Source organism: Salvelinus sp. IW2-2015, linkage group LG5 (genome assembly GCF_002910315.2).
Source record: "Salvelinus sp. IW2-2015 linkage group LG5, ASM291031v2, whole genome shotgun sequence".
In the NCBI taxonomy this organism is placed as follows: Eukaryota; Metazoa; Chordata; class Actinopteri; order Salmoniformes; family Salmonidae; genus Salvelinus; species Salvelinus sp. IW2-2015.
Window position 1 is genome coordinate 3,820,650 of NC_036844.1, and position 50,696 is coordinate 3,871,345.

At 43.5% G+C, this 50,696-nt stretch overlaps 1 protein-coding gene across 1 annotated transcript; it reads right to left on the reverse strand.

Moving 5' to 3' along the window:
* Positions 1 to 18,254: 18,254 nt before the first annotated feature.
* On the reverse strand, positions 18,255 to 43,760 carry LOC111963815 (serine/threonine-protein phosphatase 2A catalytic subunit beta isoform). The gene is made up of 7 exons (XM_023987356.2): positions 43,329 to 43,760; positions 27,512 to 27,721; positions 26,266 to 26,439; positions 24,217 to 24,306; positions 23,599 to 23,760; positions 21,679 to 21,797; positions 18,255 to 19,945 (listed from the first exon to the last, which is right to left on the reverse strand). Exons 1-7 carry the CDS (start codon positions 43,428 to 43,430, stop codon positions 19,873 to 19,875), a joined length of 930 nt encoding a protein of 309 aa, XP_023843124.1. The 5' UTR covers positions 43,431 to 43,760; the 3' UTR covers positions 18,255 to 19,872.
* Positions 43,761 to 50,696: the final 6,936 nt, after the last annotated feature.

The following is a 50,696-nucleotide window of genomic DNA, read 5'->3' on the forward strand; positions in this document are numbered from 1 at the left end:
GATTTAAATGGTGCTCCGTGGGTGTTTCAAAGTTTTAGATATTTTTTTATAACCCAACCCTGATCTGTACTTCTCCCAACTTTGTCCCTGACCTGTTTGGAAAGCTCCTTGGTCTTCATGGTGCCGCTTGCTTGGTGGTGCCCCTTGCTTAGTGGTGTTGCAGACTCTGGGGCCTTTCAGAACAGGTATGTATATACTGAGTCATGTGACAGATCATGACACTTAAATAAGTCCACCTGTGTGCATCTAACGAATTAAATAAAGGTAATTGGTTGCACTAGATCTTATTTAGGGGCGTCATAGTAAAGGGGATGATACATATGCACGCACCACTTTTCTGTAGTTTTTTCCCCCATTTGTTTTGAAACAAGTAATTTTTTCATTACACTTCACCAATTTGGACTATTTTGTGTATGTCCCGTTACATGAAATCCAAATAAAAATCATTTTAAATTACAGGTTGTAATGCAACAAAATAGGAAAAACGTCAAGGGGGATGAATACTTTTGCAAGCACTGTACTAGCTCATTGCACCCTTGGACAGTTCTCATCGCTCTTTTGTTGTTTCGTAACACATGGCCAAGCCGCTGAGTGTGATGTATCAGCCTTTCCACACTGATCATGTCATTAACTTGTTAAAGTGTTGCAAATTCATTGGCTTTATTTTTTGATTTTCTTTGTCCGCTTGCTTTCTCTTCCTTTTCAAACATTTGGGTGGAGACAGCAGACTGGGGTATAGGGAGAGAGGATGAGATTTGAAATGTGTCCGTTTTTTTTTATTAAGGGAACAGCTAGCCTGGTCCTCTGCGGCTCTGCGCATGCTCTGAGTTATTGTGCGGCTAGGATGCGTCTGTGGCCCGGCAGCCCTGCAAGGGCGTTAAATGTTTTAAATGATTAACTCTCGGCTCATAATTGGACTACGAGAACGGAAGGAGGACCGAGGGCCCATCTTTAAGTGATTTCTGGTGATATGCGTGCCGTCGTCTATAATATACACAGTTGCACCTAATTTAATTATCCTGCCAAAACAGCGGAGTGCGTCCAAGAGCCCAAAGTATTAGGTGCTGCTAACATACAAATGTTTCCCGTATAATTACGACAGATGGCCAACACGGGCAATACCTCCTGTTTTTGTCCGGTCAATATCCTCAGTAGTCACCCGGGTCTTTAGCTTTACATTAAGTTCATTCAATTTTACGACTCATATTATTATATATCAGACAAGACAACACATCAGGGTAATATCCAGTTAACAGTTAAGTCAATAACACACTAAAAATGGAGAAATAAGAAATCAACAAACAACAATGACTTGCAAGGTAGACTTACAGCTTAGTCGAAAATTGAAGTACCTAACAATAATAAATAGGTTACAATTCTATTAATCCTATTGATAGAGTTTAAGAATAATAAGTTTGTGTTAACTAATTCTATATTCATGTTGTATTTATACGCCTGATTAAGTTCTGAAGGTATTGCTCTGCATATAGAATAAAATTCTTTATAAAGTATTGGGAAGTTATATGTGCTATATGTGCAGCACCTCCTTGATGGTGGCAACGATGGTGCCTCTCCTCCGCTGCCATAAGGCATATGTTATGCAGCATCACTCTACGCTGCTTTGCCCYGAGCAGACTGTCCCCCAAGCTGTTGGACACCTGGGACCAGACTGTATGCTTGCTGGAGAATATCCACGTACTCCAGTCTTGGGGGGAATTGAGGTGACTTGTTCCTTCCATTGTCGGCGTTGATCTGCTGTTTTATTCTCTCCGATGTTTGTCCATCTGTAAAACAATTTTAAGAAATGGTCATGACCAGGCCACAATAGAAAGAGCGCTCCAGGACCAGCCTATGGATTGTGGCCAGCAGACAGTGAGTCTTCTTATTCTGCAGACTTTCCAAAATGACTGCACAGTGTTGAAGAGACCAGCTTCTCCAGTTTCTCTTCTCCATGGCCTTCAACCTTTTCTCAAGGCTGAAACGTGAACGTTTATGTGAAAAGGTTTAAAACCTATATTGACTAGCCCCAATACAGTGGGACAAATATGATGGAGACAACATCCTAAAAAAGCAATTTACTTCTCATGCTGAGTAGTCAACTGTGCGTACCTATCATCGGTGATCGACGGGGACATCATGTCAGACCTAGAAACTATTAAACAAATATATAAGCGCAAATATATCAGTATGAAAGCATCTCAACATAACCAGTTAGGAAGGCAAAATCCTTTTGAGTGTAGATTTGAGTGTAGAATGGATTATACATCGTGAAGTATTGCACACAGGTCAGAAGACTTCATGTAGAATAGATTAAAGCAGGGGAACTCATGTTTCTGGGATATGTAGTTGAACGGGTCAGGTGACAAGAGTATAAAGTAACAGGAAGTAGATATGCAGATCCAACATAATCAAGGGCCTAATTAAATCTATTGCAGAACAAAATAAGAACCACACTGACCGTTGTGCTGAGTTATACATGTGCAATGCTCCACAAGTTAGAGAAAAATATCTTATGAACAATGTTAGGAATTTACTAAAATATCAAATTTGTCAGTGAAACCACAGGCAAGATTTCATCATCAGAGATGCAGAGTACGATGTATTTTATAAAAGCCTTTTTACATCAGGGAGTTGTAGAGAAGGACAAATGAAAAGTTGCTTTTACAGGATGAGACCCTGCCGTAGAAACGCCAGAAGAGCAGCGACGCAGGAGGTCAGGAGAGCACGATATACAGGCGTTTCATGGTGTGCATGCTTGTCATGGAACTGGATGGGAGCAGATAGTAATCGAACAGGATACGAGCAACACCCATAAAGAAACTTTAAACGTTCATAGATTACAAGCGGGGTCAGGTAAAGACATAATGGATATAGAGGGTGAAACGTTCATAGATGACCAGCAGGGTCGGTAAAGACCATAATGATATAGAGGGCGAAACGTTTCATAGATGACAGCAGGGTCAGGTAAAGACCATAATGGATATAGAGGGTCGAACGTTCATAGATGACCAGCAGGGTCAGGTAAAGACCATAATAGATATAGAGTGAAACGTTCATACAGATGACCAGCAGGGTCAGGTAAAGACCATATAGATATAGAGGGTGAAACGATTCATAGATGACCAGCAGGGTCAGGTAAAGACATAATAGATTAGGAGGGAAACGTTCATAGATGACCAGCAGGGTCAGGTAAAGACATAATAGTATAGAGGGCGAAACGTTCATAGATGACGCAGGGTCAGGTAAAGACATAAATAGATATAGAGGGATGAAACGTTCATAGATGACCAGCAGGGTCAGGTAAAGACCATAATAGATATAGAGGGCGAAACGTTCATAGATGACCAGCAGGGTCAGGTAAAGACCATAATGGCTATAGAGGGTGAAAACTGTTCATAGATGACCAGCAGGGTCAGGTAAAGACCATAATGGATATAGAGGGTGAAACGTTCATAGATGACCAGACAGGGTCAGGTAAAGACCATAAATGGTATAGAGGTGAAACGTTCATAGATGACAGCAGGGTCAGGTAAAGACATAATGGTTATAGAGGGCAGACGTTATGATGACGAGCAGGGTCGTAAAAGACATAATGGTATAGAGGGAAACGTTCATAGATGACCAGCGAGGGTCAGTAAAGACATAATGGATAAGAGGGGAAACGTTCATAGATGACCAGCAGGGTCAGGTAAAGACCATAATAGATATAGAGGGCGAACGTTCATAGATGACCAGCAGGTCAGGTAAAGACCATAATGATATAGAGGCGAAACGTTCATAGATGACCAGCAGGTCAGGTAAAGACCATAATAGATATAGAGGGTGAAACGTTCATGAGATGACCAGGCAGGGTCAGGTAAGACCATAATGATATAGAGGGCGAAACGTTCATAGATGACCAGCAGGGTCAGGTAAAGACCATAATAGATATAGAGGGGACGTTCATTAGATGACCAGCAGGGGTCAGGTAAAGACCATAATGATATAGAGGGGAAACGTTCATAATGAAGCAGGTCAGGTAAAAGACCATAATGGATATAGAGGGTCGAAAAGCTTCATAGATGATGACTCAGGCAGGTCGAGGCTAAAGACCATAATAGATATAGAGGGGAAACGTTCATAGATGACCAGCAGGGTCAGGTATAGACCATAATGGCTATAGAGGGTGAAACGTTCATAGATGACCAGCAGGGTCAGGTAAAGACCATATGGTATAGAGGGAGCGTTCATAGATGACGAGCAGGGCCAGTAAAGACTATAATGGCTATAGAGGGTGCAAACATTTCAAGACGCTAGGGTCAGATGCCTTTCATTTTTAAGGAAGTCAAGGTTATGGGTTGGTGGGCTAGTACCTTTCCGTTCACCTCCCACCCATGGGCCAGATTAACAGCTCCTCTAGGACTGAAGTCTAAGACTCGAGACTGAGTCTGATTCTCTCACATCGGCAAACCATTCCATAAAGAGGAGCTCTGTAGGGGAAAGCGTCCAGCTACTGAAGCCCTGCTTCCAATTCATCTGATTGAATTAGCAGAAAAGGATCATTACATATTAACAATAATTATGAGCAAAACACATGGGATCTAACCTGGAATGCTGTTTAGCAGCACCACCAACTCCTCTTTTGCCTCGTTTTCCTCCTTTAGGACCTTCTGCCGACKGAGTTGTATTGCAGGTACTATAACATATGAAGGTGAACATACATTTCATAGATTGTTTAAAATACATCAGAGTTATTTTTTTGCAAAATGATACCGAAAACAATCTTGAACAATGTGTCTTCTCAATACTTAACTGATTTCCAGTTTTACATATATACCCTGACCCTGGCGGCGTAGTAGAGGAGGGCATCGGTGAGGGTGTCATCTCTTTTGTGATCTTCTAAAGGTAGGACCATACCCTCTCCATCTGTTCTCCGTCAGCAAGCCCACTACCAGTCACACACCTGGTYCCATCAGTGACCTGAAATGTAAAGTACAATCAGAAACCATAATGAGCATTACAATGGGTGGTGATGATTAATTAAGGGACTAGGACAAATTACAACTAGCTGTTTCTTAATACTGTTAGGATAACTGTCTGCAACTACAATGAATTGTTTTTTAACAGAATAAATGATACCTGTAAATGAGGCTTCAGGCTGGCATGCAATGTCAAAGTGAAGAAATGTTGTGATGTTTGGTCCCTGCATTGCTTTCAGGTCCCCCAGCAGGAACACAGCATTTGCAAACCTGAAATGACAGTTCAACATCAGTCATCGTAGCCAATGTTATATAACTAAAATACATCAGCAACACATCTGAAGCATCCATCTATCCATCCATCCACATGGATCCATCAACATACTTCTCTCCTCTCTTCAGGTTCAGGAACTTCAGCGGATGCTCGTGCCTGCACGCCATCCCAAACACACCAGTTATGTCCAGGTTTGGATCGCAGCGGATCCCCGGCTTGAAATCCCGGGCACCCCTGTAAAATGAAGTGAATAAGCATGAGTGAAAAAAGGCACATTCACTAAGCAGTTCAAGTTGAATCTAATCTGTTCAACTTCCCCCCAAAAAATGGACAGAATAGTTAAATGCTAGAGTCGCATCACCAAGGATAAATGGCTTCTCCTGATTTCAATCAAACCATTTAACTTCTCCAACATTAGTCCAGCTGTTGGTTATACACACAAACACACGTCACACATGTCACACAGAAGAGGGCTAGTGATACTAACTGATTGTGAGATACATCCAATTCTTCAAAATCCAGTATACCTCAGTTGGTGTGTTGGTGTGTCTGATGCTCCACCTACAAAGCAGTCGACTTTGTCTTCGTCACAAAATAAAAAAAACACACAGCATGTTTGGGAACCTCAATGCTGGTCCCAGACAATCTTTTTCTGGGAAGCCAAAATAGGGCATCAACTGCAATAATTTGATGACAGTTTTCCTTTAAAACAAAAATGCAAATAATGAATTATACAAAATGATTAGGGATACAGGGAATGGACATTTGCAAGGTTATTACTTAAACCCTTGTGCTCTTTGGGAAACATAGGTCATTCATGCTGTAGTTTCGTTGTGAATGCATAGGTATTATCCACTAAGCAGATGATTGGTCCACAAAGCTTTACAAGAGACCCGTTATCTAGCGTGTTGTGGATCCAGACAGGCCTTCATGGCAACCGTAGTGACCTGGGTGGGAAAGCCACTCACAAAACTTTGCCCTGTCTGGCAGACCCCCCTCAGCTCCCAGCTGTGCCCTGGACACCATATGTGAATTGATTTCCCCACATCTATCTTCAGAGTTTGTTCTGTTAGGTGACCTAAACTGGGATATGCTTAACACCCAGGCCGCCCTACAATCTAAGCTAGATGCCCTCAGTCTCACACAAATAATCAAGGAACCCACCAGGTACAACCCTAAATCCGTAAACATGGGCACCCTCATAGATATTATCCTGACCAAATTGCCTCCAAATACACCTCTGCTGTTTTCAGGACCTCAGCGGCCTGGGTCCGTTATGGGTCTGCGGTCAGACATCACTGTCAAACGTTCCATAAAACACTTCTGCGAGCAGGCCTTTCTAATCGACCTGGCCCGGGTATCCTGGAAGGATATTGACCTCATCCCGTCAGTTGAGGATGCCTGTTTTTTTCTTTAAAAGTAATTTCCTCACCATCTTAATAAATAAGCATGCCCCTTTCAAAAAATGTAGAACTAAGAACAGATATAGCCCTTGGTTCACTCCAGACCTGACTGCCCTCGACCAGAACAAAAACATCCTGTGGCGTACTGCACCAGCATCAAATAGTCCCTGCGATATGCAACTTTTCAGGGAAGTCAGGAACCAACACACACAGTCAGTTAGGAAAGCTAAGGCTAGCTTTGTCAAACAAAAATTTGCATCCTGTAGCTCTAACTCCAAAAAGTTCTGGGACACTGTAAAGTCCATGGAGAATAAGAGCACCTCCTTCCAGCTGCCCACGATAATCTAGAATTTCAATAAGCATTTCTCTACGGCTGGCCATGCTTTCCTCCTGGCTACCCCGGCCAACAGATCCACACCCGCCACAACTACTTGCCCAAGCCTCCCCAGCTTCTCCTTCATCCCAAATCCAGATAGCAGATGTTCTGAAAGAGCTGAAAAACCTGGACCCGTACAAATCAGCTGGGCTAGACAATCTGGGCCCTCTCTTTCAAAAAATTATCCCCCGCCATTGTTGCAACCCCTATTACTAGTCTGTTCAACCTTTCTTTCATATCGTCTGAGATTCCTAAAGACTGGAAAGCTGCTGCGGTCATCCCCCTCTTTAAAGGGGGAGACACTCTAGACCCAAACTGCTACAGACCGTTATCGATCCTGTTCTGCCTTTCTAAAGTCTTAGAAAAGCCAAGATAACAAACAAATCACTGACCATTTCGAATCCCACCGTACCTTCTCCGCTGTGCAATCCGGTTTCCGAGCTGGTTACGGGTGCACCTCAGCCACGCTCAAGGTACTAAACGGTATCATAACCGCCATCGATAAGACAGTACTGTGAATCCGTCTTCATCGACATGGCCAAGGCTTTCGACTCTGTCAATCACCGTATTCTTATCGGCAGACTCAACAGCCTTGGTTTCTCCAATGACTGCCTCGATTGGTTCACCAACTACTTCTCAGATAGAGTTCACTGTGTCAAATCGGAGGGCCTGTTGTCCGGACCTCTGACAGTCTATATGGGGGTACCACAGGGTTAAATTCTCGGGCCGACTCTTTTCTCTGTATATATATCAATGATGTCGCTCTTGCTGCGGGTGATTCCTTGATCCATTTCTACGCAGACGACACCATTCTGTATACATCTGGCCCCTTCTTTGGACACTGTGTTAACAAACCTCCAAACGAGCTTCAATGCCATACAACACTCCTTCCGTGGCCTCCAACTGCTCTTAAACGCTAGTAAAACGAAATGGATGCTCTTCTACCAATCGCTGCCCGCACCCGCCTGCCCGACTAGCATCACTACTCTGGACGGTTCTAACTACAAATACCTAGGTGTCTGGCTAGACTGTAAACTCTCCTTCCAGACTCATATTAAGCATCTCAAATCCAAAATGAATTCTAGATTCGGCTTCCTATTTCGCGTCAAAGCCTCCTTCACTCACGCTGCCAAACATAACCTCGTAAAACTGACTATCCTACAAATCCTCGACTTCGGTGATGTAATTTACAAAATAGTCTCCAACATTTTACTCAGCAAACTGGATGCAGTCTAACATAGTGCCATCCGTTTTGTCACCAAAGCCCCATATAACACCCACCACTGCGACCTGTATGCTCTCGTCGGCTGGCCCTCACTACATATTCGTCGCCAGACCCACTGGCTCCAGGTCATCTATAAGTCTTTGCTAGGTAAAGCCCCACCTTATCTCAGCTCACTGGTCACCATAACAGCACCCACCCGTAGCACGCGCTCCAGCAGGTATATCTCACTGGTCATCCCCAAAGCCAACACCCAATTTGGCCGCCTTTCCTTCCAGTTCTCTGCTGCCAATGACTGGAACAAATTGCAAAAGTCGCAGAAGTTGGAGACATATCTCCCTCACTAACTTTAAGCATCACCTATCTGAGCAGCTTACCGATCACTGCAGCTGTACATAGCCCATCTGTAAATAGCCCACCCAACTACCTACCTCATCCACATATTGTTTTTATTTACTTTTTTGCACACCAGTATTTTTACTCGCACATCATCATCTGCACATCTATTACTTCAGTGTTAATTTGCTAAAATGTAATTACTTCGCTACTATGGCCTATTTATTGCCTTACCTCCTTACTCCATTTGCACACACTGTATATAGATTTTTCTATTGTGTTATTGACTGTACTTTTGTTTATCCTATGTGTAAATCTGTGTTGTTTTTTGTCGCACTGCTTTGCCTTATCTTGGCCAGGTTGCAGATGTAAATGAGAACTTGTTCTCAACTGGCCTACCTGGTTAAATAAAGGTGAAATAAAAAATCAATAAATAAAAAATCCCATACTTTTCCTGTTTCCGCCTCCCACGACTTGAAAGAAAGGTTGGGTTTTTGAGGCTTACAACGGTATTGCTGCAATACATTACTACTGTTTGGCAAGGCGAGGAAAGAAGATACGTGGAAAGACAACTGAGGTTGGATATATTTCCCCTCATCAATTATGAACAACACTGAATGCAAATAAGACTCCTAGCTTACTGAGGCTTCATAATTGTTCCTTAATTGTTATCGTTGACATACCTGTGGACAGAGAGGCCACTTTGTTCTGTCCGAGGTCAGTGGCACCAACTTCCTGACAGTCTCTCGTTCAAACTGTCTGTGTTTGAACTCCTCAAAATACAATAACTACCTTCCAGCATGTATTGGATTTATGGAATGCCAAGGTAATCCCCCTCAAAGATACCCCACACTCCAGCAGCAGGGCTGGAAACTGGCGCAGGTCCACTGAAATTGCTGTTTGCGGCAGATGGGGGGTGGCAGGCCAGAGTCTGTAGCGGATCTTGGTGACAGTTATGTTTCACTATGTTGGATCACTCCAATATATTGGTATCACTCCACGGCGGAGGGATATATCCGAAGTGAGGATTTACAGATTCACTCCCGAGGATCACCTGTGGCACAGCTGGGGTCCGTACCTATATATAGACCCCATTGGCAGCGACACACGTTCTCTTTCATTTTCTCGGGAGATGTCCGTATGGTTTGAAGTACCTTTCTTTCTGAAGTTCGCTTGGTAAGTCACTGGTAAGTGTAATATCTTGCGTGGAAGTATACTCACTGGCTGTTTGCAGCCTGGAGCAGAAGGCCACATGGCCAGCCCCTCTTCTTGAGTGCTCCACTCGCTGCGCGAGGTTGATCTGTATCTTCTGCCTGTGGTTTGTCGTACTTGTATTTCGTTAGCGTTACACTACGACTCCGTGTGCATCAGTACACGGAGTCGTAGTGTACTGTTGGTGGTATGGTGGCTCTTGCTGCCACAAACTGTAATTTACCTTACACAACTTGCCGACTGGCTTGTTCTATGAGTGTGTTGTGAATTGCTTTAAAATTCTGCTCCCTGCGCCACAGGCGCGGGTTCTATGCTAATTAACCTGCTGGGGGTTATTCTTGTTCTTTCTCCTGCAGAGTGTAAGAGTATCATGGTGGACTTTCCACTACGTTGAGACATTAACTTGAGTTCCTTAACGGAGTTAGACCATAATATGGTGCAGTTTTTACTGCTTGGATATTAAACCGGCTAAGCAATATTGCAAAAAACATATAAATCAAATCTATTACCTGGTTGCTGTTTTTTATGTCTGCCTACTTTTCCCACACGGGTCTTCCCCGTTTTTGCAGAGGTACTGGATAATTTATCCCTCACCGGGATCCTATTCCTCCAAATGGAGGAATAAGCTCTCCCAGAGCGTCAGACCCCTGCTCCGTGGCCTTGTTGGCTTGGCTGAGCTTATGGCTTCCCTTTGTGACAGGTGTGATGGTGGCATCCCTCCTGGTGATCCGCATACCTCGTGTATGCACTGCCTGGGTTTGAGCCACGCGGAGAGGGCGGTGGAGTGCCCTACTGGATGCCTGTTTTGTGTGGTGTTCTCAGAACGCCTGGGCCTGGCGCGATTGGAGGCCATATGCAAGTGGATCGGTCAGGCTCGGGCTCAGGCTGGGGGAGGAGCTCCCTCCCTCAGCTAGGCCTGGACTCGGGCAGAGTCCAGTCGGACCGCTGGGGCCACCTTGAACGGAGGGCGCTTGCCCTGCGACAGGAGGTTGATAGCTTCGATGGCAACGACAGCTGTTCCCTTTTGGTCAGTGATAGGCTGTTCCTGGGGGACGATGCTGGTACTGTTCACCAACGTGAGCGGGGCTACCAGGCTGACAGGCCATCAGAAGCCGGCAGCGGGGCTTCATCACCCCCAGCTGCCTGAGAGGCTATGAGAAGCCTACTCACTCGGGTAGCCATTGCACTGGACATCAAACTGGTGGACAGTGATGACTCTCCATCTGTCCCCATCTCTGCTGAGTTCCGAGAGGCCTTGCAGGAGAGCTGGGCCTCTGCCAGGGGGCGCTTCTGACTCACAGCAGAGACTGGACCATGGAGTTATGTTGCGGGCGCAGAGCCACTCTGCTTCCGGGAGTACCCGAACATGGACACCATGATGGCTGCCATGGTCCTCCCAGACCGGGAGATTATAAGGCGGAACTGCGACTGAATCCCGGATCGCCAGGGTCTTTGATGCGGACTTGAAAGCCACATATGGGTCCCTCTGCTCTCAGGCCTACCCGCAGACACTGTTGCCCCGGCTGCAGGAGGGCACAGAGGAGCCTCGCCTGCTCTCCCTGATCCAGAGCGATGTGGCCCGCGCCAACAGATGGGCCATGGCGCAGGTGGTTACCTCCCAGCGCCATCTCTGGCTGGTCAAATCCCGTCTGCCAGCTGCTCTCCTGAACACATTTGCCACGCTCCCCATCACCAGAGGGCTGACATTTGGCCCAGGGGTTGATGACATTCTGGAGCAGACCAATAAGGTTTGTAGGGACCGGGAGACCCTGAGATGGTTCAAGCCATCTCCTCAGGCCACGGGTCCAAGGCAGACGAGTGGTACCAACTATAATTCCGTTGCCGGGCCCCGTCCTTCAGGGGCCTTCGTGTCACCACGGTGGCCGACCCCCTGAAGAAAACCCTGCATCTGGAGATCTCCTCACTCCTGGACAAGGGTGCCATCCGCAGGATCAAGACATCAGAATGGCTAGGTGGGTTCTACTCCACTTATTTTGTGGTCCCGAATAGAGACGGAGGGTTTCGGACGATTCTGGACCTCCTCAACCTTAATGGGTACTTGAAGGTACTGAGGTTCCACATGCTGTCCCCAGCCTGCATGTTGCAGGCCATGTCCAGGGACCAGTTGTTTGTTACGTTGGACCTGAGGGATGCGGACTTCCATGTTCCTGTTCACCCAACTCATTGGCAGTACTGCCTTACGAATTCATGGTTCTTCCCTTCGGCCTCTCCTTGGCACCCCTCACGTTCCCTCACGTTCCTGGACACTGTCCTGGCACCTCTCACGTCCTGAGGATTGTTGATCCTCAATTACCTGGACGATTGGCTGATTTGTGCCCTGACCAGGATCCAGGTCCTGTCAGACAAAGACATGCTGCTGACCCACATCTGCGGGCTGGGCATTATTGTACACGGCAAGAAGAGTCATCTGATGTCCACCTTCATTGTCATGGAACTGGACTCAGTCCTCATGAGAGCACACCTGCCCACCAGAAGGGTTCAGGCAATCTTATCTTGCCTCGACCACTTTCGGCAAGGGCGGGTGGTATCCGCCCTAACCTGCCAACGCCTGTTGGGCTTGCTGATGGCGGCCTCGTTGCTGATTCCCCTGGGCCTGCTCCATCTCCGGTTGTGGTACAACCTCCACGGGCTGCACCCAAAGCGCCACCATCACCGCCAGCTGCGGGTGACCTCACAGTGCCTCAGTGCATTATTGAGGTGGGGCTGTCGTTCCTTTCTCTCAGGTGGGGTGGAGATGCTGAGGATGTGCCGCCGGGAGCTGGTCAGCACGGACGCCTCCCAGATTGGCTGGGGGGGTGTGACCAAGGGCAGGTCGGCCAGCAGCTGTTGGCTACCCCCTTGGAGCGGCAGGCACATAAATACACTAGAGCTCCGAGCTGTACTGCTGGCCCTGCGGTCTATCCTTCCACATCTGAAGGGAAGACATGTCCTGGTGAGAATGAACAACACCACAGTGGTGGCTTACAACAACCATCAGGGTGGACTGAGGTCCTGCCGCATCCATCTTATGGCACGGGAGCTCCATCATTGGGCTTAGGGACGTCTAGCGTCTCTATGTGCAGCGCATGTACCTGGCATCCTGAATGTGGCAGCGGATATGCTCTCGAGGGAGGGCCTGCCACCTTGGGACTGGAGCCTAGATCCTCAGGTGGTGCAGCACCTGTGGGACAAGTTCGGGAAGGCGCAGGTGGACCTGTTTGCCTCCCTGGACAATACACACTGCCCCCTGTGGTACTCCATGTCAGAGTACCACAGGACCTCTGGGCTTGGAGGATCTGGCTCACGATTGGCCAGGGCTGGAGCTTAACGCATTCCCCCCTTTTCCCCTGATCCAGGCTGTGCTGGACAGGACCAGGATGTCAGAGCATCGTCTGCTGCTGGTGGCCCCATACTGGCTCAGACGACTCTGGTTCGGTCTTCTCCGGTCCCTGTTGTCTGGGACACCTTGGCAACTGCCCCTGATACCTGACCTGCTGTTTCAGGCCGGGGGAACTCTGTGGCATCCGAGACCGCAACCGCCTCATTCTGTGGGCTTGGCCACTGAATGGCACCAATGGCCCATGTTAGGACTACAGGAGGACATAATGTACACCATGGAGAGAGCAAGGGCACCGGCTACTTCCGCGGCATACCAGTTGCGCTGGCGGTTGTTCTGCTCTTGGTGCACTGGTATTGAGGTTGTGCCCGAGTCACGCGGGATGCAATACCTGCTGTCTCGCTTGGATGAGGGCTTGGAAGCCTCTACACTGAGAGGGTATTTGGCCGCTATATCTGCCTACCGTGTGGGGTGGATGGACAGGCCAGTGGGGCGCCATGCCTTGGTCTCCAGGTTTATGAAGGTGGTTCGTCGCCGCTCATTGGTGAGCTGGGATCTGGATGTGTTCTTGGCAGCTTTGGCAAAGCTACTGTTGGAGTCTGCCTCCCTAAAACACCTCTCTATGAAGGTGACTTCTTGGTAGCGATTACGTCCATGAAGAGGGTGGGTGAGCTCCATGCTCTTTCGGTAAGTTCTGAGTGCTACCGGATGGACCCCCTGTGGGAGGAGTATATCTCTCCACCCCAACCCTTCATGTCTCCTGTCAGACAGGTTCTGTCAGACAGGAATGTGAACATCCCTTTTATGCGGTCTGCTTACGATCTCCCGGGAGTAGTGGGGGAGTCTGGGCATCCCTCCGGCATGCTGTGCCCTGTGCGGGCACTGGCTGCCTATGTGGAGCGGACACGGTCAGTGAGAAAAATAGAAAAGCTCTTTGTCTGCTATGGTGAGAGTGTCCTGGGTTATCAAAGCAGAGGCTCTCACAGCATACCACCTGGCTGGCAGGCCAGTGCCGGGATCTGTGGTGGCACATTCAACACGAGGTGTGGCTGCGTCCTGGGTTCTACTGAGAGAGGTACCCCTTGCTAATATCTGTGCTGCAGCCACCTGGGCTTCCTCCTGCACCTTTGCTAGGTACTATCGGGTAAATGTCAGAAGAGAGTCAGAGAAGTTAAATTTATCTCGGAGCATACAAGCGAGAACAAAGATGCAAGCGACAGTGGTAGGCTTGATTACCAACAACGACGAGACGGCCTACAGGGAGGAGGTGAGGGCCTCTCGGTAAGGTATGGACGGTGGTGGTCAGATAGAAAATAACCCTCACATCAACGGTCAACAAACAAAGGAGATGAATGTGGACTTCAGGACAGCAGAGGGAGCACCCCCCATCACATCGACGGACAGTAGTGGAGAGGGTAGTAGTTTTAAGTTCCTCGGCGTACACATCACAGACAACTGATTGTCCACCCACACAGACAGCGTCTGTGAAGAAGGCGCAGCTGCGCCTCTTCAACCTCTCAGGAGGCTGAAGAAATTGGCTTGTCACCAAAAGCACTCAACATTCTCCAGATGCCATGAGAGCATCCTGTCGGGCTGTTCACTGCACTGATAGTGTGCAACTGCTGGCGCCCACAACCTGGAAGGCTCTCCAGAGGGTAAGTGAGGTCTGTGCACAACGCCTATACTCAGGGGGCAAATACCCTGCCCTCAGGACACCTACACACCGATGTCACTGCATCAGGACTGTTTAACAGCCACCACTAACATTTTGTGGCTGCTGCCAACATACTGACTCAATCTCAGCCACTTTAATATGGGTATTGATGGGAAGTTATATGTAATGTTCACTAGCCACTTTACAATGCCACTTTAATATATGTTTACATACCCTACATTACTCACTTCATATGTATTGTATTATACTGTACTCTATATTCATCTACTGCATCTTGCCATCTTATTGTTAATACATGTATCACTAGCCCACATTTACTATGCCACTTTATGTTATATACCCTACATTATCATCTCATATGTATATATACTTGTACTCTATACCATCTACTGCATTCTTGCCTTGTGTCGTCTGTACCATCACTCATTCATATATCTTTTGTATTCTTTATCCCTTTACACTTGCTGTGTGTTAAGGTGAGTAGTTGTGGAATTTAGGTTAGTTACTCGTTGGTTATTACATGCATTGTCGGAACTAGAAGCACAAGCATTTCGCTACTCCGCATTAACATCTGCTAACCATGTGTATGTGACAAATAACATTTAGATTTCTGATTTGATTTACAAAAAAGGTATGAATTAACTGATGGAGAAAATGGTGTTGAGACAACATTCCCTAAGACGACAAAGACAAAACAGAAAATGTAAGGGAACTTCCGAAGAACTGTTGAAGGAGATTATTGTTTCAAAATGCCATCGTTGAGAGTTAACAAGCAAAACGTAAAAAAAAGTGCGAGTGCAAGGACAAACAGTTGCCATGCTACAGAAGTTGACATCAGAGGCAAACTCTGAGAAGTAGGCCATGGTCAAAGCTGCAAACATTGCAATTTTGGATTTTAGCAAAAAGCAGATAGAGGCAATGAGACACAGGACAACAAGTCTTCATACTCAGGAAAGCAGTGTAATAATTTAGCACAGCCACAGAGAGACCACTAGATTTATGATGTCTAACAACAGTAGAGCGACAACAGGGGAAAAGGACACACTAACGAGGAACAAGAAGAAAAAAAAGCAGAAGCGCTTCTTGAATGGCACAATTCAGAARGTTTATCGGATTTTTAAGAGGGAATATTCAGAGATTAAAATGTCCTACWATGAATTKTGCAAAAGACGRCCTTTTTGGGTTGTCAAGCCAACCATTCAGGATAGGGACACGCCTCTGCAAAACCCACGCCAAACTCCAGTTCACGGCGGACAAACTACATTACCACAAATTGATCAGCTGCAGGAACTTATTGAGTCTTTGTGCAGTGAGAACCTGGAGAAAGAGTGCATGTACACAGAGTTCTCCCTTTGCCAAGCAAAAGAGCTTAAAACATCTGACTTTGATGCTGGTGAGCAGACATGGTGGTTTGAGTGGAAAAACAAAGCTGAAGAGAGAGAGAGGAAAAACAAAGAGGGAAACGTGGAGAAGTTCACTGTATATTTGACAGTAAAAGAAAAGATGTGTGGCACACTGCAGATTCTACTGGAGGACTTCTACAAAGGATTGAAAGAGTAGTTGGTCAAACATTCGACACCAATACTCCAAACTGAGAGAATTAAAAGAGAATCTGCGGAAAGAGGAGATCATCGTGCATATTGACTTTGCAGACAACTCAGGGGTGCAACTTTCACTGGGGACAGGGGGAACATGTCCTCCCCACATTCTGAAATGGCATTTCTGTCCCCCCCAGTTTAATCATTGGAATGTGATACAAAATGAGGCAACTGTGTGCTTTAGGACCATGCAGACGCCTCCGAGCGGTCGGGTATGCTGTTTGGAGTGTTTATCCGACTGGATAAAACAAATTATAATAATTATTTCCCCCCATTTCTAAAACCAAAGTTGTACCCCTGAGAGAACTACCTGTGTAAATACATCAGTGAAATCCAGGCAGTTCACTTTGGCGATTCTCACAAGCAGGTGACCCTCCACACCTGTGTTGGGTATACCACAAATGATGCAGTTTCACCTTGCTCACTGAGCTCTTCTATGCGGATGACCCTTCTGCAATCTGGGCTCATCTCTCAAAAACACTGGTCTACTTCCTTGAGATCTGCCCATCGGCTACTTTTGGAATCTTACTTTGTCTTAAATTAATGAAATGTTTAACAATGGTTGTTGTTCAAAATGTTTTCAATAAAATATTGTTTTCATAATTTTGTTTTACATAGACATCATTTCCACCACACCTTGTCATTTCCACCACACACAATTTTTAGGTACATTTCTATATTATGTAGTATTTACATTGATTGATTGTTTTAGATAGGGAAATCATATGGTTGTTATCATATCACAAAAAGGTTGGGTGGAAAAATCTCATCTTTTATGATAAATGTTTTCTGCTGTCACAAAGGCAAGTTTATACATCCAGGCGTTGTGTTGAATTACTCATATTAGGAAAACCTTAAAAATAATATTCAATACGAGTTAATTTAATGACGTGATGTACATTTTTGTCTATGGCTGTCTGGGAAAAATTAAAAAAATATATAAATTCCTGAATTGTACGATCGCAGCCATTATCAGATATTATTTCTTGACAAATCAAATACAATTATAATACTGGTAAAATGGTGTTTCAATACATTTTAATTTCTGAAAGCTTGCAGAGCCAAAGTGCCTGAAGTTGCAGAATCACCCAGTTATGTCAACGATTGGCTGAGCCTTGGATACAGCTAGTATTGCTCCAAATGCACATCACTCATTCGCTTACAGCCAGTAGTGATCCAAAGCCCCGCCCCCCAAACATTTCTCATCGGATCTACATCCACACAGGTCACCTATTTTGGATTCAAAACTGAGAATTTTGCCGAAAGGTGACTAGTTTGCATCCCTGAATAATAAAAATAAATTGCAAATATTGTGCAATCCAGGTGTGCAAAGCTCTTAGACTTACCCAGAAATACTGTAATCGCTGCCAAAGGTGATTCAATACTGGTTGAGGCGTGGATCAGAAAACCAGTTAGTATCTGGTGTGACCACCATTTGCCACATGAAGCGTGACACATCTCCTTCGCATAGAGTTGATCAGGCCGGTTGGACGTACTGCCAAATTCTCTAAATTGACGTTGGAGGCAGCTCATGGTAGAGAAATTAACATTTGATTAACTTACAATAGCTCTGGTGCACATTCCTGCAGTCTGCATGCCAATTACACACTCCCTCAAAACTTGAGACATCTGTAGTTGTGTTGTGTGACAAAATGCACATTTTAGAGTGGCCTTTTATTGTCCCCATCATAAGGTGCACCTGTGTAATGATCATGCTGTTTAATCAGCTTCTTGATATGCCACACCTGTCAGATGGGTGGATTATCTTGGCAAAGGAGAAATGCTCACTAACAGGGATGTAAACAAACTTGTGGACACAATTTGAGCATATGGAACATTTCTTGGATCTTTTATTTCAGCTCATGAAACATGGGACCAACACTTTACATGTTGAGTTTATATTTTTGTTCAGTATATAAACCTGTTAACTGAGTCCATATTGCCAGGATTTTACAGCTCAATGTCAGGACAGTGGTGTAAAGTACTTAAGTAAAAATATTTGAAAGTACTACTTAGTCATTTTTTGGGGCTACTTTACTTTTTATATAAGTCATTTTTTGGGGCTACTTTACTTTTTATATTTTTGCCAACTTTAACCTGATTCCAATTCCAAAAATAAAATGTACTTTTTACTCCATACATTTTCCCTGACACCCAAAAGTACTAGTTACAATTTGAATGCTTAGCAGTACAGGAAAAAGGTCCAATTCACACACTTATCAAGACACCGTCCCTGGTCATCCGTACTGCCTCTGATCTGGTGGGATCACTAAACATAAATGCTTCGTTTGAGTGTTGGTGTGCCCTTGGCTGTCAAAAAAAGTAATAAAAAAGTTAATTGTGCCATTTGGTTTGCTAAATATAAGGAATTTGATGTATAGCATTTACTTTCTACTTTTAACTCAAGTATGAAAATTGAATAGTTTTTACACCACTGTACTTAAGCACATTTAGTAGTATTTTACTGGGTTACTTGAGTCATTTTACATTAAGGTATCTTTACTTTTACTCAAGTATGACAATTTAGTACTTTTTCCACCTCTGCCTAGTGTACTCTTCCCAATGCTCAAACACCACATTTTGTGTATAAATTCCAGTGGTTCCCAAGCTTTATTAAAACAGTTTGCTACACAAACTTACTGTATGAGTGGACAATTTCGATTGAAAATATCCCTGAGAGTCAGCGATTTGGTGTCATTTACAATTTAAAGTACTTTATTAGTTCAAATGCATCAAAGAGGCAATCACTTCATGACAAATATACAGAGGAAAATAAACAGGTAGATTAGACCAAGGGGAAGAGTAGGAAGAAGTTTGGTGAAGAAGCGTGGGCTGGGGATGTAAGCTTGTGCATTTGTATAAAATACCGTTATTCACATGCCAGGCATTGCCAATGGAAAATGTATCATTTTCCAGTGATATTTGGGTGGGGAAAGTAAGCAAGTTATCACATTTTTTTGTGCAGAGTAATGTACAGTTGCAGAGAGAGGCCTCTAGTGGCCAAAAGGCCATTTTAGCATGGACAGCCAACTTCATTGGCTGATCCCCCTCCCCCCCATGACCCTGTTGGAAATCATGTCCAACCTGGTAATCAGGAGAGATCAGCCAACCGTGAAGAAAATTGACCACTTCAAAATAGAGATCGCCTCAATGGCAGTGCCTGTGCGCTCAGACGCAATAATGGGAAATACCGTATATAGGGATGCTTTCTCTCTGTGTGTAGAGCCCAAAAACAAAATAATATTACGATCAATATTATACAGCAGGCGACTACAGTAAAGGCTCAAACGGGACACTGTGTTGCAGTACTGAGACACAGGGCAATTTGTATTATGTACTAAATGCTTACATGGCACATTTTGGTCCATGTCAGTGCTTTCGTGTTGTAACAAGTCATATGCACACAGGTTTTGGGGGTTTGTTGTTTGCTTGCTGTAGCGGTCTTGCAGTCTTCATCCTCCACCACCAGGCCAGTGGGTGTTTATAAGAAGTAGTCGGGGGTACGGCGGGTGACATGGGGCTCCCCGCGTCGAGGTGCAGGGTCAAACTGAAGGCTGGAGGAGGACAGTAAATACAACATTAGGATGACTCCAATGAAGACCATTACAGAACTGCCACATTTAAACATGTCAGAACAATCACAATCGAGGTGATAATGGAACGTATAACTCAATTTATAATGCCAGCACTTTTACAGATCTACCAATAGGTGCCCTTCTTTGCGAGGCATTGGAAAACCTCCCTGGTCTTTGTGGTAGAATCCGTTTTTGAAATTCGCTGCTCGACAAAGGGACCTTACAGATAATTGTATGTGTGGGGTACAGAGATGAGGTAGTCCTTCGAAAATGATGTTAAACACTATTATTGCACACAGTGAGTCCGTGCAACTTGAGCAATTTTTTTTTTTACTCTGGAACTTATTTAGGCTTGCCATAACAAAAGGGGTTGAATACTTATTGACTCAAGACATTTCAGCTTTTCATTTGTAATTTGTACAAATTTCAAAAAACCTAATTCCACTTTGACATTACTGGTATTGTGTGACAATACCAGTGACAAAGAAATCCATTCTAAATTCAGGCTGTAACAACAATATCTGGAAAAAGTCAAGGGGTGTGAATAATTTCTGAAGGCACTGTATATATGTATTTATTTATAATATAATCATTGAGAACTAAAAATCCCCKAAATAAATGCTACACAGCTGAAAAAATAAAAAAATTCAGCAGCATTGATAGTCATGTTTGTGCATCGATTGTTATGTGCATTGATAGCAAAAGAACACAGCATTCATGGAAAAATGCAAAGAACTTTGGAAAATTAGCACAAATGTTTCTCAGCCACATAGCAGAATATGTATAATTGCAGAAAACAAGCCTGAAAACAGCCTAAAAAAAACTAATTTTCCCACCAGGGGTGCATTTCAATCAAACAGACTTATTGCGGATACAGGGCTATGCATGTAGACGTTACTGCATGTTGTGTCACAAATACTGTTGCATTATACAACAAATGTGCCCACTCTGGTCTTGGCACGTGGGCTATAGCCAACAGCTGGCAGATACAGTGCAGGTACCTACACGAGATTATTAAGGACAATATTTATTTGTCAAACGGCAGCCATGCATTGATGAATAAACATCACCAGAATAAGAAAGGTGCATCAAGCTCATCACCGTGCATTTTCACCACTCTGTGCAGTTCATTATAACTTATTTCATCTGTAGCCTAATAAACTGCATGCTTTCCCGAGTCGTAGTGGGAGGACCAGACAACATATCAAGTTTACTTCAATATGATGGTTATTATACCAATATTTGCTCATAAAAAGGCATTTCCACCGCCATTTCTCACTTTATACATTTTACTGACACAAAAATGCCGCTCTGACGTCACTCATCCATAAATGTATATATGCTTATTCCATTCCTTACTTAGATTTGTGTGCATTAGGTATTTGTTGTGGAATTGTTAGATATTACTTGTTAGATATTGCTGCACTGTCGTTACTAGAAGCACAAGCATTGCACTACACTCGCGCTAACCATGTGAATGTGACCAATAAAATTTGATTTGAAAAGATCCCACCGTATCGAACCAACAAATTGTCTGTCGAACAGTTATACAATTGTACCAGCATTTCCTGTTTCCGTCAGTCCGGTCGTGACTTTTTTTTAAATGCATCAGGTAATTCATCTGTATGAAACGGTTGGATGGAAACCTGGTTATAAACACTCATCTGAGTTCACCTGTCCTTAGATCCTCAGATAACCTCAATGTCACTTACAAAGAGTATTTCAGAGTGTCGTCCAGTTCCATGATGGCAGCTTGGTTGCCACAGCGATAGCAGTAGTTTGGTGCACTGAAGATGGTGACGACGTTTCGGTCATGACACCAGTTGTAGCCCTGGAAAACAAAAATCCGCATCACTATAAAAAGTAAAGTGAACCTTAAATTGCTTATTCTAATCATTAGTTGGATCTTTCTGAGGACATATGCCACGTATTTTAGGTACTTAACTTCTTGTGGGCAGGGGGTAGCATTTTCACTTTCGGATAAATAGCATGCCAAAATTCAACTGCCTGCTACTCATCCCCAGAATATAAGATATGCATATTATTAGTAGATTTGTATAGAAAACACTCTGAAGTTTCTAAAACTGTTTGAATCATGTCTGTGGGAATAACAGAACTTATGTAGCAGGCAAAACCCCGAGGACAAACCATTCAGAATGTTTTTTATTTTTTTTGATGTCACTGTCTTTTAAATTAGTTTTCTTAGAGACACCAGATTTCTAATGGACTTGCTTGCAGTTCCTACCGCTTCCACTGGATGTCACCAGTCCTTGGAAATCGGTTGAGGTTATTCCTTTGTGTAATGAAGAAGTAGGGCTATCGTAAATGAGGGTCACATGAAGTAAATTTTTTGAGAGAGGCACGTTACGAAAAAAGTTGCGTCAGTTTGTTTTCTTTTTGTATTGAACACAGATCATCCTGTCTTCAAATTGATCGATTATTAATGTTTAAAAATACCTAACGTTGTATTACAAAAGTAGTTTGAAATGTTTTGGTAAAGTTTAAATGTAACTTTTGATATATTTTGTAGTGACATGGCGAAAGTTGGAAGCTGTGTTTTTCTGGATGAAACGGTCCAAATAAATGGACATTTTGGATATATAGCGACGGAATTAATCGAACAAAAAGGACCATTTGTGATGTTTATGGGACATATTGGAGTGCCAACAAAAGAATTTAGTCAAAGGTAAGGCATGATTTATATTTTATTTCTGCGTTTTGTGTCGTGCTTGCAGTGTTGAATTATGCTACTCTCTTTGTTTACTGTTGTGCTATCATCAGATAATAGCATCTTATGCTTTCGCCGAAAAGCCTTTTTGAAATCTGACATGTTGGCTGGATTCACAACGAGTGTAGCTTTAATTTGGTATCTTACATGTGTGATTTAATGAAAGTTTGATTTTTATATCATTTTATTTGAATTTGGCGCGCTGTATTTTCCCTGYCTATTGGCKGYTGGGACGTTTGCGTCCCACCTGCCCCAGAGAGGTTAATACAGGAAGTCGTTATATGRGTACAGTACACAGCTTCATTTTCAACTCTACATTCTGAGCCAGGTGAATTCCCAGGATGCGTCCCAAATGGCAATCTATTCCCCTCAGTGCAAATTTTAAAAAGAGAGCCCTGTTCAAAAATAGTGCACTACGTGCGGGATAGGGTGCCATTTTGGACACAAGCTGCCAGCTCCTCCCTCAAAGCCGGAAGTTGATAATACTATAAATAAAAACGGCGTACACAGGACTCCTGAATTATTTATCCATGTTAAACAGCTAACATTCGAACAGCAGCTTCCAGCTGAAACATCTAGAGACATGGAGGGCAAGCTAACTCGTGTGTGTAGGCTACATCTGCTCTTATATCTGTTCATTTTGCCATCTCAAATTCAATTCCCTCGGGGCAGTCTTAACAGACCTTTAGGTTCCACGTACAGAATGGAAGTACTACAATATTTGGAAAAATTGTCCTCTCTTCCATGGGGGAATTCAAATTCTAAACCATCTACAGAAGCATTTRACTCCCAGAATCACTGTAATTGCTACATGCTTTGATACTAAAACTACACCAGCCAAGTATATAAAAGACACTGAGCATAAACATTAACTGCCTAAACTAAAAGCATAACTGGGGTTTACCTCCATGACAAGTTGGTGGGCACGGGACACAAGGGTAAGACCGTTGGCATGGTTGAAGGTTTCTGAGATGTCCTGCCCAAAGGTGTAGCCAGCACCTCGGGGGGAGATGCCCCAGCCCCCGCGGTCATCTGGGTCTGACCACAGCAGGTCACACATGGGCCCCTGAAACACACACACACACACACGAAAAGCAGCCCTCAATAATTTGCCGCATAGGGATTCTGACCTTATTTAGGACGGCTTGAACACAGAGATCATATTAAATATGTAATGGGCAGTAGGATTGCAAAGAAGGGAAACAGTCCTAATATTTGTCATAAGACTGCAGCCATCAATGACAATGATGCATTGGAACCTGAATAGCCTACCCCTCGAAAAGAGACCAGGGTCATGTTCATTATGGCATGACGTAGCAAAACACAGACGGAAAACAAAAAGGAGCTTTTCTCAGTGGACAAGTCCAGTTAAGGTCTCCCTATTTCACTCCATTTGGTGCCTACTGAACACAACCTGGGGCTTGGCTCTAACGCAGTCTGACAGCTAGCTAGTATCCTACCCCCACTGTCTGTGTGGTTGACAGGGCTGACTAATTAAGGTCCTCTGTCAGGCAACACTGACCTCGTGTGGAACTTCCTGCAGGCGATCCAGGGCCCGGATGTGATCCAGTGTGTCTATGGAGGGGGAGAGGCCACCGTGCAGGCAGAATATCTACAGCATAGGACGAAAGAATAGACGTGATTTGCCTTTACGTCACTTTGGATAAGAGGGTTGTTGCCTACATGTAAATCACAAACATAATTAGGAAGGCTTCCTTTGAATTTACGCATAACATTCAATGTATGTCCCAAATTGCACCCTATTATGTACAGTTGAAGTCGGAAGTTTACGTACACCTTAGCCAAATACATTAAACTCAGTTTTTCACAATTGCTGACATTTAATCCTAGTAAAYATTCCCTGTCTTAGGTCAGTTAGGATCACCACTTTATTTTAAGAATGTGAAATGTCAGAATAATAGCAGAGAGAAATGTTTATTTCTTTCATCACATTCCCAGTGGGTCAGAAGTTTACAWACACTCAATTATTATCTTGGCCAGGACGCTCTTGAAAGATTTATTTTAAATCTCAATGAGCCCTTCCTGGTTAAATAAAAAAATTAAAATGAAAATTAGTATTTGGTAGCATTGCATTTAAATTGTTTAACATGGGTCAAACATTTTAGGTAGCCTTCCACAATAAGTTGGGTGAATTTTGTCCCATTCCTCCTGACGGAGCTGGTGTAACTGAGTCAGGTTTGTAGGCCTCCTTGCTCGCACACGCTTTTTCAGTTCTGCCCACACATTTTCTATAGGATTGAGGTGATGGCCACTCCAATACCTTGACTTTGTTGTCATTTTGCCACAACTTTGGAAGTATGCTTGGGGTCATTGTCCATTTGGAAGACCCATTTGCGACCAAGCTTTAATTTCCTGACTGATGTCTTGAGATGTTGCTTCAATATATCCACATCACTTTCCATCCTCATGATGCCATCTATTTTGCTAAGAGCAACAGTACCTCCTGCAGCAAAGCACCCCCACAACATCATGCTGCCACCCCCATGCTTCAAGGTTTGGATGGTGTTCTTTGGCTTGCAAGCCTCCCCCCTTTTCCTCCAAACATAACGGTTATTATGGCCAAACATTTTTGTTTCATCAGACCAGAGGACATTTCTCCAAAAAGTACGATCTTTGTCCCTATGTGCAGTTGCAAACCGTAGTCTGGCTTTTTTAAATGGCGGTTTTGGAGCAGTGGCTTCTTCCTTGCTGAGCGGCCTTTCAGGTTATYTCGATATAGGACTCGTTTTACTGTGGATATAGAAACTTTTGTACCCGTTTCCTCCAGCATCTTCACAAGGTCTTTTGGTGTTGTTCTGGGATTGATTTGCACTTTTCGCACCAAAGTACATTCATATCTACGAAGACAGAACACGTCTCCTTCCTGAGCGGTATGATGGCTCCGTGATCCCATGGTGTTTATACTTGCGTACTATTGTTGGTACAGATGAACGTGGTACATTCAGGCGTTTGGAAATTGCTCCCAAGGATGAACCAGACTTGTGGAGGTCTATTTTTTTCTGAGGTCTTGGCTGATTCTTTTGATTTTCCCATGACATCAAGCAAAGAGGCACTGAGTTTGAAGGTAGGCCTTGAAATACATCCACTAGTACACCTCCAATTGACTCAAATGATGTCAATTAGCCTATCAGAAGCTTCTAAAGCCATGACATCATTTTCTGGAATTTTCCAAGATGTTTAAAAGGCACAGTCAACTTAGTGTATGTAAACTTCTGACCCACTGGAATTGTGATACAGTGAATTATAAGTGAAATAATCTGTCTGTAAACAATTGTTGGAAAAATTACTTGTGTCATGCACCAAGTAGATGTCCTAACAGACTTGCCAAAACTATAGTTTGTTAACAAGAAATTTGTGGAGTGGTTGAAAAACGAGTTTTAATGACTCCAACCTAAGTGTATGTAAACTTTCGACTACTTTTGACCACAGCCCTATGGACCCTAGTGAAAATCCGGCCCTGGTCAAAAGTAGTGCACTATAAAGGAAAAAGGGTGCCATTTGGGATGCACACAATGACATAAAATAACACCACTTTATGCACTTGTGTTACCTGTTCGTCGACAAGGGCCGTCAGGGGGAGATAGTCGAAGAGGTCTGTGAAGTATTTCCACACATTGGCATTGCCGTACTTCCTCAAACACTCGTCGTAGAAGCCGTACACCTGGGTGATCTGTCTGCTCTCGTGGTTCCCCCGCAGTATCGTGATGCGCTTTGGGTAACGGACCTGTGGAGCAAGAGAGAGTTAAGCTCCAAAAGCTCTAGGCCTAAAAAAACTTAATGAAAAATGTCTTCACAAAGAATGTGACAGCAGCACGGTGCCACCATGTGAAAACTAAACTGCATCGTATTCAAAACCATTTACAATCATGCACTTTACGCCGCATTTTGAAAAATACACTTTTTTTCAACCAGCAAAAAAAAGTTCTTAACCAGTTCYAAACTGAAGTAACGGATTATAATCGTTCCTTTTAAAACGTCTGACATGTTCACATTTTGCTTGACATCAAAATTATTTCACCAATCAGTGCGGATAGAGTAGCTTGCTATGGAGCGGGCAAGCTATTTACATGCATTGAACAGACAAGTGTGTTGCGCGAGAGGGTGGAGACGGAGGCTTGGCTTGAAGTGCCGGGCATCTTATGACAGGCCCACAGAATTATACCTACGGAGGAGCAGAACTTTGAACTATGAAGGAACTTTGAATGTTTGAACTTCAGAGTTGGCTTAATGTTGGACCAGAGCTAGCTAGCTAACATGCTTGTGTGTGCAGAGCGTCACCAGAATAAAAACACATCTTACCTTTTTGTAGTTAATAAATCCAATGTGAAACATGATAACTATAGTATCCTTAACTACCATTGAAAAGGTTAATCCATTCTTCTCCAATTAAAAACGTCTCTCCCTAATTTCTGAATCACTTTGTAACATCAGGGGAGGGGCAGGTAGCCTACACGCACTGGCAAGGATTTTTAACTGGCAGATAGCAATTTATTGAGTGAGAGTGAGGGCTTTGTATAGGTGCTTTGTTGCGTTTTTTTTGTGGGACTGAAAAAATGCCTGGAACGTAAAATAACGTTATTAAGTGGTTCCCATGCTTTTAAAATAACTCTTCTGTTCCGGAACAATCACACTTTCGCTCCCGGTTCTGTTTCGGTTCCTCAAAAAATTACGTTATTTTCCCGGTTTTCGGTTCTGTTCCCTGAACTGGTTCCAACCCCTGATGGCAAGACAGACTTTATACCAGAAACTGAAATACTGTGGTTTCAGCCCACTCATCAAGTTRAGAGTTCACTTGCCTTTAGTGCGACAAGCAGCGAGACTGTTTCCACCGAGTAGTAGCCTCGGTCTACGTAGTCCCCCATGAACAGGTAGTTGGTGTCGGGCGACTTGCCCCCGATTCTGAAAAGCTCCATGAGGTCATGGAACTGGCCGTGCACATCTCCGCACACTGTGACGGGACAGCGCACCTCCTGCACGTTGGACTCCTTGGTCAGGATCTCTTTAGCCTGGAGAGGGGAACAAAAAGTGGATTACAGAAAACATCAGTGACTGGTGTATACAAATGTAAACATTTATTCAAGAGGTTGAATGAAAGGCTGCAAGACAAGTAGGCCGACAGAGAGGGTTCCCTCGCTTCTTGCTCTTAGGAAACTTTGCAGTATTTTGTTTTTTAATGTATTATTATTTCTTACATTGTTAGCCCATCATTTTTTTTGTGTTATTACATACAGCCGGGAAGAACTACTGGATAGCAGAGTGGCGGAAACTCACCAGCACTACCAGCATCACGACCAGGAGTACGACTTTTCCGAAGCAGATCTTTTGTTCCAACCCCCCCAGAGCAATTGAACTGATTCCAGAAGCCGACCCAAAACAACGCCGGCGAAGGAGAGGTACTCGGAGTGGAATTCTAGTCCGATTTAGGAGGCGCGCACACCACTCAACGATTCCGAGTATATTACTCGCTAATGTTCAATCTCTAGATAATAAAGCTGACTAGCTCAGAGAGCTTTCCAGACAGAGAGATCAGGGATTGTAACATACTCTGCTCCACAGAAACATGGCTCTCTTGGGTTATACGGACCGAATCGTTCCAGCCAGCTGGATTCTCAGTCCATCACGCAGACAGGAATAAATATCTCTCTGGGAATAAAAAAGGCAGGGGTGTATGTTTCATGATTAACAACTCATGGTGAAATTGTGATAACATGCAGGAACTCAAGTCCTTTTTTTCACCTGACCTAGAATACCTCACAATCAAATGCCGACCGTATTATCTRCCAAAATAATTCTCATCAGTTATAGCCACGGCTGTGTATATCCCCCCTCAAGCTGTTACCAAGACAGCCCTCAAAAGAACTCCACTGGACTTTATGCAAACTGGAAACCACATATCCTGAGGCCACATTTATTGTACAGTAGCTAGGGATTTTAACAAAGCAAATTTGAAAAAAAGGATGCCGAAGTTCTAWCAACATATCGACTGTAGTACGTGCTGCCAAAACAGCTCCAACTTCCAGGATGCCTATAAGGCCCTCCCCTGCCCTCCTTTCGGCAAATCTGACCACCACTCCATTTTGCTACTCCCTTCCTATAGGCAGAAACTCAAACAGAAAGTACCCGTGCTAAGGACTATTCAACACTGGTCTGACAAATCGGAATCCACGCATCAAGATTGTTTTGATCACGCGGCTGGGATATGTTCCGGGTAGCTTCCGAGAATAACATTGACAAATGTGATTGAGTTTATCATAAAGTGTATAGGAGATGTTGTACCGACAGTGACTATTAAAACCTACCGTAACCAGAAAACGTGGATAGATGGCAGCATTAGCGCCAAACTGAAACTGCAAACAACCGCCTTTAACCATGGCAAGGTGACTAGGAATATGGCAGAATGCAAAGTGTAGTTATTCCCTCCACAAGGCAATTAAAACAGGGAAAAGTCTCAATTCAACCGCTCAATATGTGGCAGGGTCTACAGACAAATCACAGACTACAAAAGGAAAACAAGCCATACCGACGTCTTACAACAAGGACACCGACATCTTGCTTCCAGACAAGCGAAAACACCTTCTTTGCCTGCTTTGAGGATAACACAGTGCCACCAACGCAGCCCGCTACCAAGGACTGTGGGCTCTCCTTCTCCGTGGCCGATGTGAGTAGGACATTTAAGTGTGTTAACCCTCGCAAAGCTGCCGGCCCAGACAGCGTCCCTAGCCGCATCCTCAGAGCATGCGGACTTACGGACATATTCAATCTCTCCCTATCCCAGTCTGCTGTCCCCAAATGCTTCAAAATGGCCACCGATGTTCCTGTACCCAAGAAAATAAATGACTATCGTCCCGTAGCACTTCTGTCATCATGAAGTGCTTTGAGAGTCTAGTCAAGGATCATATCACCTCTACCTTACCTGTCACCCTAGACCCACTGAACCCCGCACTGTGCAACTGGGTCCCGGACTTCCTGACGGGCCGCCCCCCAGGTGGTGAAGGTAGGAAACAACACCTCCACTTCGTGGACCCTCAACACTGGATCAGCYAACAGTAGTAGGCTTGATTAACAACAATGATGACACAGCCTACAGGGAGGAGGTGAGGGCTCTGGGAGAGTGGTGCCAGAAAAAAAAACTCACTCAATGTCAACAAAACAAATGAGATGATCGTGGACTTCAGAAAACCGCAGAGGGAGCACCCCCCTATCCACATCGACGGGACCGCAGTGGAGAAGGTGGAACGCTTCAAGTTCCCTGACGTACACATCACTGACAAACTGAAACGGTCCACTCACACAGACAGTGTGGGGAAGAAGGCGCAACAGCACCCTCTTCAATATCAGGAGGCTGAAGAAAGGTGGCTTGTCACCTAAAACCCTCAAACTTTTACAGATTCACAAATCGAGAGGATCCTGTCGGGCTGTATCACCACTTGGTACGGCAGCCACAGGGCTCTCCAGAGGGMGGTGTGGTCCGCCCAACGCATCACCGGGGGCAAAACTACCTGCCCTCCAGAACACCTAAAGCACCCGATGTCACAGGAAGGCCAAAAAGATAAATCAAGGACAACAACCACCCAAGCCACTGCCTGATCATCCAGAAGGAGAGGTCAGTACCGGTGTATCAAAGCTGGGACTGAAAGACTGAAAAATAGCTTCTCTCTCAAAGCCATCAGACTGTTAAATAGCCATCAATAGCACATAGAGGCTGCTGCCTATATACATAGACTTGAAATCCCTGGCCACTTAAATAAAATGGAACACTAGTCACTTCAATAATGTCTACATATCTTGCATTACCCATCTCATATGTATATACTGTATCCTATATCTTATTCTATGCCACTGACATTGCTCGTCCATATCTTTTTATATTCTTAATTCCATTCCTTTACGTGTGTGTATTGGGTATATGTTGTGTAATTGTTAGATATTAATCCACTGCCGGTGCTAGAAGCACAAGCATTTCTGCTAAACACGTGTATGTGACCAATAAAATTGGATTTGTATGTTGTTGTTTGTACACTAGATAGAAAAGCTGCCCCACATGCTGCAAGCATGAGTTCTATGGCACTGTGTGCTCTTTTCGAAGGATGGATCCCAGTATCTTCAGGGCTATGGGATCGGGGGGGGGGGGGATGGTCTGCCGGGCATTGGGATGACAACCCAACTCGGGATGAGGAGTGCTTTTAGCGGGTGGAGTAGTGGGGACCAATTGGAGGTTTACTTAGTAGCAATGCAAATATCATGGTACAGCTATATAGACTCTCAATCATCATGTTACCTTTTTAATGGTACGTTTACAAACATATATTATGAGAAATAGAATTGAATAGAGTTGTGTCTCATTATGGTAAGTGGTGAAATAAGTATATTTGTTATTGTTATGGCTTAGCAGATAAGAAAAGATGATCAGTATTTACCTGGCTAAAAGAGAAGGAATATAATATCTATTGTTTACAGGAAACTCATTCAACAATTTTAGATTAAGTTTTGTAGAAAAGGACTGGGGTGGCGAAATATATTTCTCCCATGGGCAAAGAAATTCAAAAGGGGTGATGGTATAAATTAACAGTAATTTTCATCCAAATGTGCAAATTGTCCAAACAGATCATCAAGGTAGATGGATTATTTTAAATGTTATTGGACAATAAACAGATATGGCTTATTAACCTATACGATCCAAACTTCTTTGAAAATATATATAAGAATTTATCAACTCTACAAACTAGACTATTATTATGGTGGGAGATTTTAATACGGTCTAAAATACCTCTATGGACCGCAAAGGAAATCACACTACAAACTATCACCCTCAGGCACTTAAGGAAATCATGAATGTCATGGATATATTGGAATTTGTGGATATATGGAGGCTTAAATACCCTGACCTGGTGAGATATGTGTGACGGAGGCTTAATCAAGCTAGTCGTCTTGATTACTTTCTTGTGTCATTCTCTCTGGCACCAAAAGTTTAAAAAGTGTTGATAGGGGACAGAATGCGGTTGGATCATCACATAATTGGCATATATATTACTCTTACAGAATTTCCACGTGGGCGAGGATATTGGACATTTAATCAAAGCCTACTAGATAAATTGTTTAGAACTAGGACAGAAGAATTTATAACTGAGTTTTTCAGACATAAGATAGGTACAGCAGATCCCCTTATTGTATGGGACACTTAAAATGTGCCTTGAGGCCATGCAATTCAGTACTCATCTATAAAACAAAAGCAATTTAGATCAAAGGAGTCCATATTAACAAAGGAAATTGAAGGACTAACAGTACAGATAGATAGCAATAGAAACTGTACCATAGAGGCACAGAATAAGTTAGAGGAAAAACAAAAAGAAATGGAGGAACTTATTCAAGAAAGATCCAGTGTAATATATTATAAAAAATAAAGCGAACTGGATGGAATATGGGGGGGAAAAATGCACCAAATTATTTTTCAATCTTCAGTATAGAAATGCTACCAACATTTTTTAATTTTATTTTTTAAACTTGTTACAAAATGGAGTCATGCATTATTCACCGAATGATATTTTGAAAGAGGAAGTAAAGTACTTTAACCTCTCTTGGGTACGTGAGACGGTAGCGTCCCACCTCTTCAACAGCCAGTGAAACTGTTGGGCGCCAAATTCAAATACAGAAATACTCATTATAAAAATTCAGAAAACAAAACACATTTTACATAGGTTTAAAGATTAACTTCTTGTGAATCCAACCATGGTGTCAGATTTTAAAAATGCTTCACGGCGAAAGCATACCTTACGATTATTTGAGAACATAGCCCACTAGACAAAACATTAAAAATGTTAATCCCTTACCTTTGATGATCTTCATATGGTTGCACTCAGCAGACATTCATTTACTCAATAAATGTTTATTTTGTTCGATAAAGTCTCTTCATATCCAAAAAACTCAGTTTTGTTCACGTGTTTTCTTCAGTAATCCATAGGCTCAAACGCAGTCAAAACAGGAAGACAAAAAAATCTTATATTCAATCCTCAGGTTGTTTTTAGCCTAAATAATCGATAATATTTCAACCGGACAATAACGTTGTCAATTTAAAAGGTAAACAAGAAACACACTCTCTCTGTCTCGCGCATGAAAAAGCTCTGTGACACTTTAGGGTCCACTCATTCAGACTGCTCTTACTTCCTAATTTTTCAGGATACAAGCCTGAAACAATTTCTAAAGACTGTTGACATCTAGTAGATGACGTAATGACGCCATGAAAAATACAGCGCTACACAGAACAAAAGCAGAAAAATACTAAGCGCACACTTCCAACAACTAAACAAGTTCAAGTCAAGCAGTCATTTGAAGAAAAAAAAGTGCCCTACCGGAGTTACACATTTTTATTGAAAAGCACATCCATGAGCTACTTGCTATGAGCGTCACTGCTATTAGCTTCACGACTGACATTTGGACCGTCGATGTCAGCCCCATGAGCATGCCGAGTCTGACAGTACAGTGGGTCGGGTCGACAAGGATTTCGTACTTAGGAAAACCGTATTGCACGCTCAAGAATGTGCTGGTTCTCATACCGCTGCTGCCATTTCAATGTCATTTGAGAACATGAACACACTCCTAGCTCCATTCAAACATCTGACTCGAGAAATAAGCTCATCAACTGCGCCTGCAGCAGACGTGATGCTCTGTCATGGCATTGAAACGCATGCTCAACAAAACTGCCGACACAGACCGTGGGGTTAAACTACAAAAGTACTCTACAAGAGGCTGTGAACAAGCGATTAGGTGGCATTCTCTCAGCCTCCACTGTCACCACCATGCTTGATGCTAGGTACAAGGACTGCTACTTTGATGCAAACAAGAAAGGGTTTATGTGAAATGTTAGACACAGCTGGACAAGATGGAAACGGACACAGTGACAGTGTGCACGGATGAAGAGAGGCCACGGACAGACAGAGCTGAAACTTCACTGATTGACATGCATGATGAAATCCTGGTTGAGACTGAACAAATTAACAACGAAACAGCACAGCAAGTAAGTGAAAGAAATAGGTTTTGATTATGTTTTACTGGTAATGGGGACATACGTAGATGGCAACAAAATAACTTTTTGGTCAGTGTGTGTTTCAACTATTTAACTGTACTATAATACTTAAAAAGGCCACACATTTTTAAATATCGGTTATCCGTATCGTTTTTTTGTCAAGGAAAATATTGGATATCAGTATCGGCCAAAAATGACATATCGGTGCATCCCTAGTAAATACGTGTACTTCTTCGATCCAAATTCAGCCAATGTGACAGAAATGACAAAGTCAGGCTTTTTATCAGAAAACTGCAYGAGAATTTCCCCAAACTACTTCAACTATGATGATAACATTTGACGGTAGGCTACTGTGAAAGCAGTAAATGCCCCAAAAAAGTGGGGGATAAAAATATGGTGTCTGACTCCTTGACTGGCTACTGCCTTGCTTTCAGTGTCCACAGATCAGGGGGATGAAGCAACAGAGCTTGGCTTAGCCTTAGTTGTCATGGAGCTCATGCGGGGCTCTCTCTTGTCACATCACCAGGTCTATGATGACATCTTATTTTCACCCATACCTCTGGTGAGAGATCTTCTTGACACGAACACATACTATTGTGGCACAGTAAGGCACATGGCCTGTGGCTAATGTTATAGTGTGCTGCTGGAGGGACAAATGAGGTGTACTTTCTATGTTCTAATAGCTCAGAGAATGACACCCTAAAACCAGTATCAAAATACAGGAACAATGTTCCGTTCTGTGTTCCAGAGCTGGTCCTGGATTACAACAAGAAAAAAATGTTTGGGGTTGAGCATCGACCAGTTCAGGAGCTACTATAATGCTGGACGCACAGCCAGGAAATAGTGGAAGTATGTGTTTTGGGGGATGCTCAAAAGTGCTATCATCATGGTTACATTGTGTGGGGGGACCCTGCAAAGGCCCCTTTCCAGAAACCACAGGCATCCCTGAAGGCATTCAAAATGCAACTTGTGCATTCGCTTTGTGGTGCATATAGTGGCAGGAAGCGGGAAGCCAAGAATGTGGCACCAGGGGGTGTAGACCGAGTTGTAACTCATCATTTGAAAGGAGGCCACTCCCTGGTGAAGTTTAAACGGCGCAAGAGAGGGTGTGCCGTGTGCATCCGGAATGGAAGCAGGGKCAAAAAGTGGGAGATGTGTAGAAACCTCCTGTGGGTGCTCTACGTGTTCTGGGCCACTTTGCAGGACGGGGCCGTGCTTCCAGAAGTTCCATGACATGTTGTAGGCTAAATGCAAACACTAAAGTGACAGTGTGAAATATGAATTTGTCCTATAAATCGTAGGCAAAAAAAGTCAATCTAGCCTAACAGGGGAGGCAGGTAGCCTGGCGGGTAGGAGCATTGGGCCAGTAACCGAAAGGCTGCTGGATCAAATCCACGAGCTGACAAGGTAAAAATCTGTTGTTCTGCCCCTGAGCAACACGCTTCAGCAACTTCCATGACATGTTGTTGACTAAATGCAAACACTTGCGTGACATTCATTTTTACTACAAATCGTATCAGCAAATGTGTATGTTTTAAATTAGTCTCTGAACAGTTGTGTTTATCTAATACTTGTTGCATTCTCTAAAGTGTTGTCAAAGTACTATTTCTACATTTTGTGTCAGGCCTGGTCTCTACTAAACTGTATTGGGAGAGGTTATCTATATTTTGAAATTGTCTGAATAGTAATTWGCATTTTTACATTGTAACAGAAGTAAGAATCTTTGCCAATCCAATAGCCTACTTTGTGTYGGTTTTGAAATAATTTCTSAATATTGTCCTCTGGTCAATGTTTTGATACATTTTWGAATATTCACAGTACCAGTCAAAAGTTTGGACACACCTACTCATTCAAGTTTTTTTGTTTAAAAAAAACAAAAATATTTTTTACCCTGTTGAATAGTGAAGACATCAAAACTACGAAAATAACATATGGAATCATGCAACCCCCAAAAAGTGTTGAACAAATCAAAATATATTTCATATTCTTCAAAGTAGCCACCCTTTGCCAATACTGTGCAAAGCTGTCAAGGCATTCTCTCAACCAGCTTCATGAGGTAGTCACCTGGAATCCATTTCAATTAACAGGTGTGCCTTGTTAAAAGTTAATTTGTGGAATTTATTTCCTTCTTAATGCATTGGAGTCAATCAGTTATTTTGTGAAAATGTAGTGATGGTATACAGAAAACAGGCCTATTTGGTAAAAGACCAAGTCCATATTATGGCAAGAACAGCTCAAATAAGCAAAGAGAAACAACAGTCCATCATTACTTTAAGACATGCAGGTCAGTCAATGTGGAAAATTTCAAGAACTTGTGCCCCAAAAATGTATTCATGTTGGATACATTGTTCCATGAATGTCCCACAAAATCATCTTGTTATCCCACATTTGGGTATTTTAAATGTGGTCACCCTATTGTACTGCGTGAGGAGGCACCTCGGGCAACTTGCCATCTTAGCTGCCGCACATCTAGCATTTCACAGCATCTTTGCAGGAACTAGATGTTTTATGTAACACAGACACGTGTAGAAGTAGACAACAGTGCCACACGGCTCGCCCAAAACAAAGATCTGCACAACATGGAAGATGCATTTCTCACTCGAAACTATACAAAATATGGATTTAATATAGGAGTTCTATCTGTTTTTTGTAGAATCACCTACAACTGGACACGGACGTTTCTAAGATACATTTTTCCCCCAAATCGAGAATATAGACAGATTATTAAACTAACCTGCTCTGGGCGATACTATGTTGGCGTTTTGGATAGCTAAACTAACCTGTAACGCCCAGTGATGGAAACATAGGGTGCGTTCGTAAATTCACTCTGGCTATGTAGGCTGTATCTCGGTCGTGATTGGTCCCATAGGGKGGCGCACAATTGGCCCAGTGTCGTCCAGGTTTGGCCGGGGTAAGAATAGGAATTTGTTTTAACGGACTTGCCTAGGAAAATAAAAGGTTCCATAACAAAAAAWATATAATGTTTTTAAGTACTTTGATTTCAGAGCGCTCTCGTCTGAGTGTGCCAGAGCGCAGAGTAACTGATGAATTTACAAACGCCCAGAGCGCACTCTGGCACTTCAGATTGAATTTACGAACACACCCGTAGTTATCAAATCAAATTTGTCACATGCGCCAAATACAACATGAAAAGGTAAGGTCTACAGAACTTACAAGCCCTTAACTCGTTCTTTAACTGCARTGTTGGTTAACTTCTCTAGGGTAGGGGGCAGTATTTTCACGTCCGGATGAAAAGCGTGCCCAGAGTAAACTGCCTGCTACTCAGGCCCAGATGCTAGGATATGCATATTATTAGTAGATTTTGATAGAAAACACTGAAGTTTCTAAAACTGTTTGAATGATGTCTGTGAGTATAACAGAACTCATATGGCAGGCAAAAACCTGAGAAAGAAWCCAACCAGGAAGTGGGAAATCTGAGGTTTGTAGTTTTTCAACTCTTTGCTTATCCAATATACAGTGGAAATGGGGTCAATTTGCACTTCCTAATGCCTCCACTAGATGTCAACAGTCTTTAGAACCTTGTTTGAGGCTTCTACTGTGAGGTGGGGGCGAATGAGAGGGGATTGAGTCAGAGGTCTGCCAGAGAGCCATGAGCTGACCATGCGCGTTCACGTGATAGTTAGCTTGCGTTCCATTGCATTTCCGAAGACAAAGGAATTCTCCGGTTGGAGCATTATTGAGGATTTATGTTAAAAACATCCTACAGATTGATTCTATACATCGTTTGACATGTTTCTACGGTCTGTAACGGAACGTCTTGACTTTGTCAGCACCTAGTAATCGCGCGTCATGAATTTTGATTACTGGGCTAAACGCGCAAACAAAAAGGAGGTATTTGGACTTCATCGAACAAAACAAACATTTATTGTGGAACTGGGATTCCTGGGAGTGCATTCTGATGAAGATCATCAAAGGTAAGTGAATATTTATAATGCTATTTCTGACTTCTGTTGACTACACAACATGGCAGATATCGGTTTGGGTTGTGTTGGTCTCTGAGCACTGTACTCAGATTATTGCATGGTGTGCTTTTTCCGCAAAGTTTTTTTGAAATCTGACACAGCGGTTGCATTAAGGAGAAGTGGATCTAAAAAACCATGCATAACAGTTGTATCTTTTAGCAATGTTTAATATGAGTATTTCTGTAAATTGATGTGGCTCTCTGCAAAATCACCGGATGTTTTGGAGGCAAAACATTACTGAACGTAATGCGCCAATGTAAACTCAGATTGTTTGATATAAATATGAACTTTACCGAACAAAACATGCATGTATTGTGTAACATGAAGCCCTATGAGTGTCATCTGATGAAGATCAAAGGTTAGTGATTCATTTTATCTCTATTTCTGCTTTTTGTGACTCCTCTCTGGCTGGAAAAATGGCTGTGTTTTTCTGTGACTTGGCTCTGACTTAACATAATCGTTTGGTGTGCTWTCGTCGTAAAGCCTTTTTGAAATCGGACACTGTGGCTGGATTTACAACAAGTGTATCTTTAAAATGGTGTAAAATACTTGTATGTTTGAGGAATTTTAATTATGGGATTTCTGTTGTTTTGAATTTGGCGGCCTGCAGTTTCACTGGCTGTTGACGAGGTGAGACGAGGTGAGATTCTATGTAACACAAAATAATAATAATAATGAGGCTATATACAGGGGGTACCAGTACCGATTCAATGTGCGGGGGTACAGGTTAGTAGGTAGGGGTAGAGTGACTATGCTTATATAATAAACAGCGAGTAGCAGCAGGGAAATATATATATTTTTTTTTAAATAACGTAAGCACTGCCCTCTGTAGCGTCTTAAGGTCCGATACCGAGCAGATGCCAAACCAGGCGGTGAGGATGCTCTCGGCGGTGCCGCTGTAGAACTTTTTAGGATCTGGGGACCCATGCCAAATCTTTTCAGTCTCCTGAGGGGGGAAAGATGTTGTCGTGCCCTCTTCACAACTGTCTTCGTGTTTTTGGACCATGATAGTTTGTTGGTGATGTGGACACCAAGGAGCTTGAAACTCTCGACCCGCTCCACTACAGCCCCGTTGATGTTAATGGGGGCGTGTTAAGCCCTCCTTTTCCTGTAGTCCAGCTCCTTTGTCTTGTTCACGTTGAGGGAGAGGTTGTTGTCCTGTCACCACACTGCCAGGTCTCTGACTTCCTCCCTATAGGCTGTCACATCGTTGTCGATGATCAGGTCTACCTGTGTTGTCAACAAACTTGGTGTTCGAGTCGTGCTTGGCCACGCAGTCTTGGGTACAGTACAGGAGGGAACTAAGCACGCACCCCCGCATTGAGGATCAGCGTGGCAGATGTGGTTGCCAACTCTTACCATGTGGGGGCAGCCCGTCAGGAAGTCCAGGATCCAGTTGCAGAGGGAGGTATTTAGTCCCAGGGTCCTTAGCTTAGTGATGAGCTTTGTGGGCACTATGGTGTCGAACGCTGAGCTGTAGTCAATGAATCCCTGCACATTGACTTGGTACCGGTACCCCCTGTATATAGCCTCGTTATTGTTATTTTATTGTTACTTTTTAGAATTTTTTTACTTTCGTTTAATTGGTAAATATTTTTGGTAACTCTTTCTTGAACTGCGCTGTTGGTTAAGGGCTTGTAAGTAAGCATTTCACACATGTTGTATTTGGTGCATGTGACAAAGTTTGGTTTGAACAGCATTCTGGGGGGGGGGACATGGAAATTGGAGTGGGTCTAGGGTTTGCGGGATGATGGTGTTGATGTGAGCCATGACCAGCCTTTCAAAGAACTTCTTTGCTAACGACGTGAGTGCTCGGGGCGGAAGTCATTTATTTAAAAAATATATATTTCACCTTTATTTAACCAGGTAGGCTAGTTGAGAACAAGTTCTCTTATACAACTGTAACATGGCCAAGATAAAGCAAAGCAGTGCGACACAACCAAGAGAGAGTTACACATGGAATAAACAAACATATAGTCAATAACACAATAGAAAAAAAGTCTATGTACAGTGTGTGCAAATTAAGTAAGATAAGGGAGGTAAGGCAATAAATAGGCCAAAGTGGCGAAATAATTACAATTTAGCAATGTAAACACTGGAGTGATAGATGTGCAGAAGATGAATGTGCAAGCAGATATACTGGGGTGCAAAGGAGAACATTTTTAAATAACAGTATGGGGATGAGGTAGTTGGATGGGCTATTTACAGATGGGCTATGTATAGGTGCAGTGATCTGTGAGCTGCTCTGACAGCTGGTGCTTAAAGTTAGTGAGGGAGATATGAGTCTCCAGCTTCAGTGATTTTTGGAATTCGTTCCAGTCATTGGCAGCAGAGAACTGGAAGGAAAGGCGGCCAAAGGAGGAATTGGCTTTGGGGGTGACCAGTGAAGTATACCTGCTAGAGCGTGTGCTACGGGTGGGTGCTGCTATGGTGACCAGTGAGCTGAGATAAGGCGGGGCTTTACCTAGCAAAGACTTGAAGATGACCTGGAGCCAGAGGGTTTGGCAACGAATATGAAGCGAGGGCCAGCCAACGAGAGCATACAGGTCGCAGTGATGGGTAGTATATGGAGCTTTGGTGACAAAACGGATGGCACTGTGATAGCAAATTGGATGCAGTCTGAGTAGAGTGTTGGAGGCTATTTTGTAAATGACATCGCCGAAGTCAAAGATCAGCAGGATAGTCAGTTTTACGAGGGTATGTTTGTCAGCATGAGTGAAGGAAGCTTTGTTGCGAAATAGGACACCGATTCTAGATTTAATTTTGGATTGGAGATGCTTAATATGAGTCTGTAAGGAGAGTTTACAGTCTAACCAGACACCTAGGTATTTGTAGTTGTCCACATATTCTAAGTCAGTACCGTCCAAAGTAGTGATGCTGGACGGGTGGGAAGGTGCGGGCAGTGATCAGTTGAAGAGCATGCATTTAGTTTTACTTGCGTTTAAGAGCAGTTGGAGGCCACGGAAGGAGAGTTTTATGGCATTGAAGCTCGTTTGGAGGTTAGTTAACACAGTGTCCAAAGAAGGGCCAGAAGTATACCGAATGGTGTCGTCTGCYTAGAGGTGGATCAGAGAATCACCAGCAACAAGAGTGACATCATTGATGTACACAGAGAAAAGAGTCGGCCCGAGAATTGAACCCTGTGGCACCCTCATAGAGACTGCCAGAGGTCCGGACAACAGGCCCTCCGATTTGACACACTGAGCTCTATCTGAGAAGTAGTTGGTGAACCAGGCGAGGCAGTCATTTGAGAAACCAAGACTGTTGAGTCTGCCGATAAGAATGTGGTGATTGACAGAGTCAAAAGCCTTGGCCAGGTCGATGAATACAGCTGCACAGTATTGTCTCTTATCGATGGCGGTTATGATATCGTTTAGGACCTTGAGCGTGGCTGAGGTGCACCCATGACCAGCTCGGAAACCAGATTGCATAGCGGAGAAGGTACGGTGGGATTCGAAATGGTCAGTGATCTGTTTGTTAACGTGGCTTTTGAAGACCTTAGAAAGGCAGGGAAGGATAGATATAGGTCTGTAGCAGTTTGGGTCTAGAGTGTCTCCACCTTTGAAGAGGGGGATGACCGCGGCAGCTTTCCAATCTTTGGGGATCTCAGACGATACGAAAGAGAGGTTGAACAGGCTAGTAATAGGGGTTGCAACAATTTCGGCTGATAATTTTAGAAAGAGAGGGAGGTTAGGCAGGTTACCTTCGCTTTCTTGAGCACAGGGACTATTGTGGTCTGCTTGAAACATGTAGATATTACAGACTCGGGCTGCGGTTCAAACTCATAAAAGACATACCCTCGTCCACTTACCCTTGACTTATTCCCTTGGGGGAATCCCCATCACCATCTTGGAGGGCGGTACAAATGATTAGCCATGCAAGGGAAGTTTGCAACGTAAGCTCCACCACCCTCGTTTTTAGGTGAGTTTGCGAGTGTACAATTACAATTATGTTCACTCCGGGGCCTGAAACTCCCCATAATACAATGTGACAATTGCACAACCGCTAAGAAAAGCCAGACAAAACTTAAAAGCAAATACTTGTTGCATGGAGAAGTCTACATACAATTGAAAGTAAAAACAAATGCAAATAATTWGAAATTGTGCTACTAACGCACATGACGACACAAACACATCTCGTAAAAAGTAAACATGTTTTTTTGGATATCTTTTGGAAATTGTAGAAATAAAACATTTTCCTTCTGAAGTTCCAGCTAGGCAGGCTAACTTTAGTTAGCTAATTAATTTGCTAGCTATCATACAGTAGGCATATATTAATGATATAGTTAATATAAGTAGACATGGAATCATAATTGACTGTAGCGCATATAAAGCACCTACGGTGGCTGAAAAATCTTTTTTTTTTTTTATAATAATTAACAAACAAACGAGGAATAGTCACATGTAAACAGGATTACATTAACTATTTACATTACCAGGAATCCTAAACAAACAAATCATATTAATTAATAATACAACAAGTTTTAATTGCCTTTTTGTTTTTAGTTTTAGTTAAAGTAGTGCCATATTGTTTACATTCATTTATAAAGTGAAAAACGTTATGTTTCAAATTAGACCATTTGCATTTGTGAATATGAAATTTACCTAGTATTATTAGCAGTTGAATTAAATATACTACATCTTTATCCATGTCAGAATTTCTGAAATAAATCATTATATCAAAACAATTAAATAGTATAAATCGGTCCTATTTATTTGTAACAAAATTCTGTATGTCAATCTAAAACATTCTACTATTAATACAAGCAAAAATCAAATGCAAAATGGTCTCCTTCTCCATTCCACAGAAATCACAGTTATAGTCAATATTTAGCTTGAATCTTTCCAAAACATGTTTCACAGGATAAATTCTGTGTAACATTTTAAATGAAACTTCCTTTACTTTGTTACTGATACAATATTTGTTAGCAATTTTCCATGCTTTCCCCCATTGTATATCATCATAGATATCTGAGCAAAAGAATCTTGCTTAGGGAATTGTAGTATCACAAACAATATTCCTAATCTGTTTATTACTACATTTATCTTGTCAATCAGTGTTGCTTCCTAATTGGACAGTTTGATTTCACAGAAGTGTGATTGACTTGGAGTTACATTGTGTTGTTTAAGTGTTCCCGTAATTTTTTTGAGCAGTGTATTTTCATGTAAATCTATGTTACTTACATCAACCACAGAGGAATTAAAAAAAGATTACAACCCCCCTTGAAATCGCATCAAAAACAATTGCATACTCTTTTGGGGTTATTGGAATTTTAAACTTATCAAGAAATTCCCCATATGAGTAGATATCCATATCCACACAATCATCGCGGGATGAACAAGTGACACATTTCTGGGCAAGGGCGGTGCATTTAAAAATCATTCCTTCCTCCCTCGCCCTGCAAGTGTATATTCGTCAGACGTCATGATACGTCATCAGAAGTGTCCACTTAATTTGAGGGCTGAGGGAATAGGGTGTGTCTTTTAGTGTTTGGACTGCAAACTCGGTCAGGGAGAGGTAGCTAGCTATCTGACATACAAATTGTACACGTCCGCTAGTTATCCGTGAGAAGCTAGCGTTGAAGAAACGCACTCAGTTGGATGTGCTTACCTTTTCGCAGAGCGTTCTCACTTGATTCTCCGACAGTTGCTTGCATTCATTCAGTTGCTCGACCCATTGGTCTAATTCCTTTGTAAAGACTTTATCGTCCATTTTGAAAACTGATCAGATAGGCTGTTTTTAGCTAACTGGTGGATATGGTGAAGTAATGAAATAACCGTTAATTTCGCCCCAACTTCGACGGAACTATGGATGGCGTTGTAGCTAACTTAGAACGATGCGCAGCTCTCTATCTATCATCAACGAGCTAATCAGTGATTATTATCGTTACCGATATCCTCAATACAAAGTTAGCTAATCTTCCTGGTATTTGTATGTCCCACGTATACACCGTGTGGCGCGGCAGGGACGTCCCTGTTTTCTCGGCACTGTTAGTTCCCTGTCGCCCCCCTACAAAGGAAACTCGCTGTATAATGGCCGCTCTGATCGACGTCTTCTTCATCGATGAGGTTTAACGGCAGTTGGCATCCAATAAATGTTGCATTACCGCCATCTACTAGACTGGAGTATAACTCCCTTAGTTGTAAAAAATAATAATATAATACAACAAATACCCTACCATATAACACTACACTCACACATTTTTTTATAATATAATAATAATAAATACCCTACTCCACAATTTAAATGTATTTAGTCCTACTTCAGGCCAACAGCCTGAAAGGATGGGACATCACTGCTAAACACACTGTAAACGCTTCCTTCTAATGTCAAGTCTCGCACACCCAAATACCTCTCTGCAGCTGCCAGCACAACCTTTATTTTCTGCGGCTTACGTTCCATCCATGGAGTATAGTTAATAATCATTGCTGTTAATGCAAAAAATCCAATCTTACTGAAACATATATCACTTGTTGGGAGTGGCGGATTTAGACATAGGCAACATGGGCAGCCACCCAGGGCGGTATCTTGCCAGGGGCGGCATGGGGCGCCCGCACAACAAAAAAWATATATAAATTCCAGAATGGTGACATTTGTGCGATCGGTTTTATATCGCTKATTTGCATGTCACCGTGTGGGACTGTGGGTCAATTAACCTTTTCGGAGAGAGGGCGCCCTGATTCAAATCAAAGTTTATTTGTCACATGCGCCGAATACAACAGGTGTAGACCTTACAGTGAACTGCTGAATACAGGCTCTAACCAATAGTGCAAAAAAAGGTAAGTAAAGAAATAAAAACAACAGTAAAAAGACTGTGAAAAACAGTAGCGAAGCTATAATAGTAGCGAGGCTACATACAGACCCCGGTTAGTCAGGCTGATTGAGGTGGTATGTACATGTTGATATGGTTAAAGTGACTATGCATATATGATGAACAGAAAGTAGCAGTAGCGTAAAGAGGGGTTGGCAGGTGGTGGGTGGTGGGACACAATGCAGATAGCCCGGTTAGCCAATGTTTGGGAGCACTGGTTGGTCGGGCCAATTGAGGTAATATGTACATGAATGTATAGTTAAAGTAAATGTGCATATATGATAAACAGAGAGTAGCAGCAGCATAAAATAAGGGTTGGGAGGGCACACAATACAAATAGTCTGGGTAGCCATTTGYTTACCTGTTCAGGAGTCTTATGGCTTGGGGGTAAAAACTGTTGAGAAMKCTTTTTGTCCTAGACTTGGCACTCCCGTAACACTTGCCATGCGGTAGTAGAGAGAACAGTTTATGACTGGGGTGGCTGGGGTCTTTGACAATTTTTAGGGCCTTCCTCTGACATCGCCTGGTGTAGAGGTCCTAGATGGCAGGCAGCTTAGCCCCAGTGATGTACTGGGCCGTACGCACTACCCTATGTAGTGCCTTGCGGTCAGAGGCCGAGCAATTGCCATACCAGGCAGTGATGCAACCAGTCAGGATGCTCGAGTTGCGAGCTGTAAGAACTTTTGAGGATATCGAACCATGCAAATCTTTTTAGTTCCTGAGGGGAATGCTTGTCGGCCCTCTTCACAACTGTCTTGGTGTGTTTGAACATTCTAGTTGTTGTTGAGTGACCAAGGAACTTGAAGCTCTCAATCTGCTTCCATACAGCACGTCGATGAGAATGTGCCTGTGCTCTGTCCTCCTTTTCCTGTAGTCACAATCACTCCTTATTTGGTACGTTGAGGGATAGGTTGTTTATCCTGGACCACTCGGCCAGGTCTCTGACCTCCTCCTGTAGGGCTGTCTCGTCGTTGTGTGATTAGGCTACCACCTTGTCGTCTGCAAACTTAAATGAGGTTTGAGTGTGCCTGGCACGCAGTCTGGGAAGACAGGGAGTACAAGGGGACTGGGCACGCACCCCTGGAAAGCTACAGTATTAGGATCAGCAGGCATTATATGTTGTGCTACATACCTCACACCTGGGGCGGCCTCAGAAATCCAGATCAGTTGCATGAGGGAGGTTTTAGCAGTCCCGATCCTAAGCTTAATGAGACTTTGAGGGTACTATGGTGTTAACGTGAGCTGTAGTCAATGAAATAGCATTCTCACATAAGTTCCTTTTGTCCAGGTGGAAAGGGCATGTGTGAATGCAATAGAGATTGCATCATCTGTAGGTATGTTTTGGCGCTAATGCAAAATTAGGAGTGGCGTCTAGGGTTTCACTTGGCTTAATGTGTTGGACATTAGCAGCTTTCAAGCATTCATTGCAATAGAAGATGCTACGTGTTGTAGTCATTAAGGCATGTTCCTTTTGTGTTCTTGGACATAGGGACTTAGATGTAGTCTCTGTAAACATCTTGTATTACAGACTCAAATAGGGACATGTTATAAATGTCAGTGAAAACACTTGCCAGTTGGTCAACACATGCCGAGCACACGTCCTGGAATGCTCTGGCACGCAGCTTGTGTATGTAACCTGTTTAAAGGTTTACCAATCGCTACGGAGAAGCTTGAATCACACAGTTGTCCGGAACAGCTGATTCTCTCATGCATGCCTCAGTGTTGCTTGCCCCGAAGCAAGCATAGAAGTGATTTAGCTCGTCTGGTAGGCTCGTGTCACTGGGCAGCTCGCGGCTGTGCTTCCCTTTGTAGTCTGTAATAGTTTGCAAGCCCTGCCACATAAGACAAGCGTCGGAGCCGGTGTAGTATGATTCAATCTTAGCCCTGTATTGACGCCCCGCCAGTTTGATGGTTCGTTGCAGTGCATAGCYGATTTCTTATAAGCTTCCAGGTTAGAGTCCCGCTCRTGAAAGCGGCAGCTCTACCCTTTAGCTCAGTGCGAATGTTGCTTGTAATCCATGGCTTCTGCTTGGGGTATGTACGTACAGTCACTGTGGGGACGACGTCCTCAATGCACTTATTGATATAGCCAGTGACTGATGTGGTGTACTCCTCAATGTCATCGGAAGAATCCCGGAACATGTTCCAGTCTGTGATAGCAGACTGATCCGCTTCATCTGACCACTTTTTTATAGCCCAAGTCACTGGTGCTTCCTGCTTTAATTTTTGCTTGTAAGCAGGAATCAGGAGGATAGAGTTGTGGTCGAATTTACCAAATGGAGGATGAGGGAGAGCTTTGTACGCATCTCTGTGTGTGAAGTACAGGTGATCTKGATTTTTTTCCTCCTCTGGTTGCACATTTAACATGTTGATAGAAATTTGGTAGAACTGATTTAAGTTTCTCTGCATTAAAGTCTCTGGCCACTAGGAGCGCCGCTTCTGGGTGAGTGGTTTCCTGTTTGCTTATTTCCTTATACAGCTGACGGAGTGCAGTCTTAGAGCCAGCATCTGTCTGTGGTGGTAAATAAACAGCCACGAAAAGTATAGCTGAAAACTCTCTAGTGTGGCCTGCAATCCAGAGAGAGATCGCTCTGATCCGACGTCTTCTTCAATCGTTGAGGTTTAACGGAGTTGGCATCCAATAATGTTGCATTACCGCCATCTACTAGACTGGAGTATAACTCCCTTAGGTTGTAAAAAATAATAATATAAATACAACAAATACCCTACCATTTAAAACTACACTCAACATTTTTTTATAATATAATAATAATAAATACCGGTCTAACTCACAATTTAACTGTATTATAGTCCTACTTCAGGCAACAGCCTGAAAGGATGGACATCACTGCTAAACACACTGTAAACGCTTCTTCTAATGTCAAGTCTCGCACACCCAAATACCTCTCTGCAGCTGCCAGCACAACCTTTATTTTCTCGCGGCTTACGTTCCATGCCATGGAGTATGTTAATAATCATTGCTGTTTAATGCAAAAAATTCCAATCTTACTGAAACATATATACTTGTTGGGAGTGGCGGATTTAGACATAGGCATACATGGGAGCCACCCATGGGCGGTATCTTGCCAGGGGGCGGCAATGGGGCGCCCCGCACAAAAAATAATATTATAAATTCCAGAATGGTGACATTTTGTGCGATCGGTTTTATATCGCTAATTTGCATGTCACCGTGTGGGGACGTGGGTTCATTAACCTTTTCGGAGAAGAGGGCGCCCTGATTCCAATCAAAGCTTTATTTGTCACATGCGCCGAATACAACAGGTGTAGACGCTTACAGTGAAACTGCTGATAGCAGGCTCTAACCAAGTATGCAAAAAGGTAAGTAAGAAAAAAAACAAAGTAAAAAGACTGTGAAAACAGTAAGCGAAGCTATAATAGTAGCGAGGCTACATACAGACCCCGGTTAGTCAGGCTGAATTTGGAGGTGGTATGTACATGTTGATATGGTTAAAGTGACTATGCATAATACTGATGAACAGAAAGTAGCAGTAGCGTAAGAGGGGGTTGGGCAGGTTGGTGGGTGGTGGGACACAATGCAGATAGCCCGGTTAGCCAATGTTTGGGAGCAACTGGTTGGTCGGGCCAAATTGAGGTAATATGTACATGAATGTATATTAAAGTAAATGTGCATATATGATAAACAGGAGTAGCAGCAGCATAAAATAAGGGTTGGGAGGGCACACACTACAATAGTCCTGGGTAGCCATTTGGTTACCTGTTCAGGAGTCTTATGGCTTGGGGTAAAATTTGTTGAGAATACTTTTTTGTCCTAGACTTGCACTCCCGCTAACACTTGCGAATGCGGTAAGTAGAGAGAAACAGTTTATGACTGGGGTGGCCTGGGAGTCTTGAAATTTTTAGGGCCTTTCCTCTGACATCGCCTGGTGTAAGGTCCTAGATGGCAGGCAGCTTAGCCCCAGTGATGTACTGGGCCCGTACGCACTAACCCTAATGTAGTGGGCCTTGCGGTCAGAGGCCGAGCAATTGCCTACAGGCAGTGAATGCAACGCAGTCAGGATGCTCTTCGCGTTGCCAGCTGTAGAACTTTTTTGAGGATCTCCAGGAAGCCATGCAAATCTTTTTAGTTTCTGAGGGGGAATAGGCTTTGTTCGTGCCCTCTTCACGACTGTCTTGGTGTGGTTTGGAAACATTCTAGTTTGTTGTTGTGTGGAAAACCAGGAACTTGAAGCTCCTCATCTGCTCCACTACAGCCCGTCGATGAGAATGGTGCGTCTCTGTCCTCCTTTTCCTTAAGTCGGACAATCATCTCCTTAGTTTTGGTTACCGTTTGAAGGGATAGGTTGTTATTTGGCACCACTGGCCAGGTCTTCTGACCTCCTCGCTGTAGGCTGTCTCGTCGTTTGTTGGTGATTAGGCCTACCACTCTTGTGTCGTCTGCAAACTTAATGATGGTGTTGGAGTCGTGCTGGCCAATGGCAGTCGTGGGAGAAACAGGGAGTTACAGGAGGGGACTGGGCAAGCGCACCCCTGGAAAGCTACAGTATTCGAGGATCAGCGTGGCATATGGTGTTGCTACCTCCCCTCAACCACCTGGGGCGGCCCGTCAAGAAATCCAGGATCCAGTTGCAAGAGGGAGGTGTTTAGTCCCAGGAATCCTAACTTAATGATGAGCTTTGCAGGGTACTATGGTGTTGAACGCTGAGCTGTAGTCACTGAATAGCATTCTCAGCATAAGTTTTTCTTTTGTCCAGGTGGGAAAGGGCAGTGTGGAATGCCAATAGAGATTTGCATCATCTGTGGATACTGTTTTGGGCGGTAAATGCAAATTGGAAGTGGGTCTAGGGTTTTCTGGGCTAAATGGTGTTTGATTGTGAGCCATTACCAGCCTTTCACAGCACTTCATGGCTATGGACGTGAGTGCTAGCGGTCTGTAGTGCATTTTGGCAGGTTGCCTTTGTGTTCTGGACCACCAGGGAACTAATGGTTGTCTGCTTGAAACAGTTGGTATTTACAGACTCAATCAGGGACATGTTGAAAAAATGTCAGTGAAAACAACTGCCAGTTGGTCCAGCCACATGCCGCGGAGCACACGTCCTGGTAATCGTCTGCACGCAGCCTGTGTGCTATGTTTGACCTGTTTAAAGGTCTTAACTCACACCCCGCCTCGGGTACGGAGAGCGTGATCACACAGTTGTCCCGGAACAGCTGATTCTCTCATGCATGCCTCAGTGTTGCTTGCCCCAAGCAGCATAGAAGTGATTTAGGTCGTCTGGTAGGCTCGTGTCACTGGGCAGCTCGCGGCTGTGCTTCCTTTGTAGTCTGTAATTTAGTTTGCAAGCCCTGGCCCACATAAGGAACAGCGTCGGAGCCGGTGTAGTATGATTCAATCTTAGCCCTGTATTGACGCCCCCCCGCCAGTTTTGATGGTTGTTGCAGTGGCATAGTGCAGAGTGTTCTTATAAGCTTCCAGGTTAGTCCAGTCCGCATGAAAGAGGCGCAGTTACCTGTTAGCGTCAGTGCGAATGTTGCTTGTAATCCATGGTTTGCTTGTGGGTATGTACGTAAGTCCTGTGGGGACGACGTCCGTCAATGCACTTATTGATATACCAGTGACTGATGTGGTGTACTCCTCAATGTCATCGGAAGATCCCGGAACATGTTCCAGTCTGTGATAGCAGACGATCCGCTTCATCTGACCACTTTTTTTAGCCAAGTCACTGGTGCTTCCTGCTTTAATTTTTGCTTGTAAGCAGGAATCAGGAGATAGAGTTGTGGTCGAATTTACCAAATGGAGATGAGGGAGAGCTTTGTACGCGTCTCTGTTGTGTGAAGTACAGGTGATCTCGATTTTTTTCCTCTCTGGTTGCACATTTAAATGTTGATAGAAATTTGGTAGAACTGATTTAAGTTTTCTCTGCATTAAAAGTCTCTGCCACTAGGAGCGCCGCCTCTGGGTGAGTGGTTTCCTGTTTTGCTTATTTCCTTATACAGCTGACGGAGTGCAGTCTTAGAGCCAGCATCTGTCTGTGGTGGTAAATAACAGCCACGAAAAGTATAGCTGAAAACTCTCTAGTGTGGCTGCAATCTATCACAATATCTCTCTTCAGGCGAGCAAATATAGAAGACTTCCTTAGATTTCGTGCACCAGCTGTTGTTTACAAATATGCACAGACCCGCCCCCCCCC

Bases quoted from the DNA above. Each gene is read 5' to 3' on its own strand.
- LOC111963815 (XM_023987356.2), bottom strand. From the start codon at position 43,430: ATGGACGATAAAGTCTTTACAAAGGAATTAGACCAATGGGTCGAGCAA. The intron at 24,307-26,265 runs GTAACACAAGTG...CCTATGCTGTAG, and splicing joins CGGCCCTTGTCGACGAACAG to ATATTCTGCCTGCACGGTGG. The intron at 21,798-23,598 runs GTAAACCCCAGT...TTTGTTTTCCAG, and splicing joins CCCACCAACTTGTCATGGAG to GGCTACAACTGGTGTCATGA.